The 72,089-nt window shown below is 45.3% G+C and overlaps 1 protein-coding gene across 3 annotated transcripts; it reads left to right on the top strand.

The window, feature by feature from the left end:
- The first annotated feature begins 32,054 nt into the window (after window positions 1–32,054).
- LOC311126208 (protein FAM83H-like) lies at window positions 32,055–70,732 on the top strand. 3 transcript variants are annotated; one of them, XM_084158493.1, is made up of 13 exons: window positions 32,055–32,120; window positions 57,692–57,848; window positions 57,957–58,091; window positions 59,838–60,035; window positions 62,814–62,978; window positions 63,427–63,551; window positions 63,679–64,095; window positions 64,616–64,753; window positions 64,981–65,229; window positions 65,424–66,069; window positions 66,195–67,155; window positions 67,317–67,825; window positions 68,519–70,732. In XM_084158493.1, the coding sequence occupies exons 2-13, from the start codon at window positions 57,726–57,728 to the stop codon at window positions 68,537–68,539; spliced, it is 3,687 nt and encodes a 1,228-aa protein (XP_084014619.1). In that variant the 5' UTR covers window positions 32,055–32,120; window positions 57,692–57,725; the 3' UTR covers window positions 68,540–70,732. The 3 variants fall into 3 exon arrangements, with proteins under 3 accessions (XP_084014619.1, XP_084014618.1, XP_084014617.1); XM_084158492.1 differs by lacking the exon at window positions 32,055–32,120 and adding an exon at window positions 45,302–45,330; XM_084158491.1 differs by lacking the exon at window positions 32,055–32,120 and adding an exon at window positions 45,311–45,545.
- The last annotated feature ends 1,357 nt before the right edge of the window (window positions 70,733–72,089 follow it).

The following is a 72,089-nucleotide window of genomic DNA, read 5'->3' as shown; positions in this document are numbered from 1 at the left end:
AAAACTTCAATAGCTTCCACGAGTTGTGCTTTTTGATTTGGTCTATTTCGTATGAATTTCAATTGAATTTAAATGAAAAAATAGATATGCAAGCATGACAAAGTCGCTTTGGATAAAAACATCGGCTAAATGGCATATATTAAAAAGTACTTAATACTTTATTAAAACTTCAATAGCTTCGACCCCATATCACTTGCATGAATATAACCAACTGTTATTGGTTCAGGGACCTCTTCCCTCCAATCCACGGCAATTCATGTTGTATTTTATTTACTTTGTCTATTTTCTATGAATTGTGATTGACTTTACATGAGAAATACTTCCTTAAAACCTCAATAGCTTCCACCCCATATCACCTGCATGAATAAAACCAACTGTTATTGGTTCAGGGACTTCACCTGTCCAATTCACAGCAATTACTTTTGTAGTTTTTGACTTTTGTGTATTTTCTGACTTTTATTTCATTCTATGTCAAAAATACTTCCTTAAAACTTCAATAGCTTCCACCCCCATATGACCTGCATGAATACAACCAACTGTTTATTTTTAATGATTAATCATGTGTTCTTTTTTCTTTGTGTAAATCTCTAATGAGTTGTTTCTTGTTTTCTACCTCTCCTGCACATGCACTTTTCGTTTGCCTTTTAAAAGCTCTGATCATATTGTTTTGTATTTTCTTGTGTGCAAAAAAAGAAAAACAAACAAATATATTATTGGTTCAGGGACCGCTTTTCCAATCCACAGCAATTACTTCAGATTTTTTTTACTTTGTAATTTATTTTAAACCATTTTAATTGAATTTACATGACAAATACTTCCATAAAACATGAGCATCATGACAAGCCAAATAATTGTGTAGGGCTGGCTACCACCAGTAGTAGCCAATAGTGGTATGCGGGTCAGCTGTTTGTTCACCTGCACCCGCAATTGCTAATAACCCATCTGCAACTGCCTGACTTTATGTGACAAAGAGAAAATCTGAGGCCCTAACCTGCTGATATAGATAGAAAATGCGCTGTAGGCTACAGTCAGAGACAGCCAAACAATTTTTTGACGGGGTGCAGGATTTTCTTCTGATTTAGTTATGTTTCTGCTTATAATTTCCGACATATAATTAGATACATGCAGCTTCTCTTCTGTCATTCTACGTTGACATAGAAGACTAAATAAACCTTTGCTCACCAGAATAATGTCATAAATCGATAGAATGAATGCTTTAATCTAGTTGACATCGGTACATTTCTCTGTCATCTCTGCCTCTTTCATGGAGCAAAGACGTTTAGAGACCGGGGAGAAAATGCAATAACAAAAAAAACAAAAATGGAAAGATGTTCTGTGCAAAATGTACAAATGACATCAGTTTGACCGGTTGTAAGGAAATAGAAAGCTGTGAAAACGACCCAACATGTTTTTGATAAGATTTCAGTTTGGCTTAGATGCATATTTTATGTGGTTGAAATACTATCAGATTTTATGATGCTGATAAAGATACCTTCTGTAGAGGTGATATAACTGCGCATTCACATTCTCTCAAGATGCTGAAAGGAAGAAATCATATTCCTCCACTCCAAATTCTTTCCCAAACATTACTTTTCTGGCCCTCCCTTCTCTTTATTTTAAACTTCATTTCGCAGCTTTTCTCTTATTGAATTAAACTCCGACATTGTCCTTTTTGCCTCCGTGGATGGGCATTAACTTTTTCTGCCCATTCCCAAAAGCATTTGGCGTGCAGGCTATTTGGCACATGTACAGATAGGCACTGAAGCTTACGCACTAATGCCAGATAGCCTAAAATAATGAAAGAAAAACCTAAATGTTGCCTATAGATATAAATTGCATAACAATGATACATTTATGGATTTTTATAGGTATTGTTTTGTCTTTATTCAACCCGCCCTTCATCCACACAATATTTCATGACCGTAAACCCATCTGCCCCGCGGATATAACCGCAGGTTATGAGTCAAACCATGCATCACTAGTAGCCAACGTGAAGCCTTACTTACCAGTAAGAAAGAGATAGAGAGAATACATTATATAGATCAGGGATAATCTTCTGATTGGCTGGTTTTCTTGAGGGGCACTGAAACACCAGACAGACTATTTAGCATCCATCATCACATAATGGCGCATACAAGCTTCCTTTCTATGTAGACATACTGCTTTCACATAGGATTTACAGTGAGGGAAAAAAGTATTTTATACAGGTAACGAGCTGAGATTAGGAGCACACTCTTAAAGGGAGTGCTCCTAACCTCAGCTTGTTACCTGTATAAAAGACACCTGTCCACAGAAGCAATCAGATTCCAAACTCTCCACCATGGCCAAGACCAAAGAGCTCTCCAATGATGTCAGGGACAAGATTGTAGACCTACACAAGGCTGGAATGGGCTACAAGACCATCGCCAAGCAGCTTGGTGAGAAGGTGACAACAGTTGGTGCAATTATTCGCAAATGGAAGAAACACAAAATAACTGTCAATCTCCCTCAGACTGGGGCTCCATGCAAGATCTCACCTCGTGGAGTTGCAATGATCATGAGAACGGTGAGGAATCAGCCCAGAACTACACAGGAGGATCTTGTCAATGATCTCAAAGCAGCTGGGACCATAGTCACCAAGAAAACAATTGGTAACACACTACGCCGTGAAGGACTGCAATCCTGCAGCGCCCGCAAGGTCCCCCTGCTCAAGAAAGCACAAATACAAGCCCATCTGAAGTTTGCCAATGAACATCTGAATGATTTAGAGGAGAACTGGGTGAAAGTGTTGTGGTCAGATGAGACCATAATGGAGCTCTTTGGCATCAACTCAACTCGCCGTGTTTGGAGGATGAGGAATGCTGTCTATGACCCCAAGAACACCATCCCCACCGTCAAACATGGAGGTGGAAACATTATGCTTTGGGGGTGTTTTTCTGCTAAGGGGACAGGACAACTTCACCGCATCAAAGGGACGATGGACTTGGCCATGTACCGTCAAATCTTGGGTGAGAACCTCCTTCCCTCAGCCAGGGCATTGAAAATGGGTCGTGGATGGGTATTCCAGCGTGACAATGACCCAAAACACACGGCCAAGGCAACAAAGGAGTGGCTCAAGAAGAAGCACATTAAGGTCCTGGAGTGGCCTAGCCAGTCTCCAGACCTTAATCCCATAGAAAATCTGTGGAGGGAGCTGAAGGTTCGAGTTGCCAAACGTCAGGCTCGAAACCTTAATGACTTGGAGAAGATCTGCAAAGAGGACTGGGACAAAATCCCTCCTGAGATGTGTGCAAACCTGGTGGCCAACTACAAGAAACGTCTGACCTCTGTGATTGCCAACAAGGGTTTTGCCACCAAGTACTAAGTAATGTTTTGCAGAGGGGTCAAATACTTATTTCCCTCATTAAACATTTTTGACATGCGTTTTCCTGGATTTTTTTGTTGTTATTCTGTCTCTCACTGTTCCTACCATTAAAATTATAGACTGATCATTTCTTTGTCAGTGGGCAAACGTACAAAATCAGCAGGGGATCAAATACTTTTTTCCCTCACTGTATGGTATTTTGCCTTTTAGAAAATGTGGGCAATGTTTATATGACCCCCTTACAAACAGGCCCATTTTTACCATGTTCTTGCCTGCATACGCTTTTATAGCTTCAGTGGTAGGCCTAGTAGTGGTGTGCAGATGTATTCTTTTGAAAATACATTTTTTTAGTCTTATAATGTTTCTTAGGATCTGCCTAAACAAATTAATAATGGATTTATTTTAATGGTGTATATTCAATGGATTTATTAAAATAGAACACCAGTGCGCCCATACTAGTCGCTGCTCAACTCCCATCATAAATTGTGGAGTTGAGTTTAGTCAGCTATGCTCCGACAAGAAGGTAGGAAACAACACCTCCACTACGCTGATCCTCAACACAGGGGCCCCACAAGGGTGCATGCTCAGCCCCCTCCTGTACTCCTGTTCGCGCATGACTGCTTGGCCATGCACGCCTCCAACTCAATCATCAAGTTTGCAGACGACACAACAATAGTAGGCCTGATTACCAACAATGACGAGACAGCCTACAGGGAGGAGGTGAGGGCCCTGGCGGAGTGGTGCCAGGAAAATAACCTCTCCCTCAACGTCAACAAAACAAAGGAGCTGATCGTGGACTTCAGGAAACAGCAGAGGGAGCACACCCCCATCCACATCGACAGGACCACAGTGGAGAAGGTGTACAGCTTCAAGTGGTACACATCACTGACAATCTGAAATGGTCCACCCACACAGACAGTGTGGTGAAGAAGGTGCAACAGCACCTCTTCAACCTCAGGAGGCTGAAGAAATTTGGCTTGGCCCCTAAGACACTCGCAAACTTTTACAGATGCACCATTGAGAGCATCCTGTTGGGCTGTATGGCAACTGCACCGCCCGCAACTGCAGGGCTCTCCAGAGGGTGGTGCAGTCTGCCCAACGCATTACCGGGGGCAAACTACCCGCCCTCCAGCACACCTACAGCACCAGATGTCACAGGAAGGCCAAAAAGATCATCAAGGACATCAACCACCCAAGCCATGGCCTGTTCACCCCGCTATCATCCAGAAGGCGAGGTCAGTACAGGTGCATCAAAGCTGGGTCCGAGAGACTGAAAAACAGCTTCTATCTCAAGGCCATCAGACTGTTAAATAGCCATCACTAGCCGGCTACCACCCGGTTACTCAACCCTGCACCTTAGAGGATGCTGCCCTATATACATAGAGATGACAGAAGTGAGTGCTATGAGGCGATAGTCATTTAGTTCAGTTACCTTTGTTTTCTTGGGTACAGGAACAATGGTGGACATCTTGAAGCAAGTTGGGAAAGCAGACTGGGATAGGGAGAGATTGAATATGTCCGTAAACACACCAGCCAGCTGGTCTGCCATCTGTGCCGGCAGCCTTGCAAGGGTTAACACGCTTAAATGTCTTACTCACGTCGGCCATGAAGAACAAGAGCCCACAGTCCTTGGGAGCGGGCCGCGTCGGTGGCCTTGTGTTATCCTCAAAGTGGGCGAAGAAGGTGTTTAGCTTGTCTGGGAGCAAGATGTTGGTGTCCGTGACGTGGCTGGTTTTCCCTTTGTAATCTGTGATTGTCTGTAGACCGAGCCACCTACGTCGCGTGTCTGAGCCGTTGAATTGCGACTCCACTTTGTCTCTGTACTGACGTTTTTGCCTGTTTGATTGCCTTATGGAGGGAATAACTACACTGTTTGTATTCAACCATATTCCCAGTCACCTTGCCATGGTTAAATGCGGTGGTTCACACTTTCAGTATTGCGTGAATGCTGCCATCTATCCATGGTTTCTGGTTTGGGTAGGTTTTAATAGTCACAGTGGGAACAACACCCCCTATACACTTCCTGATTAACTCAATCACCATGTCCGTGTATACGTCAATGTTATTCTCAGAGGCTACCCGGAACATATCCCAGTCCGCGTGATCAAAACATTGTTGAAGCATTGATTCCGATTGGTCAGACCAGCGTTGAATCGACCTTATCACGGGTGCTTCCTGTTTGAGTTTCTGCATATAGGAAGGGAGGAGCAAAATGGAGTCGTGATCTGATTTGCCTAAGGGAGGGCAGGGGAGGTAGGCACTTCGAAAGGGGGAGTAGCAGTGATCGAGTGTTTTACCAGAGCGCGTACTACAGTCAATGTGTTGATAGAACTTCAATAGCGTTTTCCTCAAATTATATTTGTTAAAATCCCCAGCTACAATAAATGCGGCCTCAGGATATGTGGTTTCCAGTTTGCATAAAGTCCAGTGTAGTTCCTTGAGGGCCGTCGTGGTATAGGCTTGAGGGGGAATATACACGGCTGTGACTATTACTGAAGATAATTATTTTGGGAGGTAATACGGTCGACATTTGATTGTGAGGTATTCTAGGTCGGGTGAACAAAAGGACTTGAGTTTCTGAATGTTATCACAATCACACCATGAGTAGTTAATCATGAAAAATACACTACCGCCCTTCTTCTTCCCAGATAGTTCTTTATTCCTGTCTGCGTGATGTACTGAGAACCCAGCTGGCTGTATGGACGGGGACAGTATATCCCGAGAGAGCCATGATTCCGTGAAACAGAGTATGTTACAGTCCCTGATGTCTCTCTGGAAGGAGATCCTCGCCCTGAGCTTGTCTACTTTATTGTCCAGAGACTGAACATTAGCGAGTAATATACTCGGAAGCGGTGGATGGTGTGCACGCCTCCTGAGTCGGACTAGAAGTCCACTCTGAATACCTCTTCTCCGCCAGCGGTGTCTTGGAGCACCTCTGGGATAAGTTAAATTGCCCTGGGGGGTACGAACCACGGATCCAATTCGGGAAAGTTGTATTCCTGGTCGTAATGCTGATGAGTTAACGCCGCTCTGATATCCAAAACTTATGTCCGGCTGTATGTAATAACACAAAAAACGTTCTGGGCTAATAATGTAAGACATAAAACACAAAAAATGTCTGTCGGCACCATCTTGATCAGATAATAAACCTAGACCAGTCTAAGTAAACATAGACTAGGTAGTTATCTACAGTATATCTGACATCAGTGATCGTAAAGAAAATGACTTTTACAATTAGAATTAGCAGAATATGGGCCTCCCGAGTGGCGCAGTGGTCTAAGGCATCACTACAGACCCAGGGTCGATCCCAGGCTGTATCACAACCGGCCGTGATTGGGAGTCCCATAGGGCGGCACACAATTGGCCCAGTGTTGTCTGGGTTAGGGGAGGGTTTGGCCGGGGGGGCTTTACTTGGCTCATCGCGCTCTAGCGACTCTTTGTGGCGGGCCGGGCGCCTGCAGGCTGAGCTCTGTTGTCAGTTGAACAGTGTTTCCTCCGACACATTGGTGTGGCTGGCTTCCGGGTTAAGCGGGCGTTAAGAAGCGTGGTTTGGTGGGTCATGTTTCAGAGGACACATGACTCGACAAGTTGGAGAGTTGCAGCGATGAGAGAAAAAAAAGAAAATCATTAGCAGATGTTACGAACCCCGTGGCTCTAAACGTCTAGGGTGGATGGACATGAGACCCGTAACATAAATTATGCAAATTATAAGTGTGACCTGGAACAGTGAGAACCAAAAATGACACAACAACCATGAACTACCGTCAAACATAAATGGTTTATTACTAAACACACGGTAAAGGTTTGGGAAAAAGGGCTGAGCAGGACCCAAGAAATGAAACAATAGTGTAAAACCCCCTAAACTGATCTAGCCTGCCTGAAGAACCGCTAGGCTACTGCTAGTCATACAAAAGTACAGTGGGTGGTCCGCTCAGGTCTAACTAGTGTTTTTAGACAGATTTCTTCCTACGGGTAATGTACGCCCAAGGGCAACTAGCTTAAACTCCCCTTTTCCCAGAAACACACCAAGCTACAAAACAGGGTAATCAGCAATAAAGTATGTACACAATACACAGGACACAACAGTATCCACACTCACATAAATAAATGGCTTCTAACAAAGTTACCAATAGGGTAACCAACAACTTAGTGAGTACACAACACACAGGACACCACCGTGTCCATACTCACATATGGCAAAAATCTCTCTCTCTTGCAACACACACAAGTTTGGTTTTTATAACATGGGATGTGTGATTGAACAAACGAGTAACAGGTGGTGCAATTCACAGGAATGTTCACTGATTGGTCCAATCATCAGACACCTCAACGACCACCAATCAGGAACATACAGGACACCTGTGATTAGGGCAGAAGGAGAGAAAAACACAGGACACAGGATACCTGTATCCGTAACACTCCCACCCTTAAAAGAGCAAACCACAATGGTTTGCGACACACGTACTATCACAACACCCAAATTCACAAATCATCCTGCCGGGATAACAAAAAAAAACCTAGATCATTACACACGAGACAAAGCATCTGCCAACACATTATCCAACCCCTTTTTGTGGCGGATCTCCAAATTATAATTTTGCACGACAAGTGCCCAACGCATAAGGCGTTGGTTCTGGTTGTACATCCGGTGGAGAAAAACTAAGGGGTTATGGTCAGTATACACTATACTGGTAATGCACTGGAACCAACATAAACTTCAAAGTACTGCAGAGCTAACAACAAAGCTAGAGCTTCTTGTTCAATGGTGGAATAGTTTGTCTGACATTTGTTAAATTTCCGTGAAAAATAACAGACAGGATGGTCCACTCCACTCTGGTCTTGCTGCAGTAGAACAGCACCAGCACCTCTGGCACTTGCATCTACCTCCAGTTTAAACGGCCGTTCAAAATCTGGCGCAGCAAGAACAGGAGTACTACACAAGAGTGCTTTAGCAGTGTTGAAAGCAGTACAACAATCTTCAGACCATACAAATTTTCTCGCCGGACTGAGCAAATCCGTTAATGGAGCAACTACCGCAGAGAAATTTTTACAGAAACTACGGTAGTAGCCAACCATCCCTAAAAAACGGCGTAGCTCTCTTCTGGTGGTAGGTGCGGGAAATGCGTTTATAGCTGAGACCTTAGCATCTACAGGGCGCACCTGACCATGGCCGACCTGTTTACCAAGATACGTAACAGTGGCCTTCCCAAACTCGCACTTTGCTAAGTTCAGGGTTAGAGAAGCGGTTGCTAGACGTTCACACACTACCCTTAGAGTGTTAACATGATCAGACCACTCAGTTGAATAAATTACCAGATCATCAAGGTAAGCACTACAATTAGGAACTCCAGCCAATACTGTGTTAACCAGGCGTTGGAAAGTGGCTGGTGCGTTCCGCATCCCAAATGCCATGACAGCATATTGTAGGAAGTGATCTGGGGTCACAAAGGCAGAGATGTCGGAGGCACGTGGGGTTAACGGCACCTGCCAGTAACCTTTTAGAAGATCTAGTTTGGTTACATAAGTAGCAGCACCAACAGTATCAATACAGTCATCCAGTCTGGGTAACGGGAACGAGTCGGGCACTGTGACAGCATTGACCTTCCGATAGTCCGTACATAATCTGGATGTCCCATCAGGTTTAGGAACCAGAATGCACGGAGAACTCCAAGGACTTGAACTTGGCATAGCCAGGTTATTCTCCAGCAAATAACCGACCTCACCCCTCATTATCTTTCTCTTAGCGACGTTGACACGATAAGGATGTTGCTTGATAGGTGCAGCGTTTCCAACATTAATGTCATGTTCTAACACATTTGTACATGTAGGAACATCATTAAAAAGACATGGAAAGCTGTGTAATAGTCTCACAATATCATCTGACTGTCTGTCCGTTAAATGAATCAGGCTTGACGGGAGAGACAGCAGCATCTCTGAATTGGGCAATCTAGCACACTGCTGCTGAGTATTGCGCAACTCCAAACCATCTCCGTCCACATCATTAACATGACCTCCCACTACAGCCGTAGCAGCAACAGAGACAGCCGACTCGGCCAGTTTCTCTGGACTGTCTACCTGAGTGACGGGTCTGGTGTGGTATGTCTTCAACATGTTAACGTGGCACACACGAGATTGGCGTTTTCTATCAGGAGTCTGTATCACATAGTCAGTTTCACTTAGTTTCTTTTCAATGACATAAGGACCAGAGAAACGTGCTGACAATGACGCTCCTGGCACAGGCAACAATACAAGAACTCGGTCACCTGGCTGCAGTGAACGAGAAACAGCCTGTGTGTCATAGTGTCGTTTCATCCGTTTCTGTGAGGAAGACAGTGCTTCCTTTGCTAGAGCACAGGCAGCATGTAGGCGCTCACGAAAGCGACTAACATAGTCCAACACATTTTCTTTCACACACAACTCTTGTGACAAAAACTGATCCTTAAGGACTTTCATAGGTCCTCTCATGGTGTGTCCAAACACCAGTTCAGCTGGGCTGAACCCTAGGGATTCCTGTACTGTCTCACGGACAGCAAACAACACTAGAGGAACTCCCTCATCCCAATCTTTCTCAGATTCCATGCAATATTTACGGAGCATAGACTTCAGTGTCTGATGCCAACGTTCAAGCGCACCCTGAGACTCTGGGTGATATGCGCTTGACACACGGTGTGTAACTGACAAGGATTTTAACACTTGTTTGAAAAGTGTAGAAAGGAAATTCGTACCCTGATCAGTTTGTATCACCTTAGGTAATCCAAAAGTTGAGAAGAATTTGATCAACGCTTTACTCACCACTGGAGCAGTAATCCTTCGCAGAGGAATGGCCTCTGGGTACCTGGTGGCCACACACATAATTGTCAACATAAACTGGTTACCAGATTTTGTTTTTGGTAATGGTCCAACACAATCAACCATCACATGTTCGAATGGTTCACCTATGGCCGGTATGGGACACAGAGGCGCGGGGGAAATAACCTGGTTCGGTTTCCCAACTACTTGACAGGTGTGGCAAGTCCGACAGAACCGAGCCACATCTTGTTTTAAGCCAGGCCAAAAGAAATGTCGCAAAACTCGATCATAAGTCTTGGTGACCCCCAGATGTCCGGACCACTGGTGATCATGAGCGAGGGATAAAACATTTTGTCGAAAGGCTGTAGGAATCACTATTTGGTAAACAGCATTCCAATCTCCGCCAGCGTCAACATGGGATGTCCATTTACGCATGAGGAGATTACCATCAATGAAGTATGCCATGTTTTTCTTCTTTCGCTCCTCCTCTGAGACAACACTAGAAAAACATTTAGCCAGGCTAATGTCAACCTGTTGGTTAGCGATCAGCTGCTCACGAGTAACTGGTAACTGTATTGCCTCAGCAACAAGTTCCACATCCTTCTTCCTTTCTCTGGGCTGTTGGTCAGACTGCACCAGCTTACCAGAGGTAGCACCCGAACTATCCTCTGGGTCACACTCTCTGAATAGAATCGTGTTCGACAAATCTATCACTTCACCCACTTGTCGTGCTTGAGCACGTGTGACAGCACAAGCGGGGAACACATCTGGATAACCTTGTGCCAGCTCCTCAGAGAGAGACTGGTCACTTTTATCCAATACCTCCAATACGGGTATCACCTTTCCTCCGGCAATATCGTTGCCCATTATAAATGTCACACCTTTTACTGGCAACCTAGGACGTACGCCAACTCTGAACAATCCACTGACTAATTCAGAGTGTACGTTCACAAAGTGCAATGGCACTGGGACGAAACCCATTTCAATTCCTTGTACTAACACACTGGACCCACAATATGTATTATTAGACAAGGGCAACACATCAGCTAGTATGAACGACTGCGCCGCACCAGTATCTCTGAGGATTCTAACTGGACGCTGAGACGCTTCGTCATCTGATATAGAAACAAACCCCTCAAAAATGAACGGTTCATAACTGTGATCTGGGACAGGGACTTTCAAACCACATTCACTATGAGGCTTCTGTCTTGATTCTGGCCTTACAACCGTACGAATCAGCCCAACACCCGTTGGCGGCCTGGCGTGCTGAGGCCAGGCCGCCAACGGCAAAAATCTCTCTCTCTTGCAACACACACAAGTTTGGTTTTTATAACATGGGATGTGTGATTGAACAAACGAGTAACAGGTGGTGCAATGCACAGGAATGTTCACTGATTGGTCCAATCAGCAGACACCTCAACGACCACCAATCAGGAACATACAGGACACCTGTGATTAGGGCAGAAGGAGTAGAAACACACAAAAACACAGGATACCTGTATCCGTAACACTCCCACCCTTAAAAGAGCAAACCACAATGGTTTGCTACACGTACCATCACAACCCCCAAATTCACAAATCATCCTATCGGGATAACAAAAAAAAACCTAGATCATCAAACACGAGACAAAGCATCTGCCAACACATTATCCAACCCCTCTTCGCAGAGGAATGGCCTCTGGGTACCTGGCGGCCACACACATAATTGTCAACATAAACTGGCTACCAGATTTTGTTTTTGGTAATGGTCCAACACAATCAACCATCACATGTTCGAATGGTTCACCTATGGCCGGTATGGGACAAAGAGGCGCGGGGGAAATAACCTGGTTCGGTTTCCCAGTTACTTGACAGGTGTGGCAAGTCCGACAGAACTGAGCCACATCTTGTCTTAAGCCAGGCCAAAAGAAATGTCGCAAAACACGATCATAAGTCTTGGTGACTCCCAGATGTCCGGACCACTGGTGATCATGAGCGAGGGATAAAACATTTTGTCGAAAGGCTGTAGGAATCACTATTTGGTAAACAGCATTCCAATCTCCGCCAGCGTCAACATGGGATGTCCATTTACGCATGAGGAGATTACCATCAATGAAGTATGCCATGTTTTTCTTCTTTAGCTCCTCCTCTGAGACCACACTAGAAAAACATTTAGCCAGGCTAATGTCAACCTGTTGGTTAGCGATCAGCTGCTCACGAGTAACACAAAAAAAAAACAGGTAGTTACAGCTGCCAAGCTCAACACTGAACCAGACACTAACTAATTTACATGAGTAGCATGGGATAGATCCCAGACGAGCCCCCACTTTATGTTACGAACCCCGTGGCTCTAAACGTCTAGGGTGGATGGACATGAGACCCGTAACATAAATTATGCAAATTATAAGTGTGACCTGGAACAGTGAGAACCAAAAATGACACAACAACCATGAACTACCGTCAAACATAAATGGTTTATTACTAAACACACGGTAAAGGTTTGGGAAAAAGGGCTGAGCAGGACCCAAGAAATGAAACAATAGTGTAAAACCCCCTAAACTGATCTAGCCTGCCTGAAGAACCGCTAGGCTACTGCTAGTCATACAAAAGTACAGTGGGTGGTCCGCTCAGGTCTAACTAGTGTTTTTAGACAGATTTCTTCCTACGGGTAATGTACGCCCAAGGGCAACTAGCTTAAACTCCCCTTTTCCCAGAAACACACCAAGCTACAAAACAGGGTAATCAGCAATAAAGTATGTACACAATACACAGGACACAACAGTATCCACACTCACATAAAGAAATGGCTTCTAACAAAGTTACCAATAGGGTAACCAACAACTTAGTGAGTACACAACACACAGGACACCACCGTGTCCATACTCACATATGGCAAAAATCTCTCTCTCTTGCAACACACACAAGTTTGGTTTTTATAACATGGGATGTGTGATTGAACAAACGAGTAACAGGTGGTGCAATTCACAGGAATGTTCACTGATTGGTCCAATCATCAGACACCTCAACGACCACCAATCAGGAACATACAGGACACCTGTGATTAGGGCAGAAGGAGAGAAAAACACAGGACACAGGATACCTGTATCCGTAACAGCAGAATATAACTGTGATGGGTGATTTGAAGGAGTCAGGCGCAGGAGGGTAAATCACAGAATACAGAATTTATTCCGGAATACAGAGTTACTCAGAAATGAGTCAAGCAGTCCAGTGCACAAAACAGGCGCCCTGGAACCAAACAGGCACACAGGGAAAAATACCCCGGCAATACAAAATACACGGCGCTCAACCGAGCTACACTCCCCTCACAATAAACAATCACACACAAGGACAAGGGGGCAGAGGGAACACTTATACAAGTACTGATGAGGGGATATGAACTAGGTGTGTGTAATAGACAAGACAAAACAAATGGAATGATGAGATGAGGAGCGGCAGTGGCTAGAAGGCCGGTGACGACGAACGCGACAGTACCCCCCCAACCCCCACCCCCACCCCTTGACACACAGCTCCAGCAGCTCGTCGACACCAGCTTCGGGGACGGCCAGGAGGACGCGGAGCAGGGCGAGCCGGATGGCGACGGTGGAAATCCCGCAACAGGGAGGGATCGAGGATACCCTTCACCGGGACCCAGCACCGCTCCTCCGGACCATACCCCTCCCACTCCACGAGGTACTGATTGCCCCCCACCCGATACCTCAAATCCAGGATGGAACGGACGGAGTACGCCGGGGGCCCCTCGATGTCCAGAGGAGGCAGAGGGACCTCCCGCTCCTCAGACTCCTGGAGCGGACCAGCCACCACCGGCCTGAGGAGAGACACATGGAACGAGGGGTTAATACAATAATGTGGTGGGAGTAATAACCTATAGGTAACCTCGTTTATCCTCCTCAGGACTCTGAACGGCCCCACAAACCGCGGGCTCAGCTTCCGGCAGGGCAGGCGGAGGGGAAGATTCCGGGTCGAGAGCCAGACCTGATCACCCGGTACGAAGACCGGGGCCTCACTGAGGTGGCGGTCAGCGTTGGCCTTCTGAAGACGCACGGCGCGTTGGAGGTGGACGTGAGCAGCGTTCCACGTCTCCTCCGCGCGCCGAAACCAGTCATCCACCGCAGGAGCCTCGGTCTGGCTCTGGGGCCACGGTGCCAGAACCGGTTGATAACCTAGAACACATTGGAATGGCGTTAGGTTAGTGGAGGAGTGACGGAGTTCTGGGCATATTCGGCCCATGGCAAGAACATCGACCACTCCCCCTGGACCGCAGGAACCTACCCACATCCCGATTCACCCGTTCCACCTGCCCATTAGACTGAGGGTGGAAACCAGAGGTCAGGCTGACTGAGACCCCCAGACGTTCCATGAACGCCTTCCAGACCTTGGATGTGAACTGGGAACCCCGGTCAGACACTATGTCCTCTGGTACCCCGTAGTGCCGGAAGACGTGTGTAAACAGGGCCTCCGCAGTCTGCAGGGTCGTGGGGAGACCGGGCAGAGGAAGTAGGCGGCAGGCTTTGGAAAAGCGGTCCACAATGACCAGGATGGTGGTGTTACCTTGAGAGAGGGGAAGATCAGTAAGGAAATCAATACTCAGGTGAGACCATGGCCGTTGTGGAACTGGTAAAGACTGTAACTTACCCGCTGGGAGGTGCCTAGGTGTCTTACTCTGGGCGCACACAGAGCAGGAGGAGACATACACCCTCACATCCTTAACCAAGGTAGGCCACCAATACTTTCCGGTCAGGCAGCGCACTGTGTGACCGATACCTGGGTGACAAGAGGAGGGGGACGTGTGTGCCCAGTAGATCAGACGGTCACGGACAAGAGCAGGCATGTACTGCAGCCCAGCTGGACACTGAGATGGAGATGGCTCTGTGTGTAACGTCTGCTTTATATCCGTGTCCATCGCCCATACTACCGGCGCCACAATGCAGGAGGTCGGGAGTATGGGGGTGTTGTCTCTGGGCCTCTCCTCTGTGTCGTACAGCCGTGACAGTGCGTCTGCCTTCACGTTCTTCGTACCCGGGATGTATGATAGTGTAAAATCAAACCGGGTGAAGAATAGGGCCCACCTGGCCTGGCGAGGGTTCAGCCTCTTCGCTGCCCGGATGTACTCCAGGTTACGGTGGTCCGTCCAGACGAGGAAAGGGTGTTTCGCCCCTTCGAGCCAGTGCCTCCACACGGTCAGGGCTCGGACAACAGCCAACAGCTCCCGATCACCAACGTCGTAGTTCTGCTCCGCCGGGCTGAGCTTCTTGGAGAAGAAGGCACAGGGGCGGAGCTTGCGTGGCGTGCCCGAGCGTTGAGATAGGACTGTGCCTATCCCTACCTCGGACGCATCCATCTCCACTACGAACGGTAGTGATGGATCGGGGTGGGCCAGTACCGGGGCTAAGGTGAACAGACCCCTCAGGTTACTGAAGGCCCTGTCAGCCTCAGCAGACCAGCGGAGCAGGGACGGCCCACCCTTCAACAGAGATGTGATGGGAGCTGCGACCTTGCCAAAGACCTGGATAAACCTCCGGTAGTAGTTGGCAAAGCCAATAAAGCGCTGCACCTCCTTTACCGTGGTTGGAGTCGGCCAATTACGCACGGCTGAAATGCGATCTCCCTCCGTCTCCACACCTGAGGTGGTAATGCGGTATCCGAGGATGGAGACGGACTGTTGGAAAAACAGACATGAGGAATGAGGGGTAGAGGATAACTCAATCGTATCGTCCCCTTGTTCAGTGATCGGTAATCAAAGCAAGGGCGCAGACCGCCGTCTTTCTTCTTCACAAAAAATTTACTTGACGAGGCAGGCGAAGTGGAGGGACGTATAAACCCCTGGTGCAGGGACTCAGAGACGTATGTCTCCATAGCCTCCATTTCAGCCTGTGACAGGGGATACACATGACTCCTGGGAGGCACAGCGTCTACCCGGAGGTTTATCGCGCAATCCCCCACCCGATGAGGTGGTAATTTGTTCGCCTGCATTTGGAAAACGCGTGCGCCAAATCGAGGTATTTGGGGGGAATGCGCACGGTGGAGGTACTGTCTGGACTTTCCACTGTGGTTGCACCAACGGAAACACCTAGACACCTACCCTGACACTCTCGCGACCACCCCGTGAGAACCCTCTGCGGCCATGAAAAGGTGGGGTTGTGGAGTGCTAACCAGGGAATACCTAACACAACAGGGAAAGCAGGAGACTCAATAATTAAAAAAAGTGACTTGCCTGCGATGATTCTCGTGTGTAACCATAGTGACTGGTGCTGTAACCTCCCTAACGAACCCGGACCCTAATGGTCGACTGTCAAGTGCTCTGATGGAGAGTGGAATGGATAGGGGAACCAATGTAATGCCTAGACTGTGTGAAAATGACCTGTCCATAATGTTCCCAGCGAGCCTGAATCGCCTTACACTGGGGAACCACAATGTAATGAGGAAAGTGGATGGGTAGTGTACAGTGCACAGCAGAGGGCTCTGAACAAGTGTGGGTGTTCAATACCTGGGGTGACGCGAGAGTGCCATGCCTGCCGCCTCCAGACCCAAAAGAACGCTGACGACATCGTGCAGTGAAATGTCCTCTCGTGCCACCAGAGTGACACTGGCGCTGTCGTGCGCCGCTCTCCCGGATCGCCGCTCCACTCAGCTCCATCAGCTTGTGATCCAGGTCGGGCGGGGTTGGAACGGGCAGGCCCCCTCCAGAACGTCCTCTGGCCGCCAGCAGGTTGTCCATCCGGATGGCCATGTCCACCAGTTGAGTGAAGGACAACATGGTGTCCCGGCAGGCTAGCTCCCTTCGGACATCCTCCCGTAGATGGCATCGGAAGTGGTCGATGAGGGCCTGCTCGTTCCACCCGGACCCAGCTGCTAGAGTCCGGAACTCCAGGGCGAAGTCCTGCGCGGTCCTCGTCTCCTGCCTCAGGTGGACCAGCCACTCGCTCGCCTCTCTACCCTCGGGCGGGTGATCGAAGACAGCCCGAAAGAGGCGAGTGAACTCCCCGTAGTTGTCCAACGCGGCTCCTCCTTCATTCTAGACCGCGTTGGCCCACTTCAGGGCTTTCCCCGAGAGGCAGGAGACGAGGGCGGACACCTTCTCCCGCTCCGATGGGGTCGGGCTGATGCTGGAATAGTAAAGCTCCAGTTGGAGGAGGAATCCCTGGCAGAGAGCAGCTGTCCTGTCGAAATCCCGTGGTCGGGATATATGGATCCCTCTGGGTGCTGGGGTGTGGGTGGCTGGATCCGGTCGCCCAGCTGGTCCCGACAGATCGGGTCCTCTCTTCTCCAGGCGTTGGACGACCTGGAGAACCCGATCCATCGCTTCTCCCAAGCTGGCTAGCATCGTCGAATGCTCCTGGACCTGTGCCACGACTCCAGGCATGCGCTCCTCTCCTGCTGACTCCATGGCGGGTGTGTGATTCTGTGATGGGTGATTTGAAGGAGTCAGGCGCAGGAGTGTAAATCACAGAATACAGAATTTATTCCGGAATACAGAGTTACGCAGAAATGCGTCAAACAGTCCAGTGCGCAAAACAGGCACACAGGAAATATACCCCGGCAATACAAAATACACGGAGCTCAACCGAGCTACACTCTCCTCACAATAAACAATCACACACAAGGACAAGGGGGCAGAGGGAACACTTATACAAGTACTAATGAGGGGATATGAACCAGGTGTGTATAATAGACAAGACAAAACAAATGGAATGATGAGATGAGGAGCGGCAGTGGCTAGAAGGCTGGTGACGACGAACGCCGAAGCCTGCCCGAACCAGGAGAGGTTGTGACAATAACTTGTTTGAGCTGCACACCTATTGAATTAACTAATTTAAGCTCTGTAAGCCATGATCCAGGGAGATCCCTGACAGATGGAAAGTACAGCAAAACCTTCCCTAACCTGACATTTGCATTTTACTTGGTAGTCATTTAGCAGATGTGATAATGCCACATAACACCCTTATTACAAGAAAAACCTTCAAAAATGTTCCTCTCATTAAATTAGAATGACACATCCACAACTTTAGGAGAACATATATCATTTCTCCCTGCCCCTGTAACATTCTCCAGTTAAATAAAACCTTGCTCACCAGAATAATGTTATAAATCGATAGAATGAATGCTTTGATCTAGTTGACATCGGTAAAGTTCTCTGTCTTCTCTGCTTCTTTTGTGGAGCAAATACATTTAGGGACCAGGGAGAAAATGCAATAACAAAAAAAGATGTATCTTCAAATTACATCAATTTGACATGTCAAGGGAACTGTAGCCTACAGTTTAGATGGGTTAAATGGAAACTGAAATCTGGACATTGACTAACCAGAATAACCTACTCTTTTTTTTTGGCAAACTCCAAAGAATCGACATCCCTGTGTTTTGAGACAAATGTCAGAGTAGGACAGGTGTTGCTCGCTGTTTGAGCAGACAAACAATAACTGATTCAATAAATAGCCTATATATGAAGGGCCTACATTTATCGACTTTCAGTTAATTTTTTTGTTTATACGTTTTGTGACAATGAATTGAACATTGCCAAATGCTGGGATAACGGACATTCTGGGGTAATAAATGCATAATCAACGTTCTAGTAATACTAGTCCCATGCAAATAGGGCTATAGCCTTAATAATAACTCCTGCAGAATTAAGCATTTCTTGCAGTAAAATTATACACCAAATGTAGGCAAAATTTGGACGGGAACAGGAGTGGAGCAATATGATTTATTTATTTATGCATCTTGAGAGAATGCAATGCTCAGTTAGATACCATCTGTAGAGGTGCTGTCTTCATCATAAAAGCATCATAAAAGCTGATAGTATTTAAACCACATAAAATATGTATCGAAGCCGAACTGAAATCTTATCAGAAACACGTTGGGTCGTTTTCACAGGTCAAACTGATGTAATTTGGGTGGTTGTGGATGGGTTGTTATCAATTGCGGGCAGGTGCGGTTGAACAAACAGCTGACCCGCGCACCACTAACATACTGTCTATAATGTCCATACATCCCATCATATATATATATATATATATATATATACACACTCCAGACTCCGACATTGCTCGTCCTAATATTTATATATTTCTTCATTCCATTATTTTACTTTTAGATCTGTGTGTATTGTTGTGAATTGTTAGATATTACTGCACTGCTGGAGCTAGGAACACAAGCATTTCGCTACACCCGCAATAACATCTGCTAAATATGTGTATGCGACCAATAACATTTAATTTGATTTTGATTGGAAGTGCTCACATGTAGAACGCATGGAATAGCGGCTGTAATATTAAAAAAAATAAAAACATTTGAAATAGAGCCAATGCCTTAATTTGAAGTGTTTGGCAAATGTATGCGTTTTAAAAACCTTACAATCTGCTCTTTCCGATAGGCTATTATGAAATCAAAACGTCTTACCTGTCTAACCGGTGTGGGGGAATAACTCGATCTGTAGGTTAACTCTGTTCACCCTTTTATCTGTGGATTAATTGTCGGAGTAGAGGACCTCGTGCATTTCAGGTAAAATAACAACCCAATGTTTATATCCCAGGACAAATTCGCTAGCAACAGCATGCTAGCTAGCTAAATTGCCATAAATGTTTAATACTTTTCGACCTGGCACCAAATTAATGTAGTTGGTTCAGAGTTCGTTTTGATATTTCAACCTGCGTGTCCTGATTGCATCTGGTGTGGATGGACAAAATCAATATGAGCATGGCGCATGGTCTAATCTATGGAAAGCCAAAAGGTTCAAATCGTCTTACCCGGAACACGTCAGCACTTGTAATTATCATTTTTCACTTGCCTTTTTCAGGCTAAGACTCAGATGCAGACACAGGAGGCGGATAGTACGAGTCTCCTATTAAAGTACAAGGGGCAGGCAATTGGTAGGTCAAGGCAGACAAAGAGTCGTAATCCAAATCAGAGTCAGGCAGGTACAGGAGACAAAGGGCTGTGAGACGGGTTTAATTCTAGATACATGGAAAGTGGGATGTATACGGAGGGTTCGGGCAACAAAAGTCGAACAGCAGAGGGGTTAAGGACCTTAGAGATGGGGAAAGGGCCAATATAACGGGGGAAAGTTTGCAGGACTCCACCCGGAGGGGCAGATCCTGAGTGGAAAGCCATACCCTCTGCCCAAGACGGTAGCGGGGAGCAGGGGTCCGGTGGCGGTCCACCTGTGGTCAATACCTGGAGGTGGTCTTGAGAAGAGCGGCCCAGGCTCTCTTCCAGGTACGGTGACAGCGATGGACAAACATCTGGGCAGAAGGTATGCTGACCTCTTGCTCAGGGAACGCTCAAAAGGCGAGAGAACAGTAGCAGAACAGGGAAGGGTGTTGCGGGCATATTCCACCCACACGAGTTGCTGGCTCCAGGTGGTGGGATTGGTGGAGACGAGGCAACGAAGAGTCGTCTCTGGGTTCTGATTGGCTCACTCCATCTGACCATTAGACTGCGGATGAAAACCAGAGGACAGGCTGGCCGATGACCCAATGAGGGTGCAGAACGCCTTCCAGAACCAGGATGAAAACTGAGGACCGCGATCGGAGACCATGTTGACCGGAAGTCCATGGATCCGGAAGATGTGCTGCACCATGAGCTGGGCCGTCTCCTTAGCTGAGGGTAACTTAGGAAGGGGGATAAAATGGGAGGCTTTGGAAAACCTATCCACCACCGTAAGGATGGTGGTGTTGCCCTCTGACGGAGGGAGACCGTGGCGAAGTCCAAGGATATATGAGACCAGGAGCGGTGAGGAATAGGGAGTGGTTGAAGGTGGCAAGCCGGAGCTTGCCGCAGAGTCTTATTCTGCGCACATACAGTGCAGGCGGCAACGCAGGAGACGTCAGGAACCATGGTGGGCCACCAAAAACGTTGTTGGATGAAAGGTCTGACGGGAGCCAGGATGACAGGTGAGTCTTGAGGAATGTGCCCAATCCAGGACCGGAGCACGGGCAGAGTCCGGGACAAACATCCGGTTAGCCCCCCCCCCCCGATTCCAGGTTCTTATGGTCCATCCACACCAAGAATGGGTGTTCCGCCCCTTCTAACAAGTGCCTCCACTCCTCCAACGCCATCTTGACTGCGAGTAATTCTCGATTTCCCACGTCATATTTCCTCTCAGCGGGGTTAAGACGATGGGAAAGGAAGGCGCAGGACTGCAGCTTCTGGCCCTGGGCAGAATGCTGGGAAAGGACAGCCCCCACTCCGACGTCCGAGGCATCGACCTCCACCACGAACTGACGGGATGGGTCCAGATGTATTAAGATGGGAGCTGAAGTGAATCGCGCTTGAGGTCTGTGAAAGCCCGGTCAGCTGCTGGAGACCATATGAACGGAACCTTGGGAGAGGTGAGTGCAGAGAGGGGGGAAGCAAGGGTGCTGTAACACCGGATGAAACAACGGTAGAAATGAGCAAACCCCAGGAAACGTTGCAGCTGCACTCTGGATGTGGGTTGAGGCCCATCCACCACCGCTCTCACCTTGTCAGGGTCCATCTGAATATTCCCTGCAGCGATGACGTATCCTAGGAAGGAGATGGTGGAGCGATGGAACTCACATTTCTCCGCCTTCACAAAAAGCTGGAGAACCTGTCGGACATGGAGAACGTGCTCTTGAGCTGACCGGGAATAAATGAGGATGTCATCGAGGTAGACAATCACAAATCGGTTCAACATGTCACGGAGCACATCATTGACCAGGGCCTGGGACACTGCGGGAGCGTTGGTCAGTCCGAACGGCATCACCAGGTACTCGTAGTGCCCACTAGCCATGTTGAAGGCTGTCTTCCACTTGTCTCCTTCCCATATCTAAAGCAGATGGTAGATGTTTGAAAGTCCAACTGGGTGAAGATCACCGCCCCCTGGAGAGGCTCGAAAGCCAAGGAGATTAGTGGTAGCGGGTATACGGTTTTTGACCGTAATGTCATTAAGACCCCGGTAGTCGATACATGGTCTTGTCCTTCTTCTCCTGCCACCGGCAGGGGAGGCAGATGGATGCATAATCCCTGCAGCGAGAGAGTCCTCAACGTACCCTTCCATCGCTTTGGTCTCCGGACCCGACAGGGAATAAAGTCGTCCCCGAGGCGGTGCAGTGCCCGGGAGAAGGTCGATTGCACAGTCGTAGAGCCGATGCGGAGGAAGAGATGTGGCGCGGGCAGAGTTGATAACCTCCCGCGGGAACGGCGGAGAGATCCAAGGCTTTACCCAAGCCCGCAGGGAGACGTCCCGGGGCAGGCTGCACCGACTTCAGACAATGTGCATGGAAAAACAGTCTCCAACCCATGATGGAAACTGTAGCCCAGTCGATTAGGGGGTTGTGCCTCTGGAGCCATGAAAACCCCAAAACCATGGGTACATGAGGAGACTCCAGGAGCAGAAACTACATAGCCTCACTGTGGTTGCCTGACACTCGCAGGTTGATAGGAACCGTATTGTGAGTAACTCTGCCCATAGAGCGCCCATCCAGCGCTCTGACGTCCATCGGGTTGGAAAGGGGTTGAGTGGAGATACCCAGCTCCAACACCAGGGTAGTGTCCATAAAGCTCCCATCGGCCTCAGAGTCAATGAGCACCCGGATGGATTTGGACTGGTCTCCCCACAACAGGGTAGCATAGAGGGGGTTACGTGTAGAGAGAGATTGGAAACTCCCCTTACGGCTCACCAGTGTACTCATACCTACTGATGAGCCTGGTCTTTTAATGTCCCGTAGCTCCACAATACAGACAGCTCTTAGTGTTCAGTCTGCGTAAGCGCTCAGCAGGAGACAATCTAGCCCTGCCCAGTTGCATGGGCTCCGGAGGAGGCGAGTCAGCAGCCCTCGGTGATCTCCGGGGGAACTCGGGTGACAACGGACTCTCTCAGGAATGTAGACTAAGGGGATTTCCGGGATTCCTCGGAGGTGAGGTGGAATTTGAGGACGAGCGAGGCCGACAGGGAACAGACCCCCTCTCCCTCCTACGTTCCCGTAGCCGCCCATCGATCCGGATGGTCAAGGCTATGAGGGAGTCTAGGTCCATGGGCAGCTCCCGGGCTGTGAGGTCGTCTTTAATTACCTCTGATAATCCGTGAAGGAACGTGTCGAACAGGGCTTCCAGGCACTTTCAGCCGCTAACGTGCGAAAATCCCCTGTGTAGTCTGCCACACTATGGGAGTCTTGACGTAGTTGGAGCAGCTTACGAGCAGCCTCTCACCCGGAAAATGGAGAATCAAACACTTTTCATACCTCCGCCACAAACTCCTCCAGACTGAGGAAAACGGTGGACTGTTGCTCCCACACCGCCGTAGCCCAGGCGAGGGCCCTCCCGGACATCAGCGTTATCAAATACGCTATTTTTGAGCGGTCCGAGGGGAACGAAGAAGGCTGCAGCTCGAAGATGAGGGAGCACTGGGAGAGAAACGCCCGGCAGGTTCCAGAATCTCCAGCATGGCACTCCGGAGGAGGTAAGCGAGGTTCTCAGGACACCGGGGCAGGGAAGGAGCGCCGCTGGTGGCGGGGTTGCTGAGAGTCTGGGGGGTTACTGTTGTGGCTTGCTGCCTGGTTGTGAATCTGCGGAATTGCTCCAGCAATGTATTGAACGCATGGTCATGCTGTTCTGCCAATCCCTCCATAAGGCTTTGTAGTAACACCTTGTGTCTTCCAATGGTGGCTCCTTGGGAGGACATAGCGTTGCGGAGCTGGTCCGAGTCTGCTGGGTCAGTCAGCGCCAGTTTGTACTATCACGGCTCAGGCTAAGACCCAGATGCAGACACAGGAGGTGGATAGTATGAGTCTCAGAGTTTATTACAGTACAAGGGGCAGACAATCGGTAGGTCAAGGCAGGCAAAGAGTCGAAATCCAAATCAGGGTCAGGGCAGGCAGAAAGGTCAGAACTGGGAAGACTAGAAAAATCAAAAAACTAGAGCACAGGAAACACTGGAACACGCTGGCAGGACTTGACCGGACAAGACAAACTGGCAACAGACAAACCGAAAACGCAGGTATAAATACACATGAGGTAATGTGAGACACCTGGTAGGGGTTGGAGACATTCACAAGACAGGTGAAACAGATCAGGGTGTGACACTTATTTGTGTCAAATGTCTTTTTTTGTACTCATGATTTTTTCACCTGTCCAGTGTGTATTTACAGGTGATTTGAACACTTGTTATGATCATCTTTCACTTGCTTTTTTCAAGTGTCAAAAGTCATTTTTACACGTGTTCTTTACACCTATCCAGTGTGCATTTACAGGTGATTAGAACGCTTGTTATGGTCATTTTTACACGTGTTCTTTACACCTATCCAGTGTGCATTTACAGGTGATTAGAACGCTTGTTATGGTCATTTTTACACGTGTTCATTACACCTGTCCAGTGTGCATTTACAGGTGATTAGAACACTTGTTATAGTCATTTTTACACGTGCAAAAAATGAGATTTGACACTTGAAAAAAGCAAGTGAAAAATTATAATTACAAGCGTTAGGACGTGTTCCGGGTAAGACGATTCGAACCTTTTGGCTTTCCATACTAGTCAGCATGTAGTATGTTAGAGTGCTCCATTAACCATGCCCCAGTGGGCAGAGCTAGGCATGTTGGACTGGGACACGTTTTAATACAATAAACAGCCTCTTATTTTACAGTGGGTCTGCCATGGTTATGTGTAGCCTAGTTATACTTGAGACCCGTGTATTGCAGTTAATTTCGTCTTTCACTAAAGCAAAATACACTGCTCAAAAAAATAAAGGGAACACTTAAACAACACAATGTAACTCCAAGTCAATCACACTTCTGTGAAATCAAACTGTCCACTTAGGAAGCAACACTGATTGACAATACATTTCACATGCTGTTGTGCAAATGAAATAGACAACAGGTGGAAATTATAGGCAATTAGCAAGACACCCCCAATAAAGAAGTGGTGACCACAGACCACTTCTCAGTTCCTATGCTTCCTGGCTGATGTTTTGGTCACTTTTGAATGCTGGCGGTGCTTTCACTCTAGTGGTAGCATGAGACGGAGTCTACAACCCACACAAGTGGCTCAGGTAGTGCAGCTCATCCAGGATGGCACATCAATGCGAGCTGTGGCAAGAAGGTTTGCTGTGTCTGTCAGCGTAGTGTTCAGAGCATGGAGGCACTACCAGGAGACAGGCCAGTACATCAGGAGACGTGGAGGAGGCCGTAGGAGGGCAACAACCCAGCAGCAGGACCGCTACCTCCGCCTTTGTGCAAGGAGGAGCAGGTGGAGCACTGCCAGAGCCCTGCAAAATGACCTCCAGCATGCCACAAATGTGCATGTGTCTGCTCAAACAGTCAGAAACAGACTCCATGAGGGTGGTATGAGGGCCCGACGTCCACAGGTGGGGGTTGTGCTTACAGCCCAACACCGTGCAGGACATTTGGCATTTGCCAGAGAACACCAAGATTGGCAAATTCGCCACTGGCGCCCTGTGCTCTTCACAGATGAAAGCAGGTTCACACTGAGCACATGTGACAGACGTGACAGAGTCTGGAGACGCCATGGAGAACGTTCTGCTGCCTGCAACATCCTCCAGCATGACCGGTTTGGCGGTGGGTCAGTCATGGTGTGGGGTGGCATTTCTTTGGGGGGCCGCACAGCCCTCCATGTGCTCGCCAGAGGTAGCCTGACTGCCATTAGGTACCGAGATGAGATCCTCAGACCCCTTGTGAGACCATATGCTGGTGCGGTTGGCCCTGGGTTCCTCCTAATGCAAGACAATGCTAGACCTCATGTGGCTGGAGTGTGTCAGCAGTTCCTGCAAGAGGAAGGCATTGATGCTATGGACTGGCCCGCCCGTTCCCCAGACCTGAATCCAATTGAGCACATCTGGGACATCATGTCTCGCTCCATCCACCAACGCCACGTTGCACCACAGACTGTCCAGGAGTTGGCGGATGCTTTAGTCCAGATCTGGGAGGAGATCCCTCAGGAGACCATCCACCACCTCATCAGGAGCATGCCCAGGCATCGTAGGGAGGTCATACAGGCATGTGGAGGCCACACACACTACTGAGCCTCATTTGGACTTGTTTTAAGGACATTACATCAAAGTTGGATCAGCCTGTAGTGTGGTTTTACACTTTCATTTTGAGGGTGACTCCAAATCCAGACCTCCATGGGTTGATAAATTTGATTTCCATTGATAATTTTTGTGTGATTTTGTTGTCAGCACATTCAACTATGTAAAGAAAAAAGTATTTAATAAGATTATTTCATTCATTCAGATCTAGGATGTGTTGTTTAAGTGTTCCCTTTATTTTTTTGAGCAGTGTATATTTGAGTAGTAAACCAGGAAACAACGGGTCACAGACAATTCGCAATTGAACATACCAGAGTCTAATCAATAGTGTTGCTGTGGACACTGGATAATCTGACTAACACACACACCTGTTTGACCTCGCTGTGATACTGTAGGACTACTTATGTAGGACTACTCAGGTAGCATTCAATGTCCTGCATTTGTGTTAAAAATGGCAGCCAGCATTGTAAATAAAGAGATGTGCAGAAAGATAAATAAGCCTCTGTGTCTCTGGATAATTTCCCATTAATTTATTTTTCATGTCAGCCAGGCCCATATTTTCAAATAAATACCATTTGTTTCAATCTCTAGTTTAGTAAAATACGTATTATTGTTCTGGTCACAAGATAATCTAGAGAATTACGATAAACAGCGCCACACTCAGGCAGAAAACGGAATGTTCTATTCTCAGCCAGGCCCATCTTTTCAAAGAAAACACAATTTCATTATATCTCTATTTGAGCAAGATAAGTCGTTTTGTTGTGATTACAAGAACATCCTAACAATTCAGGTAAAGAGCACCACAGTCATGCAGACAAATCTGAATGTTCTATCATAAAGTGAGAACAATTAGTTTCCCTGGCTGATATGGCTGCTACTTAGAAATACTACAGTAAATTAATAGATTACATTCACTGCTATTTTTAAAACATTTTTAGTCATTTAGCAGACACTCTTATCTAGAGCGACTTACAGTTTGTGCATACATTATTTTTATTTTTTCATACTGGCCCCCCATGGGAATCGAACCCACAACCCTGGCGTTGCAAACACCATGCTCTACCAACTGAGCTACATCCCTGCTGGCCATTCCCTACCCTACCCTGGACGACGCTGGGCCAATTGTGCGCCGCCCCATGGGTCTCCCGGTTGCGGCAGCTATGAAGCTGTCTCCAATATAATCGCATAGTTTACACAGACCACTGACCTTTGACAAATAAATCTCCGACCCATGGTCTGTTTTGTCGACGAACTCAATGTATTCCCAAGACTGGTGGTAACCAAATGATCCCAATAATTTAGGTAGCCTAGTAAACGATGGTATGTTCTATTGCAAACTGTCTGGTACCCAGAGGGGTTGGGTCAAATGCGGTAGACACATTTCGGTTGTTGGAGTAGGACTAGGCTATATGTACAGTACCAGTCAAAAGTTTGGACACACCTACTCATTCAAGGATTTTTCACTATTTTCTACATTGTAGAATAACAGTGAAGACATCAAATCTATGAAATAACACATATGAAATCATGTAGTAACCAAAAAGGTGTTAAACAAATAAAAATATATTTTATATTTCAGATTCTTCAAAGTAGCCACCCTTTGCCTTGATGACAGCTTTGCACACTCTTGGCATTCTCTCAACCAGCTTCACCTGGAATGCTTTTCCAACAGTCTTGAAGGAGTTCCCACATATGCTGAGCACTTGTTGGCTGCTTTTCCTTCAATCCGCGGTCCGACTCATCCCAAACCATCTCAATTTGGTTGAGGTCGGGGGATTGTGGAGGCCAGGTCATCTGATGCAGCACTCCATCACTCTCCTTCTTGGTAAAATAGCCCTTACACAGCCTGGAGGTGTGTTGGGTCATTGTCCTATTGAAAATCAAATGATAGTCCCACTAAGCCCAAACCAGATGGGATGGCGTATCGCTGCAGAATGCTGTGGTAGCCATGCTGGTTAAGTGTGCCTTGAATTCTAAATAAATCACATACAGTGTCACCAGCAAAGCACACCCACACCATAACAGCTCCTTCTCCATGCTTTATGGTGGGAAATACACATGCAGAGATCATCCGTTCACCCACACTACGTCTCACAAAGACACGGCGGTTGGAACTAAAGGACATCAATAATAAGAAGAGACTTGCTTGGGCCAAGAAACACGAGCAATGGACATTAGACCAAAAATCTCACATTTGGACTCCAGATCAAAGGACAAATTTCACGAGGTGAGATCTTGCATGGAGCCCCAGGCCGAGGGAGATTGACAATTATTTTGTGTTTCTTCCATTTGCGAATAATCGCACCAACTGTTGTCACCTTCTCACCAAGCTGCTTGGCGACGGTCTTGTAGCCCATTCCAGCCTTGTGTAGGTCTACAATCTTGTCCCTGACATCCTTGGAGAGCTCTTTGGTCTTGGCTATGGTGGAGAGTTTAGAATCTCATTGATTGATTGCTTCTGTGGACAGGTGTCTTTTATACAGGTAACAAGCTGAGATTAGGAGCACTCCTTTTATGAGTGTGCTCCTAATCTCAGCTCGTTACCTGTATAAAAGACACCTGGGAGCCAGAAATCTTTCAGATTGAGAGGGGGTCAAATACTTATTTCCCTCATTAAAATGCAAATCAATTTATAACATTTTTGACATGCGTTTTTCTGGATTTTTTTGTTGTTATTCTGTCTCTCACTGTTCAAATAAACCTACCATTAAAATTATAGACTGATAATTTATTTGTCAGTGGGCAAACGTACAAAATCAGCAGGGGATCAAATACTGTTTTCCCTCACTGTATACTGGTAGTTATGGTGCTTTCAAGACAACTGGGAACTTGGGAAAAAACAAGGTCAAATCATGACGTCAGTGGTCTTCAGTTCGGAAAGTCAGGGCCGAGTTCTCAACTTGGAATTCTGAGTTGGATGACCGTTCAAAACTATTTTTCCCTATACGGAGCTTGTTTTTTTCCAGAGTTCCCAGTTGTCTTGAACGCTGCAATAACTTTTGAAAAACTGTGCCCTGGGGAGTGGGACGCAGTTATGACTCATGAGAAACGTAGAAACACTGGACATATGGTGCTTTCAAGACAACTGGGAACTCTGAAAAAAACAAGGTTGAATCATGACGTCAGTGATCTTCAGGTCAGAAAGTCAGAGCTCTAGAAAGAGGCCAGAGTTCCCGACTTGGAATTCCGAGTTGGATGACCGTTCAAAACAAAGTTTCCCCAGTCGGAGCTAGTTTTTTTCCAAGTTCTCAGTTGTCTCGAACGGGGCAATACTGAGAGATTCCTCTACCATGACATCAGTGTGATGATTGGGTTAGATTAGAATCACTGGAATAGACCTTTTGTGGAGATGCTCGTTTTTTGGGTTTCAGCAGGGCTTAGACAGACACATCTTAATTGTATGCTGATGTTAGAGGGAGGGATTGTGACCCGTCTCAGAGATCTCATCCAATTTATCAGTTACTCTTGATTTTATGGCATTTTCTAGTTACAGTCAACATTGCAGCACATGCAGGAACCCACTCCTATCCCCTTCTATCCTTCAAATCCATAGTGCTCTCAAAGTATTACTTTTACAGAACATTTTGTCTATTTAAAATGAACAATGATGTTTTTGTCCCAGAGTCCTGCAGGGTGCTGCAGAGATGGAGCAGGACTCTACCAGGTGAGCAGTTACACTTTGTATTAGGTCTCTACCTTGTTGTGGTCAAGCAGCCAGCTTTCAGATATCTTCTTCAGATCAAACACTAGATCGCAGCATATCTTCATGTTTAGGTAGTGAGTGGGATGTACAGGCCACCTGTCTAAAGACATACTGGTAGTTACATCCTCAGGCTACATTATATGATGTATTACACACAGTGTGTTGTGATAGTGTAGATCCTGTGTTGCTCCAACACCATTGTACTGAATGGGACACACTCAGGCCTGAAGCTGGCATTATCTCTGTCAGAGTCAGTTTAAGATTAAATATCATATACAAACAGAAATAATAAAAAACATTACAGCGGTTTTAATGGCCTCATGGAGGAACATACCAAAGTTTCATTACCATCTGGTGTTTGGGTCAGCCTTCTACGCACCTGCAGCTGAAAACGGTGACTCTAACAGGATGAAGACACACTGTATTCAACTCAGTAATATTGACACTGCAGAAAATATACTATGTCAGAAAGTTGCTGCTGGTAAAGAAATGAGAAATGTCAGCAACTCAGATATGATCCCACTAAGTTATTGGGACGCACAAACAGACAACGGTTCAATTCTACAGGACCTGACAAAGACACGTCTGTATGTGCATCTCACTAAATCACAGTGGTAGGAAGCATAGAGTTGCCGACATTCCTAATTTCCTTATATTAGTTTTCCTGTCCAGCACAAGTTGTAGCTCAGTTGATAGAGCATGGCGTTTGCAACACCAGGGTTGTGGGTTCGTTTTCCACGGGGGGCCAGTATGAAAAAAACAAACAAAAAACATGTATGCACTCACTAACTGTAAGTCGCTCTGGATAAGAGTGTCTGCTAAATGACTAAAATGTAATTTAAAAAGTTGTTGGGGGTCGTTCCACAAAATGAGTCCCTTTTGGGTCATGTAAAATGAGAAAATGACATTTGATTATGCCTAATTTTAACATTATGTCATGTTCAACATAACAAAAAAAACATTTTCCCAATAACAAAAATGACTATAGTAAATGCCAATTTTCAGGATGTCTGCTGGTCTGACAAACAGCACTGTAGCTCTGCCACCTTCCCCTGCAGATGCAGAAGGCCGACATCGGCTGATGCGGTGGATTGAGGCGCAGCCCATGCAAAAAAAAACATATGTCTAGCTTAGACAGATTTTGTTGTTTTTTAACATTATTATGCTAATTAGATTTTCAGGGGAGACGCGGACATCAACTCTAGGGGGTTAAGTGCCAAATAAAGTAACGGGGTTGATGATTTCATCTTAAATTAGCCATACATCCCCTTGTGACCGGGGGAATGGTATGTAATATGGAGGGGCAATTTAATGCAAGCTTAACAAAACAATTGAAATTGTCTATCTATCTATGGATAACTGGGTTGACATGTTATGCTCGATCCACTCAGTTTTCCACAACAAAACACTAGGCTGGCCCGGCCCACAAGTGACGAGAGTTTCTCCAGGGAAACGACCCAGGACCTTTATTCAGGAAAATAAACAGAATGCGCCACAGCGCTGGGTAACAATAAAACCAAACCAAAAACCTAGCTCCTCTTTGAGCCTTTCTACATGGCTCCTCCGGTCCCTCTCTGCTACTGGACAGCTAAGCCGTTTACCAGCGTATCAAACAAAAGAAAACAGAAATCTAACAGGCTTGTCCTAACTGGGGTCAGGTCTACAGCAAAGTAACGTCCGGTAGGTTCTTGTTCCGTTGGGTTCGATGTCCCTTTCAGCATGTCAGCTCTTGCTGGTCCAGAGACAAAAACAGATCTGGCCAAAGCCAGGTTAAACAGCCACCACCCAACTTCCAAGCTAATTACATTCAGGTGTGTGTAATTAGGCTCTCCCTTCCGGGCCACCCTCTCTCCTGGCCAGCAGATGTAGCCAATGAGCAGGAATATACCGGCCATCACACACACACCCACCCTCTCACTCCATCACAGATAGTACAAACTTGGAGAAATATTGGGGTTAAGTGGGTAAAAATGTCCATAGAAGTCATAGAAAATGCTGAATTTTTACACTTTAGCAAGTCTTTATTCATATTCAAATTCAGATTTATAGAATTGTCCATGTGGTCTATATCAAAGGGCACATCATGTAATATAATGGGCTTTTAAAATTCTATATAGGTGCACAATTTCTACTTAAAATATCAAAAGGGACTAATTTCCTGTAACGACCCATGGATGTGCGCATGTGCCCTTGTTCACAGGCAGCAGCAGCTGAACAGGAAGAAAGTGGACCTGATAGAACAGTACAGATGTCAGATCCAGAAGACCAAGCTCAAACACAGGAAACAACGGTAAAGAAATTATGTAGTGAATTAGGGGGAACAGTCAGAATGGGGGCTTGAACCAATAACCATCAGAGAGATCAGACTACACACACAGGCCAGTTTATTAGGTACACCCATTTAGTACCGGGTTGGACCCCATTTGCCTCCAGAACAGCTTGAATTCTTCTGGGCATGTGTCTCCTGAGTGGCGCAGTGGTCTAAGGCGCCGCATCGCAGTGCTAACTGTGCCACTAGAGATCCTGGTTCGAATCCAGGCTCTGTCGCAGCCGGCCGCGACCGGGAGACTCATGGGCGGCGCACAATTGGCCCAGCGTCGTCCAGGGTAGGGGAGGGAATGGCCGGCAGGGATGTAGCTCAGTTGATAGAGCATGGCGTTTGCAACGCCAGGGTTGTGGGTTCGATTCCCACGGGGGGCCAGTATAAAAAAATATGTATTCACTAACTGTAAGTCGCTCTGGATAAGAGCGTCTGCTAAATGACTAAAATGTCAATTCTACAAGGTGTCAGAAACGTTCCATAGGGATGATGGTCCATGCTGACGCAATGGCATCACGCAGTTGCTGTAGACTGGATGGCGGTACATCACAGGATGCTGCTGATGTACCATAATAATGGCCAGAAAGGAGCAAATGGAATGGCATCAAACACAAGGAAACCAGGTCTTGGGACTGCGCAGGCCACTCAATTAAACTGAACTTGCTGTCATGTTCCAGGCAATGTTTTTCCACTGCTCAATGGCCCAGTGTTGGGGATCGCGTGCCCACTGGAGCACTTCTTCTTGTTTTTAGCTGATAGGAGTTGAACCCGGTGTGCTCGTCTGCTGCAATAGCCCATCCGTGACAAGGATCAACGAGTTGTGCGTTCCAAGATGTCGTTCTGCACACCACTGTTGTACTGCGCCGTTATTTACCAGTTTGTGTCCCGCCTGTTAACTTGCACGATTCCTAACATTATCCTTCGACCTCTCTCATCAACAGGCTGTTTTCACTCACAGGACTACCGCTGACTGGATGTTTTTTGTTTGTCGCACCATTCTCGGTAAACCCTTCTCGGTAAACCCACTGTCGTGCGTGAAAAGCCCAGGAGGGCGTCCGTTTCTTAGATACTGGATTCCGGCACGCCTAGCACCGATGATCATACCCCGCTCAAAGTCGTTTAGGTCACTCGTTTCGCCCATTCTAACGTTCTATCGAACAGCAACTGAATGCCTCGATGCCTGTCTGCCTGCTTTATATAGCAAGCCACGGCCAAGTTACTCACTGTCTGTAGGAGCGATCAATTTTTGTGAAGGGGTACCTAATAAACTGTCCGGTGAGTGTAAATATCCTGTGCAGTGGCGACCTGTTTTGAGCTCCACCTGTTTAGCTAAAACATATATATTAACTCAGCAAAAAAAGAAAGGTCCTCTCACTGTCAACTGCGTTTATTTTCAGCAAACTTAACATGTGCAAATATTCTTATGAACATAACAAGATTCAACAACTGAGACACAAACTGAACAAGTTCCACAGACAGATTCCACAGACATTATTCCACAGACAGAAATTGAATAATGTGTCCCTGAACAAAGGGGGTGTCAAAATCAAAAGTAACAGTCAGTATCTGGTGTGGCCACCAGCTGCATTAAGTACTGCAGTGCATCTCCTCCTCATGGACTGCACCAGATTTGACAGTTCTTGCTGTGAGATGTTACCCCACTCTTCCACCAAGGCACATGCAAGTTCCCTGACATTTCTGGGGGGAATGGCCCTAGCCTTCACCCTCCGATCCAACAGGTCCCAGACGTGCTCAATGGGATTGAGATCCGGGCTCTTCGCTGGCCATGGCAGAACACTGACATTCCTGTCTTACAGGAAATCACGCACAGAACGAGCAGTATGGCTGTTGGCATTGTCATGCTGGAGGGTCATGTCAGGATGAGCCTGTAGGAAGGGTACCACATGAGGGAGGAGGATGTCTTCCCTGTAACGCACAGCGTTGAGATTGCCTGCAATGACAACAAGCTCAGTCAGATGATGCTGTGACACACCGCCCCATACCATGACGGACCCTCCACCTCCAAATCGATCCCGCTCCAGAGTACAGGCCTCGGTGTAACGCTCATTCCTTTGACGATAAACGTGAATCCGACCATCACCCCTGGTGAGACAAAACCGCGACTCGTCAGTGAAGAGCACTTTTTGCTAGTCCTGTCTGGTCCAGCGACGGTGGGTTTGTGCCCATAGGCGACGTTGTTGCCGGTGATGTCTGGTGAGGACCTGCCTTACAACAGGCCTACAAGCCCTCAGTCCAGCCTCTCTCAGCCTATTGCGGACAGTCTGAGCACTGATGGAGGGATTTTTCCTGGTGTAACTCGGGCAGTTGTTGTTGCCATCCTGTACCTGTCCCGCAGGTGTGATGTTCGGATGTACCGATCCTGTGCAGGTGTTGTTACACGTGGTCTGCCACTGCGAGGACGATCAGCTGTCCATCCTGTTTCCCTGTAGGGCTGTCTTAGGCGTCTCACAGTACGGACATTGCAATTTATTTCCCTGGCCACATCTGCAGTTCTCATGCCTCCTTGCAGCATGCCTAAGGCACGTTCACGCAGATGAGCAGGGACCCTGGGCATCATTCTTTTTGTGTTTTTCAGAGTCAGTAGAAAGGCCTCTTTAGTGTCCTAAGTTTTCATAACTGTGACCTTAATTGCCTACCGTCTGTAAGCTGTTAGTGTCTTAACGACCATTCCACAGGTGCATGTTCATTAATTGCTTATGGTTCATTGAACAAGCATGGGAAACAGTGTTTAAACGCTTAACAATGAAGATCTGTGAAGTTATTTGCATTTTTATGAATTATCTTTGAAAGACAGGGTCCTGAAAAAGGGGTCTCTTTTGTGCTTTCTTGAGTAAGGCAGCTCCAAAATGCAGGTGTTTCAGCCTAGCTCAGTGCTTTCTGTGGTGGTGGGGCAGCCAGCGGAAAATATGGTGCGTAGTGGTTGGTAATGTTCTCTACTTGCGCCGTGAATGGCTCACTACATCACTGCAAAATCTATGGGTAGAGCTCGAAAATTCAAGCCCTTGGGTGCTACCATAGAGTTACATTAGAAGTGCCCATCCAAGAAGGCTCAAGGTCATTGGCCTCAGATAAAATGACTTCAAACCACGTTATATCTACCGTAGCTTTGATTGGACTGATCATGTCAACATCATACTTTCAAAATCTTAGCAAGCAAGCTAGCAGTCATCATCTGAATCAATTCGACAGTCTACTGGCAAATCCTTTTCAATCCTTGTCATATGAAGAAAAATTATGAAGAGAAATTATAGATAAAACGTATCGGCCATTGGACATAAACAACATTTGCCCACGAAGGACCGCCGCGGCACCTTCCTGTTCAAGTGAGCACAGCACAACAAGTTGAGTCCAAAAATGTATTGTATGCTGCTGCATAAATTATGTAATATTCCAGGGAGATATGTATACTGTAGCTAAGAAAGTAATACTAAGTGTATGTTGGATAGTAAGCTGTTAGTAGCCCATGTGCCTCACCCTAATAATTTGGTCCCTTTTCCCCTCATAATTTTGCCTACTGTTCTGACTTGGTGGTGCACATGTAGCCTATAACCTGTTTTAGAGAAATGTAATCATTTAATATTGTAAGAGCTTTCATTGTCTGCTTATATGCCCCCTTTATTTATTCTACGGTTCTGACTTGGTGTACAGGGAGAATACTGTAAGAAAGGCCCATGTTCTGAATTCTGTCGCTGTACATTTCAAAAGTGCTGAACAAATAGTTATATTGATACATCCGTCCTAGCTCGCTCATGAATGTCTTAATAAAAATTACGGATTGCCTCTTATCCGCTCGTCGTCCCCTTATGCCATAGTTGGTACGTCTCAATTGTCAGTAAAAACCACAAGTCAGCCATATCAGCTATGGGTTTTTTAAAGGCAGTTGTTGGTGCTATCATCTTCAGGACAGGAATACCGGCTTACTTAACGGAGGAATAAACACACATGTTCATCGTTGGTGTTTCAACCAGAACGCGGGAAAAAACCCTTTCTTTATTTTCGCACATGCGCAGTTGTACATTTCTCATAGGGCATAACTGTACCAGTGTAAGAACACAATTTATAACATATTAGTCTATATGTTAACACCCCCACTTGCTCTTATACTGTACAAGTCGTATTCAACCTAACTATCAACACATTTAGCTTACAGTTATACATCTCACAAATGTCAGTTTACATTCCAAACATATAACCCAATAATTTTTCATTTTTGAACTTCGTTACAGGTTTAGTCAAAACATCTGCAACCATGTCTGCCGTTGGACAATATTCAATACTTATTTTGCCATCACTGAGTGCAGATCGAATGAAATGATATCTGATGTCAACATGTTTACATCTCTGACGACATACTGGGTTCTTTGACAGAGCAATTGCACCTTGGTTATCTTCAAAGATTGTTACTGGTGCATATTGGCACTCACTATCCATCTGGCCCAATAACTGTACAAGGTACAAACTTTCTTGTGTAGTAGCAGCCAGTGCCATGTACTCTGCTTCACATGTAGATAAAGCTACTGTTGGCTGCTTCTTAGACCTCCATGAAATAACAGGTCCACATTTAGTTAAACTAAAACAATACCCTGTTATGCTTCGTCTGTCACTTTGATCTGCTGCCCAATCAGCATCACTATATGCTACGAGGTTGAGTTTTTCCACCCCCTTTTTGTAACACAACTCCTGATTCATTGTCCCCTTCAAGTACCTCAACACATGTTTAGCTGTTATCCAGTGTTGCTCTTTTGGTTCTGATAGGTATTGTGACAGCTTGCTGACAATCCAACTGATATCCGGTCTTGTACATGTCATCACATATATCAAGCTGCCTATCACTTCACGATACCTTTTTGAATCAATAGGTTCACCATCACCATCAAAGTTTGTTTTTTGTTCACATGGTGTTGACCTTGTTTTACAGTCTGACATACCAAACCTTTCCAGTATCTTGGTTATGTACCTTGTTTGGCTCATCTTTATTTTCCCTTCACTTTGTGTAAAATCAATGCCTAGGAAATGTCTAAGCCTCCCAAGATCTTTCATCTTAAATTTTTCACTTAACATTTCTTTTACACTTGTGAGTGAGTCACTATCACTAGCAGCGATAATTAGATCATCGACCCAAATTATCAAAATGATCCTTTCTGTTGCAGTTTGTTTGTTGTAAACACAGTGATCAGCTGGGTTCTGTGTAAAACCATTTTCACTAAGGTGATCATGCAACATTTTGTTCCAGTTCCTTCCTGACTGTTTCAGGCCGTACAGTGACTTGTTCAGTTTGCAGACTAGTTGCTCACCTGTATCTGACCTGACTTCAAAACCCTCTGGTTGCTCCATGTACACTTCACAGTCAATAGGAGCATGTAGATATGCTGTTTTGACATCCATCTGATGTAACTCTAAGTCATACTGAGCTGCTAGCTGCATCAAACAACGTACTGATGTCATATTTGCAGTTGGAGAAAAAGTCTCCTTATAGTCTATTCCTGCCACTTGACTATATCCCTTTGCAACATATCTTGCCTTGTATGTCTCAGTCTCATCTGAATTGTTTTTGACCGCATAGACCCACCTGCCCCCCACTGCATTTTTACCCTCTGGCAGTGTGGTCAATGTGAATGTATCATTTTCCCTAAGGGAATCCATCTCCTCCTTCATAGCAGTAGCCCAAATCTCTGATTTTGGTGAAATCATTGCTTCTTTGAAGGTTTGTGGTGCATTGCACATTACTCTGTAGCAGTAGTCAACACTAGGTGGTATCTGGTCATCACACTTCACTTTACACTCATAGTCTTTTAAGTACTGGGGCTTCTTCCTCTCTCTGTCTGGATAGCGTGGACTCTGACTATCTGAAGTCTCGATTTGCACATCTTGTGTCTCTTCGGAATTTTGAGCTGCCATCTTGGCTTTTGGCATGGGGGATTGAAATCTCTCCCCATGAAGATCATCACTCATTTCCAAATCTGTCTGAGTTTGGCGTTCGACTACACCTTTTGTAACGAACTTGACTAATCTGTTTTTAAGAACTTTTCCAGTGTCTGGGTAGTAGACTAGGTATGCTGGACTATTTTTATCATACCCGACAAAAATACCCTTTTCACATCTTGAGTCCAACTTTTTCTTGTTCTGTCTGTATGCATAGCAAACAGATCCAAATTCTTTCATCTTTGAAAGATCAGGCTTTCTCCCAGTAAACATGTAGTGTGGAGTCTGTCCTACACGCTTATTGTAACACCTATTGCGAATTACTGCAGCAGTCATTACAGCATATGTCCACAATTTCTTTGGTAGGTTGCTCTCAAGTAGCATGCATCTTGCCATTTCAAACAGTGTTCTCCAATTTCTCTCAGCGGTCCCATTTTGATGGGGTGAGTAAGGGGTTGAAGTTTCATGTCTTATGGCATTCTTACTGAGCAGTGACTGGAACTCTTTGGCTGTGTACTCTGTGCCATTATCTGACCTGACACACTTTATTTTTCCATAAGGGGCCACATCAGCAATAAACTTCTCAGTAGCTTTTACAGTATCACTTTTTGCTTTTAGGAAATACACAAAAACTGCCCCTGAATAATCATCCGTAAATGCTAGAGTATATCTGAACCCATCTTTCGCCTCTGGCTCAATAGGGCCAGCCAAATCAGTGTGCACAAGCTCAAGAGCTGCTTTTGCCTTTTCATCAGGCTCTCTGTTTCTGCTCTGAACAAATTTTCCCTGTGTGCAGATTTCACAGTTGAGGGTAGATTTGTCAATCTTACCTGTGATTTTCATTCCCTCTGTCACATTTTCTAACTTTGACACATCCTCAAAATTACAGTGGCCAAGAATTTTGTGCCATGTGTGAATATCATAGCACCCATGACAGCCATCATCATTTTCATCACTTACAGTGTTAAGATAGTAAAGTCTATCGTACTCCTCGATGTCAAAAGTGGTACCGTTCTTGTGGATGAGCTTGTTACACCCCTGTCGAAAGTTGACTGAAGCTCCGTTGGCTGTCGCTGCTTTAACCGAGAAAATGTCCTGTGGAAACGACGGCACGTACAGCGCCTTCGTCAGCGTTGTTTTCACCCGACAACCCGTGTTGTCTCTCAGGTAAACCTCCGCTGCACCTCTCCTCTCCGCGACACCATTCGTTCTTGTTCCGTCAGCCAGCTCCACGGAATGTTTTTCCGGTTTGAAAGTCTCGTCAAACTCCTTAAACTTCCCGATGTCCGTGACTATATGTGACGTTGCTCCCGTATCAACCATCAGCCCTTTATGTTTCAGTCCACGAACCTGACAGTCACTTATTTTGAATGCAAATGTGTGGCCTTCAGCATCTGTTGCTTGTTTCACATTGTCTCTTCTTTTTCGTCTGCAATTTGCGTCAGTATGAGTGGAGCGCTTGCAAAAACTACACCACTGTCTCCGTTCTCTGTGCTCTCCAGTAACGGTACATTCCCGGGCCTTGTGCCCTTTCTGGCCACAGTTGAAGCAGGTTATCTCGGTCCCTTTATCTCTTCCTCTTGGCCAGCTAACTTTAATGTTACTTGCCTTCATCGCGTTGTCGTCAGTGGAAATGGCGCTAAACTTCTCGGTGCTTTCATAGCTCCTCAACTTGGTTTTGAACTTGCCATAAGTTGTCGGCTCGTCACTCTGCGTTATGTGGATGGCAAACGGCTTAAATGATTCGGGCAAACCTTTCAGAATCATTGCAATCAACAGCCCGTCACTTAAAGTCTCTTCAGCATTCCTCAGTGCTGTAATAGCCGTCTCAGCACGAATGATATAATCCGTAACACTTTCGTCACTGGCTTTCTGAAGAGAAGTTAGCTCAGTGTAGAGGCTAATCACACGTGGCTTCCCTTTACCTGCATAATGTTCCCTCAATATCTTCAACGCTTTTCTCCCATCATCTGCTGCTTCTCTCATTATCAGGGAAAGACTTTTATCATCCAAAACCTGTATCAATTCGGCGTAGGCTTCTTCATTTTTCTCTCCGTCTTCTTCATCTTCATCCACGCTCAATATGGTGGCCTTTAGCCCTAGCAAACGCAAGTGTCCCAAAAACTTCGTCTCCCATAACTCGTAGTTTTTTTCATCTCCGTCGAAACATAATCTATTCCATCGGCTTCCATGTTCCCTCCTGGGCCCATAACCTGTTGGTGCTATCATCTTCAGGACAGGAATACCGGCTTACTTAACGGAGGAATAAACACACATGTTCATCGTTGGTGTTTCAACCAGAACGCGGGAAAAAACCCTTTCTTTATTTTCGCACATGCGCAGTTGTACATTTCTCATAGGGCATAACTGTACCAGTGTAAGAACACAATTTATAACATATTAGTCTATATGTTAACAGCAGTAAATGAGGCTGAATGAATTGTTTCGCTGCCAGACAAGGCTCCGCTGATAGCCAGGTGTAGCAGTGGTAAGGTGTTGGGACTCTGCTGTCGGGGCAGCTTTATGTGGGCCCTAACAGTTTGTGGGCACTGTTTGTCACCGTTATAGTGCAATTAATGTATTGTTTAGTGTTGTGTTGTGCAGTGGCTTTGCTGGCATGCATCAAAATATATATATATATTTTTTCCCCACCAAGATTCACATGCTAAAATCGCCACTGATCTTGTGTGCTTTTTCTGACGGGATAAAGCTTGAAAACCAGCTCCAGCAGCAGATAGAGCAGCATAAGCACATAAACTCTGTCTTTGTGAGTTTGTCTGCTTATACCTGTGAGAAATCTATGAATCCAATAGAACTGAATAGCTGTTAAAATAAATGGCAATGACCTTACCTAGCCTGCCAATAGCCTTTAGAGAGCGTCCACCATATTGCTTTCATCTATCCAGTCTTTCCAGATCTGTGAATACTAAATGTTATGTCTCTTCCCTCCAGAGCCCAGACAGACTGTCTGCTGAAATAGAGAGCATAGAAAACACCCAGTCTCAGCTGTTGAAGGCTGATAAGAACCTCTACACACGATAGACTTTAACATGAGCTAGTGCACCATCAGGTGTGCAACTGTGATGTATCTGTGTTTGATATGAGTGTGTGCTTGCATGTGTCTATAGAACAGCTGAAGTTGTCTCAGCTCTGCCATCTAGAGGAGGAGCTGGATGAGGCCAGGAGACAGACTCAGACAGAGACAACAGACACACACACAGACTAAACCCTGGAACTACACACTGTAATAGTGGCCACTGTGTATATCATAGTTACAGATAGTCCCATGGCTCATAGTTACAGATAGTCCCATGGCTCATAGTTACAGATAGTCCCATGGTCCATAGTTACAGATAGTCCCATGGTTCATAGTTACATATAGTCCCATGGCTCATAGTTACAGATAGTCCCATGGCTCATAGTTACAGATAGTCCCATGGCTCATAGTTACAGATAGTCCCATGGCTCATAGTTACAGATAGTCCCATGGCTCATAGTTACAGATAGTCCCATGGCTCATAGTTACAGATAGTCCCATGGCTCATAGTTACAGATAGTCCCATGGCTCATAGTTACAGATAGTCCCATGGCTCATAGTTACAGATAGTCCCATGGCTCATAGTTACAGATAGTCCCATGGCTCATAGTTACAGATAGTCCCATGGTTCATAGTTACAGATAGTCCCATGGTTCATAGTTACAGATAGTCCCATGGTTCATAGTTACAGATAGTCCCATGGCTCATAGTTACAGATAGTCCCATGGCTCATAGTTACAGATAGTCCCATGGCTCATAGTTACAGATAGTCCCATGGCTCATAGTTACAGATAGTCATATGTTCAGTGTGTAGAAGCAAACTGTTGAAAGTTTTGGGATTGTTCTTTTTCCCTTGATATTGTGTATTGTATTCCTCTGTTTGGTATTGTGGTTCTAGATGATTTTTACATAATTATAGTTTTATTTTTTATTCAGGCATTATTGAAAGGAAGCGGATATTCGACTGGCAGAAGAAAAATGTAAGATTAGGCATAGGGGTCGAAATTAATTAAGGTTAGGTGTAGTTTCAGTGAGGTTAGGGTTAGGGAAATTGGGTTAGCGTAGGCTTCTGGCGGTCAAATATACAGTATACTGTATATACACTGCCAATGGCTGGGATGAGAACAACTACACTCCTCATAAAAAGCTCAAGGATCTTTCTTGGTTAAAAGTTAAATAAATACCACTGTGTGTGTGTGTATCCTTTGGCTTGTGAGCAACCTTTACATGCATTACACTGTAAGTATCTGTAATTATGTTAATTATAGCATCAGCCCCATTCCACCTGACAAGCTAGTATGTACTAATGCTGTAGAACCTGTTGACGGGGGGAGGGAGGGAGCAGAGAGACACACAGAGCTGAGGCCATGGTTGCATGCTCCTCTCTGAGGTCTGTTGAACCTGAGAACTTGTTGTCAGTCTCTTTCTCAAGGTTCAGCTTTCATCCCTCTAGGATTCTGTCACATATTGGAGTCAAACCTACAGTAACAGATTTTTCTTGTTCCTTCATGCTGGTGTGTGTGTGTGTCTGTGTGTCTGTGTGTGTGTGTGTGTGTGTGTGTGTGTGTGTGTGTGTGTGTGTCACATATCATGCAGGTACACACCACAACTCTACAGGGACAGTAATCTGAAGCCAACACAGAGGTACTTAACACAGTGTGTCGGGTGTTAATTGTTTAACTAGCACGTATGTCATCTATTATTACAGTTACTCAAACACACACAGACACACAGGGAAAACCACACACACACACAGGAGGATCTAAACCAACTCCTAACCTCGCCTTCCAAACCCCAGTGTCTCTAGAGTTGAGACTTGAGGTTGAGAGAAAGCAATAGGCTAATGCTGCTGCCGACAGGATTTCTCTCAGACTCCTGATCCACTGATCCACTCTCTCTGAGTCCCAGCTTACTGTCCAGTTCCAAGTGTGTTGATCCATGCCAGGTTTTCTCTGCTGTCCAGAGTCAGGCCCAGACCTGTGGCTCTGCTCTATGTCTAGGAGGTGAGTCAGAGAGAGAGAGGAGGAAAGAGGAGCTTGGTGTGGCCCTGAAGCCTGTGGCACATTCCTAGAAGAGACCACACCCTCAATCGCACCTCACACACACACTCACTTTTCCAGCTGCTAACTTAGTTAAAAAATATTCAGTTGAGCAGCATACACACACTAAGTCTAAGACATTCTCACTCATACACACGTATGGTAATACACTCACACTGTACGCAAATTAACTTTCATGGAGTGTTGTTATCACAGCCAGGTCACCCGTGATACAAGTCAGTATTCGACGTTCATCCATGTCTGAGGACGTTGGGAGATTACGTGGAAACTGGCCACTAGGGGCAACAGTGAGCGCTGTTACCTTCAAGTAGGTTTTGGTGTTGTGGACGGGGATTGTGGAGGGCGTAAGCATCTGCCCCTGATTCCAAAGGTTGCGAGTTTGAATCCTGCGATGGAAAGTTGTTTTTGAGATTTTTGTTTTAAGCCTATCCCAAACCTTAACCCTTACCTTAACCATTCAGAGTTAATGCCTAACCATTATATTTAAGAGTTCATGCCTAAACTTAACACTTACCTTAAAAATTCAGAGTTAATGCCTAAACTTAACCTTAAACACTTAGAAATTTGACGTTTGGAACAACTTAGAAATTTGACGTTTCAGAAACATAGATGAACGTCTAATTCTAACGTGAGACTGAGAGCTAGTTGTGTTATCAGACACACCAGAGTAGATTTGCTTATGCCGGTCTAGATCAGGTGTGTGCATGTAGTGTGTGTGTAACACAGGGCAGGGTGCACCAAGGTACGTGGGCAGACATCCAGACCGTGAGACACACCCTGCACTGAACAAGCATGCATATGTCAGTGTGTGTGTATGTGTGTGTGTGTGTGTGCTGCAGGATATCAGGGGAGCAGGGTGGAGCTGATCTGACAGAACAAAAGATGTCACACACACACACACACACACACACACACACACACACACACACACACACACACACACACACACACACAGTAAGAAAACTCAGTGCCCCTTAGGGATATGGGAAACATGAATGAACATTTGGTTGAGTTGTCAACTAACCTGAATTCAACCTGAAATCAACAAAGAATGTCACCATGTCATTGGATTTAGGTAAAAAGTTAGGTGAAAAAAATACTGAAATTCCCTTGCATTGATGACTTTTTTCAAATCCAATCAGTTTTCCACTTTGATTGAACATCATCACATTGCATTTTTTTGTTGAAATGAGTGGAAACAACGTTGATTTAACCAGTTTTGCCCAGTGGGATTGTACTGGGCAGGGCAAACAGATCAAGTACAACTCAACATTTTTTGATGGATTAGACCTACTGGTAGACATGGACAACTTTGTTATGTTAACACTATGCATCTGAATCAGCATGCAGGATGGTTTAGTCATCGAAGAAACAAGAGCTCTATGTCTCAGACTTCCCTGTCGGCAGAGAGAGAGAGAGAGAGAGAGAGAGAGAGAGAGAGAGAGAGAGAGAGAGAGAGGACATAAAGAGAAGGAGGGAGAGGGGGGGTAATAGCAAAGACAGTATCGCAGAAACTGCTTCTCCAATGGAAATCCCCGATAACGCTTGTAGGTGATGTCATGGCGACGTCGGCTTGCTATGCTCATGCGCAGAAACACGTCATCGTGTGTCGTCTCGCGCCGAACTGCGCACTGGCAGGCCGTCAAATCAAAGGCACTCCTTCAATATAAAGTTGTTTTTGACGAAAATGAAAACGTTTCTGTTTGTCACTTTCACGAGGTTGGAGTAATAACATATTCAACTACTTAAGACATTGGCTCGAATCTAGGTTGTGCCTAGAACTATGCACCAATTTGTAAGTCGCTCTAGATAAGAGCGTCTGCTAAATGACTAAAATGTAAATGTAAACTAAGGAAGCTATTTTCACTTCTCTCATTGACTTTTCAAAATCCAAACCCCTGCCTGGTATGCTTGGTCTGTTTAGCACGCGTTCCCGGAAGTCTCGCGATGTTGCGGCTCTGGGTTTAGAAACTCTGTGGTAACAGTTTTTGAAATATGCCAGTAGTCAACTTCCAATAGTTTTCAACTGTCAGCTTTCCAACAGTGAGAATGGGAGGAGTTAGGAGGGAGGGAAGGGGAGTTAGTTGCTCAACTTCTTCCTTGTTGTATCTCCGCGGTGTGGAAGAGCACGGGCAAAGAGGTAGGTTTAGCAGAGGCAGACAGGTCAGGCCTGAGTAGTGTGGAGCTCCTGGGCGTTTTGGGCGGATAGGGTGGAGTCCCAATGGGAGAAAGGAATGTAATACACAGACGAGCCGAGGAACACTAGTGGAAGTACCGCGGAACGGATATACGGCCATACACAGCGGTTCAAGCCAGATAGACAAGAGTAGCCTACAGGTTGTTGCCCACTTGAGGGTAAGAGACTGAATCATTATGTCCGTAACAACTCTCTCTGAAACAGGTCAATCTATCCAAGTGATAATTTATCCAGGTGATCTCTCCGTGCCTTCTATGAATTAGTATACATAATCTCAATGTAACTCAGTATATGTAGCCTATACTATACCAAGAGAATGAAATAGCACTTTGATCCTTGACGCAGTCAAAAGTTTACTGTAGTTATGTAGCCGACAGTATCTATTGCGATCACTGTTGGATTAAGCTACTCTAGTAATAACTCTGTAATAACGTCTGGTTTCATTGAAAGCTGCCAACCAATAGAAACTCTGCAAGACTTGCTTGGCAGTCATCAATTAATTGATATAAATTCGCATACACACAAATAAACTGCTGTATTATAGTAGCCCTCTATTATAGCCTATATATTGTCGTGCATAAACAGGACAAGATGTTGTCTGTCGTGTTATCTAATAATGTAGACTACATAGTTGGACTAAAGTCAATTGATAATCAAAGTCCTATGTCTTGTAAATTACCACACAGAAGGTGTTTGTTTGTGTGTGTGTGTGTGTGTGTGTGTGTGTGCTGAGTACAGATGTTCTGCTTTGTATCTGACTGATAATAGGCCTACTTTAGCCTTCCTGTATGTCAGCCTACTACTTTCTGTGTGTGTGTTTGTGATTGTGTGTGTGTGTTTGTGATTGTGTGTGTGTTTGTGATTGTGTGTGTGTGTGTGTTTGTGATTGTGTGTGTGTGTGTGTGTTTGTGATTGTGTGTGTGTTTGTGATTGTGTGTGTTTGTGATTGTGTGTGTTTGTGATTGTGTGTGTGTGTGTGTTTGTGATTGTGTGTGTGTGCCTGTACGTGTGCGTGTTTACTACTGCCTCAGCTTTTGCCCAGGGGGCCAGCCGTTTAAGTCGCAGGTGGTAGTGTACTTGCCCCACAAGCATAGAGTTGCTGGTTCAAACCTCGCTTCAGCAGATTGCGCCCCCTCAGTCGCTACAATATATGTATCTCTAACTTATTTAGTCTGCTTTGGCCTCTGAATCATAACGTCTATACCATACAACATGAACTTTAGCATATGTACCACCTACACACTTGTAAACTCAATGACCAACCTTCACATCTAAGTTTTCAGTCTTTATATTACAAAATAGAGGATTTGCAGATTGGAATAGCACATATAGATTTCTTCGTGCATGTGTGTGTTCATGTTCCTCCTGTTAGATCATATGCTGTCAAGGCTGCACCCTTTGTTTGCATTGTCTCAGGGTCAATGTCAATCCGTGTGTTTGTTCTCGTGCTTTCGAGAATGCATTCCAGCCCTTTGTGTACTTGTAGTATCTGACCTTGAGTCATTGTACTGTATGTGGTGCTGTTGTCTTTTCAGTCAGACAGTGATGACATCCTGATGATATAGGACAGGTAGAGGTACTTATGTCTGTGGCTGTGTCTCAAATGACGGCCTAACTCCCTATGTAGTGCACTACTTTTGGACAGAGCCCTATGTGAATTATGATGGGAATAGGGTGTCATTTCAGATCTGCCCGTGCGAGTGATGATATAGAGAAGGACAGGTACACCCCCCCCCCCCCCTTCTCTCTCTCGCTCTGCACTACTCTCGCTGACCTATTTAAACGACTAACTGTAGAATCCACCAGAATCGGTATGCAGGATCAATCTGTGTGTTTGTTTAGTGAGGCGTGTTCAGGTGTGTGTATGAGGTGTGTATGTGTGTAAGGTGTGTGTGTATAGTTGTACAGGTTCTGTCTCCTCATGCTGTGTTCACACAGGCAGCCCAATTCTGATATTTCTTTCTACTAATTTGTCTTTTGACCAATCACATCAGATGTTTTCACATCAGATATTTTTCACAGCTGATCTGATTGGTCAAAATACCAATTAGTGCAGAAAATATCAGAATTGGGCTGCCTGTGCAAACGCAGCCTCAGTTACTTATTCACGTGTTGAGACAGAGACAAATGTTCCCTCTGCCTCTCTCTTTTCTTCTCTCTATCCCTCGCTCCCTCCCTCTATCTCCATCAATCCTCCTCTCTCTCTTTTTCTCTCTCCTGCCTTTTCTCCCTTGCTCCCTCTATCATTTCCTCTCCCTCCCCTTCCCCCCTCGCTCTCTCTTTATCTATCTCTCTATCTTCCTCTGTCCCCCTCTCTCCCGTTGTTTACACAGGAATGCAGAGAATGGCGGGTCGGAACGTTGATTGAACAAGCATGGGTTAGGTAACTCTGAGTCAGACAGAGATGATAGATATAACTATATAGCCTGGAGTGGAGGTTTGGTTATTAAATCCTCCTGAAGTGGTTTGTGGTTTCAAACCCATTCTGTTTGCTGCCTTTAAAACAGTCCTGCCCTTCTCTGCCCTTTTCTGAGAAACACATAACAAACACATGTGCGCATGCACACACAGACACACACAAACACACACACAATTCCTGTTATTATTCCTGTGTCATCACTTGAGGTAAAGAAAAAGTTGTTGTTGCCACAACAAACCAAACAAATAGATGTCCCGTGTGGGAATGTCTTGTTGGACAGGTACAGCAGACACGGTCAGCACTGGATGTTGTCATTCATCTGTCTGCTAACCAATCAGTGTGCCCCTTGTTCCCTCACAGCCAGTAAAACAGCGTGTGATTGGCTTAACCCAATCTCAACCAATGAGCACACACACACGCACGCACAAACACACACACACAACTTGTGGAAGATATCTCAGGTTTACGGTGTTTGTTGTGTAATTTCTACCTGCCTTAAGGTCAAGGTGAGTAACCCCACCTGTACAGTTACGCTCTCATTCTGACACAACAACTTACCTCAGAGGATAGGTTAGCGCAGGCCTTAATCAAATATGACAAAGACATCCTGTGAAGGTGAAATTACAGAGGAGGAACTTCTGGATGCAATTAAAGACTTTAAGTCCGGGAAAACTCCAGGGTTGGATGGCATACCAGTCGAGGTATACCAAACCTTTTTTGATATACTAAGAGGACCGTAATTAGCATGTTTTAACCACTCCTATGTAAATGGTAGATTATCTGACACTCAAGAAGAAGATCTCATTATTACTGAAACAGGATACAAGTGGAAAATATAAAGATCCAGTCCATTAAAAAAATTGGAGGCCCCTTACACTTCAGTGTTGTGATGCAAAAATTCTAGCAAAATGTATAGCGCATAGAATTAAACAGGTATTGTCGGATATTATTCATTCTAATCAGACAGGTTTTTTACATGGAAGATAAAAAACCTCTGTAGCTCAGCTGGTAGAGCACGGCGCTTGTAACGCCAGGGTAGTGGGTTCGATCCCCGGGACCACCCATACACAAAAATGTATGCCCGCATGACTGTAAGTCGCTTTGGATAAAAGCGTCTGCTAAATGGCATATTATTATTATTATTATTATTATTTGGAGATAATATAAGGCAAGTATTGGAAACAATAGAACCCTATGGAAAATATGGGAAACCAGGCCTGCTATTCATAGCAGACTTCGAAAAGGCAGTTGATAAAGTACGACTGGGTTTAGGGGTGGGCGATATGAGCTAAAATTCATATCACGATATTTTCCACTGTCCAGACGATATCGATATGATATCACGATATATGACGTAAAAAAATATGAATCACATTTTAATATCCCTTCTTGGTTAAATTATATTAGTTAAGGAAAAATATGTATTTGAACCTTATATAACCAGAAAGAGTGAGGCATTGGACCGTATGGACCTGAAAAGTTTTTATTTGTATTGTGCAAACATGCATTCCGTAAACATGAGGTAGGTAGGCCTATATATATATATATATAAATTAGATATTAAGTAAAATTAAATAAAAAATAACAGGAGATAAAGAAAATAAGGTAATTACAAATTCAAATACGTGTGTTTGTTTTGGCTACGGTCCGTAGATATGTAAAAAACTAACCGTTTGAAACTAAACCTTTCAAGCCTCAACCATCAATTATCAACAATATCAACAAATCTTCACTAGAACTTTCTTCACAAGTTCCGTGCCAGGAATACCAGCATGTTGACTGTTTCTGGCTTTAGTGCTGCCCTGTGACATGTCACCACATTGCCCCCAGTGCTGAATGCCCTCTCAGAGGGGGCACTTGTGGCAGGGATGCATAAGTATTTCTTTGCCAGACAACTCACACGTGGAAAATTAGATCCGTGAAATCGCCACCACTCCAAAGGATCAGACTCGCTGTCTGCTGCCGTTGCCAGAATGTAGCTATTCAGCTCTTGCTCAATGATCTGCCTCTCTGAACATGAGGCAGGTGCACTGCTGGTCTGCTTAAAGAAGCTCCCAAGGCTCTTCTTGGGCTTCTTGCCTGATTGATGAGCAGTGGAAGCTTCTTTCTCCCTGTCAGTGTGATCCTCTGCAAGAGACGATTTTCCCAGGGCTGTGTTCTCCACCAGGAGGGCTTCGGTCTCTGAGGCAGCTCTCACCTTAAAAAATGAAAATAATTAAACTTTATTTGTATAGCACCTTTCATACATAAAATGCAGCCCAAAGTGCTTTACATTTGAAGCAATAAAACAAGAACAAATGAATAAATACCTTAATGTCCTCCAGTTTCTCAGCGGACATGTACCTGGTCTTGAACCTTGGATCTAGAAAGGTAGCCATGGAGAGCAGCTCATCTGTTGCAGGGTCAGTGTACTTGTTATTCAAGTAATCAAGAACCTTGATCTTGATCTCTTTGGTCAGTTCTGTATCGTCCTTGCTCAGATTTAGAACCTCTGCATTTAACAGATTGATGACAGGCTTCAAATAGGACACGCTCACATACGCTTCTCCTGACAGGGCATCTGTAAAGTCCTGGAGTGGCTTCAGTGCTGCTGTGACTGATTCCAAGACCTGGATGTCTTGCCAGGTAGGTACAAGGTGCCGTGTCTTTTTGTCCCCTGCCAGGACCTGTGTAATGGCCTTTTCCTGCTCCAGGACTCTTTCCATCATTTTCAGACGAGATCCCCACCTTGTCGGAGATTCTGTGATGAGCTTGTGCAGGGGCAGGCTTAGTTCATTCTGTGCTGTCATCAGGGCCTTCTGCTTTTTCCAGCTGTATGAGAACGTGCTAACCACCTTTTTGCAAACCCCTGTGGCCCGGGAAATCGCACACCCCTGTGGCCCGGGAGCGTTTTGGACACTCCTCTCTGGAAATTGGGAATAAGAAATCAAAATAATAGGGTGAAAAATAATCGAATCACAATACAATAATAATTAATAATAATGCATTTTTATATAGAAATCACAATACAATATAACTTTTAATCTTTGTTTGAGGATTTACGGCATTTACATTCAACTGTTACACATTTTACAAATCTGATGTGCTTAGATTTAGCCTACGGTACATGGCTGATGTGAGCTGTATTTTTTCTTAATAATAAGCATCATACAGGGTAGGCCTAGGCTACAGTCCTGAAACTTACCAATAGCATTGTGCAGCCTGTGTCCGAAACATCCAAGGTTTGCCCACTTGTTCAGCTGCAATGCCTTGATCATGTTCGATCCGCTGTCGGTCGTCATACAAACTTGACGCGACTCTTTTAATCCCCAGGACGACAGTATGTCCCTCAGCCCACCTGCAATTATTTCCCCGGTGTGGTCGTCTGGGAAATAAGACGTCTGTAGGCACTTACTTTTCAGTTTCCAGTCACCGTCTATGTAATGGATTGTGAGGCTTATATAAGGTTCTGTGGTACGACTTGACCATAGATCGGCAGTAGTGGAGAAGAATGGAATGTTATTTATCTCACTGTAAACTCTGTCCCAGCATTCTGTGTAAAGCTGTGGCAGGCATTTTTAGCTAAAATATTTGCGGCTCGGGATCTCATATCTTGGGTCCAGAGTTTGAATCAACTTTCTGAACCCCTCTTTCTCCACAGTTTGAATCGGTACCATGTCCTTCGCTATGTGATTTGTAATCGCAGCTGTGATGTCTATCCATTTTTTGCTCGTCTTCTCATAGCAAGTACCGGCAGCAAATGATGATATAATTGATTGTTGAGTGCGAGTCTGGCTTGTCTTCGGGCGAGCTCCTGGGCTTACTGTCTCACGCATTCTGGTGCATTGTTCATACTCACGGACATGTATGTTTTTTAAGTGATTGAACAGGTTGGTCGTGTTTCCACCTTTTGCTAAGACAACACGACGACACAACTTGCATAGGGTAGTGTTTTGGTCGGGGTCGGAGATTTTAAAGCCAAACCAGTTCCAAACAACAGAGGTGCCCCCTTTCTTCTTAACCAATTTATCCTCCTGCTCTTGAGCAACATCAATTTCTGTGTTTTCGCTCATCCTGGATTGTAAAGTTTTCCCCCAATAGTTAACCTGCCTCCTAACTGCAGCTGCCTGCACACTTCTTTGTTGCTAGCACTACATGCGTGCAACAAGTGCATGCGACGTGCGCTCATAAAAATAGGTCAACATATTAACATACATTATTTTATTCGTAAGAACCAAGAAAGGTTGGATAAAAAAAAAAAAAAAAAGATGTAGCTACTTAGTACTATCACTCAGTTGAAATTTGGAACAAAAAAATATTGATGCAAAATTCGAATTTATGAATTCTGAATAAATCGCGGTATCCATGATATTGCTAAATCCATATCATGGCGCGGCACAATACCGGTTTTTACTATCAAACCGGTATATCGCCCACTCCTAGTTTATATATAAATGCCTGGAGCATTTCAATTTTGGAGAATCTCTTATAAAATGGGTCAAAATCATGTATAGTAACCCTAGGTGTAAAATAGTAAATAATGGCTATTTCTCAGAAAGTTTTAAACTGTCAAGAGGAGTGAAACAAGGTTGTCCACTATCGGCATATCTATTTATTGTGGCCATCGAGATGTTAGCTATTAAAATCAGATCCAATAATAATATCAGAGGATTAGAAATCCAGGGCTTAAAAACAAAGGTGTCATTGTACGCTGATGATTCATGTTTTCTTTTAAATCCACAACTAGAATCCCTCCACAGCCTCATAGAGGATCTAGATACATTTTCTAACCTCTCTGGATTACAACCAAATTATGACAAATGTACTATATTACGTATTGGATCACTAAAAAATAAAAAATGTACATTACCATGTAGTTTACCAATAAAATGGTCTGATGGTGATGTGGATATACTCGGAATACATATCCCAAAGGAAATAAATGATCTCACTTCAATAAATTTGAATAGAAAGTTAGCAAAAATAGATAAGATCTTGCTACCATGGAAAGGTAAATACCTGTCAATTTGTGGAAAAATCACCCTGATTAACTCTTTAGTATTATCCCAGTTTACCTATTTGCTTATGGTCTTGCCTACGCCTAGCGAACTGTTTTTAAAAATTATATGAGTAAAAAATATTCAATTTTATTTGGAACGGCAAGCCAGACAAAATTAAAAGGGCCTATTTATATAATGAATATGAATTCGGAGGACAGAAATTATTAAATATTAAAGCATTAGACCTATCACTAAAAGCTTCAGTCATACAAAAGTTATACTTAAATCCAAACTGGTTCTCAAGCAAATTAGTAAGATTGTCTCACCCAATGTTCAAGAATGGCCTTTTTCCCTTTATTCAGATCACAACCACTCATCTCCAAAATATCACTATTTCTAAAACAAGCCATAGAAAGTTGGTTGCAATTTCAATTTAATCCTCCAGAAATGACAGAACAAATAATGCAACAAATATTGTGGTTAAATTCAAATATACTAATTGACAAAAAAACTTAATTTTTTGACAGAATGTTTAAAAAAGGTATAATCTTTGTAAATGATATCATCGGTAGGACTGGTGGAGTTATGTCGCACATGCAGCTAACAAAAACATATGGAAATGTCTGCTCTACCCAAAATTACAACCAAATAATTGCAGCCTTACCGCAAAAGTGGAAGAGGAAAGTGGAAGGGGGAGAAAGTAAGGAACTTGTCTGTCGGCCTTGCATTAAAGAACATAATTGGTTAAGGAAAACTGTGATAAATAAAAAAGAAATCAGTTTCACTTAAGGATCAAATGATTGACAGCCGTCCCATATAGATTGCAAAATAGTTGGGAAGAGATTTTTGATGTACCGATCCCATGGCATAGTGTTTATGAACTGACACGCAAAACGACACCGGATTAAAAAATTTGAATCTTTCAATTTAAATTATTATATAAAATTCTTGCTACCAATAGAATGTTATTTATATGGGGGATACAATCTTCCCAGCTCTGCAGATTTTGCTGTGAAGAGACAGAATCATTAGATCATTTGTTTTGGTTCTGTCCATTTGTAGCTTAAAAAAAAAAAAAAAAAAAAAAAACCTGTGATTTGAGAGTAGGACTATTTAATGCCTTGAGGTAATGTTATCCTTGGAGCACAGAGTCATGCAGGTTAGCCACTAGACAATCACTGTGCAGGATGTAGCATGTTAGCCGTAGCTAGCAGGCTGCTGGTGAGTCTCAGTGCTGCTGCTGAGTAAACTACAGCCAGCCTTTTATCGAGTGGGCAGGGCTATAACGTACCTGGTTACTATGGTTACCTATAGCTCTAGGTGTGTGTGGATTTTACATTACATTTACATTTTACATTTAATCACCACACTGTACGCTACAGAACAACCCATCCACTCACCCACCCACCCACCCGGATGCACCCCCACATTTTAGTAGACACTCTTATCCATCGCGACTTACACCCACCCACTCGTATCCTCTTTGGAGGACAAAAGTTTTTTTTGTTACATATACATTTTACACACATTTTACATACATGGTAGTTTTTTTTCACAGTTACATAAAATACATCCGTTTTTATATATATATATATATATATATATACACACACAAACGTATGTGGACACCCCTTTAAATTAGTGGATTCGGCTATTTCAGCCACACCCGTTGTTGACAGGTGTATAAAATCGAGCACACGTCCATGCAATCTCCATAGACAAACACTGGCAGTAGAATGGCCTTACTGAAGAGCTCAGTGACTTTCAACGTGGCACCGTCATAGGATGCCACCTTTCCATCAAGTCAGTTGGACTCTGGAGCAGTGGAAACGCGTTCTCTGGAGTGATGAGTCACGCTTCACCATCTGGCAGTCCGACGGACGAATCTGGGTTTGGCGGATGCCAGGAGAACGCTACCTGTCCGAATGCATAGTGCCAACTGTAAAGTTTGGTGGAAGAGAAATAATGGTCTGAGGATGTTTTTCATGGTTCGGTCAAGGCCCCTTAGTTCCAGTGAAGAGAAATCTTAATGCAACAGCAGACAATGACATTCTAGACGATTCTGTGCTTCCAACTTTGCGGCAACAGTTTGGGGAAGGCCCTTTCCTGTTTCAACATGACAATGCCCTCGTGCACAAAGCGAGGTCCATACAGAAATGGTATGTCCAGATTGGTGTAGAAGAACTTGACTGGCCTGCACAGAGCCCTGACCTCAACCCCATCGAACACCTTTGGGATGAATTGGAAAGCCGACTGCGAGCCAGGCCTAATCGCCCAACATCAGTGCCCGACCTCACTATTGCTCTTGTGGCTGAATGGAAGCGAGTCCCCGCAGCAATGTTCCAACATCTAGTGGAAAGCCTTCCTAGAAGAGTGGAGGCTGTTATAGCAGCAAAGGGGGGACCAACTCCATATTAATTAGTGCCAATGATTTTGGAATGAGATGTTCGACGAGCAGGTGTCCACATACTTTTGGTCATGTAGTGTATATACACACATAACCTTTCGGATAGTTAGTACTTGGACATCTATATAGTGTTTTCAGTAATAACTATTACCGATCATGAGCTTTTTAAACCCAGCCCTCTGCTACTCTCAACCCAGCCCTCTGCTACTATGCGATTGAACTTCTCTAATCGCATAGTATCCACAGATTGTACGTTAAAGATAAATATTTTCCCTAAGAGTATTATTATAATGTTGATTGATTGACTATGGCTTTCCAAATCACCCAACACTGCTATTTGTAGGGTTAACACACATTCACACCCACACATTTTAAGCTCTTATCCAGAGCAATTTACGGTAGTGAGGTCATACATTTTTTGTACTGGTTTCCCATTGGAATCAAACCCACAACCCTGGTGTCGCAAGCGCCATGTTCTACCAACTGAGCAACACAGTCAGTCAGTCAAGCCGCAGGCTACGTCATTCACAAGCTGCAGGTTTTCATGGTGAGGTGAGCAAACAGGTAAAAACACTTCCTGTCTAGTTGACATGTGTTCAGACTCATGTTCAGAGCATGCCCAGTAAATGCCACCCTATGCCCTATATAGTGTTCAGTATAAGGAATATGGTGTAATTTCAGATGTGCCCAGTCTCCATATACCATCTGTACTGTGCCAGCATGCGGAACACTCTAAGCAGTGTTTTCAGTTGGTGGATGTGAACAAATAAACACGTCATCAGTGTCATTCCGACATGCTATTGCACTGTAATATGTATTACCCCAGACAGGCACTTAAAAAAAACATCTAGTTGATTCAACTAGTTATTATTTAGTAACTGGTTCCGCAGCCTTTTTTAGTTTACTTAACTTTTCGGTCAAAGTGTTACCTGAACTAAACATTTCTAGTTGGCCCAAACTTGAGAAAACTTAGGTTAGGGACACCCACAAATTCAAGTAGCGCTTTGAACATACAATGTTTTCTGCCATTACGAAAACTGGCTCAAATTAAGATCCTACATCTGTACTTACAGCCTGACACACCTGTAAGACATGTTTACTCAACACAACTATGGATGAACCTGTCTACACAGATCTCTCTCGCTTTTCTTCTTTCTCTCTTAATCTCACTCTGTATCTCTTTCTGTCTGTTTCTCTTTTTTAATCCCGACCTGATTTGATATTCGATTAATCATCTGTATCATAATGACATTTGGCATTGGCATTGCCATGCTAAATATTAGTATTTACTGTCATATTAATCACTAAATACTGTTGTGATCTGTAATTTCTGTTAAATCTTGTGCAGATGTGTTACTGTAAGCAGGATTGTGTGTTAATGTGAAGGGTGTACTCGTTACACCAGTTGTCAATGACTCAACAACAATACCTTTATTATGTAGGTCGTCTTGATCTGGTCAGCATGTCTACCTGAGTGTACTGTCACTAAGAGTTCTCTCTCTCTATCCTATGACCCATTGCTCTCTTTATAATCTCTCTCTCTCGCCCTCTCTCTCACCCCCTCTCGCCCTCTCTCTATCCTATGACCCATTGCTCTCTTTATAAGCTCTCTCTCTCACCCCCTCTCGCCCTCTCTCTATCCTATGACCCATTGCTCTCTTTATAATCTCTCTCTCTCGCCCTCTCTCTCACCCCCTCTCGCCCTCTCTCTATCCTATGACCCATTGCTCTCTATATAAGCTCTCTCGCCCTCTCTCTCTCTCCTATGACCCATTGCTCTCTTTATAATCTCTTTATCTCTACCTCCCCCTCTCTGGGTACAGTATGGGTGTTGTGTGTTGCTTTTTGATAGAGAGGGTTATCACAGAGTTTTTCCCAGAGGCGCAACATCTTGACACTTCCGGGAACGCGTCGCGAAGCAGACTCGACCGACAGGGTTTGGCAAGTCAATGGGAGAAGTGAAAGATTTGTCCGTAGTTGTTAATTTTGTCGAATTCTAAAGGCAATAGATTGGAGCCAATGTCTTAAGTAACTGAACCTGTCATTACTACAACCCCGTGAAAGTGACAAACTAACACGTTAAAATTTTTGTCCAAAACAACGAAGGAGTGCCTTTCATTTGACAGCCTGCACATGCGCAGTTCGGCGCAACATGACCGTTAGACCCGATGACGTGTTTCTGCACATGAGCTTTGTTAGCCAACGTCGCCATGACATCGCCTACAAGCGTGATCGGGGATTTATATTGGAGAAGCAGTTTCTGCATATCTTCATACTATACTGTCTTTGGTGTTATGTTGGTATACACTAGGCAACAGATTGTTTTAGTAAGGGTGTTTGCTCTGTCACATTAATACACAACATATTTGTTTAGGGTACTCTATCACTAACAGAGGAACCTTACTAAATCAAGTAAAAAATGATGGAAGCTACAATCTATCTGACAAAAAAAACGAAAAACGAAAATATATATATTATGTGTATATTTTTCTCCCAAAGGTTTGAGTCCCTTCCCCCTAACCCCGACCCCATCATGGCCCACCGGTCCCAGAGTTCGGACATCGGGGACAACCCCCAGGACCCTAACTTCCTGACCCCCCACTACAGAGAAGAATACCGTCTCGCCATCGATGCTCTGGTGGAGAGAGACCTACAGGTACAGAAGAAATGTGTGTGTGGCGTGCATGCCCGTGTGGTGTCAGTGTGTGTGTGTGTGTGTGTGTGTGTGTGCGTGCGATTACTCCAGTGTGTGTTCTCTCTCCAGGGCTACTATGAATTTCTTCAGGCAACAGACGTGGTCGACTTCCTCTGTCAACCGGAAATCAAACACATCAAGACCACGATCCAGACACCCAACCAGGCCCCAACCTCGAACGTACCGGAGCTGCCCTATCATGAGGTAGCGTTAATAATGATAATGATATTATTGAAGTGAGAAGATAAGTATTTATGACAGTCTGAGCTACATGAAGGCGTCATAGTAAAAAGTGTGTTTTCAGGTGACAGAGTCTGCAAATGATTGATTGATTGATAAATTAATTGATGTCAATAAAAAAGAGGTGGAGACATTGTATAATATTGTATATATAAACTCAGCAAAAAAAGAAACGTCCCTTTTTCAGGACCCTGTCTTTCAAAGATAATTTGTAAAAACCTAAATAACTTCACAGATCTTCATTGTAAAGGGTTTAAACACTGTTTCCCATGCTTGTTCAATGAACCATAAACAATTAATGAACATGCACCTGTGGAATGGTCGTTAAGACACTAACAGCTTACAGATGGTAGGCAATTAAGGTCACAGTTATGAAAACTTAGGACACTAAAGAGGCCTTTCTACTGACTCTGAAAAACACCAAAAGAAAGATGCCCAGGGTCCCTGCTCATCTGCGTGAACGTGCCTTAGGCATGCTGCAAGGAGGCATGAGGACTGCAGATGTGGCCAGGGCAATAAATTGCAATGTCCGTACTGTGAGACGCCTAAGACAGCGCTACAGGGAGACAGGACGGACAGCTGATCGTCCTCGCAGTGGCAGAACATGTGTAACAACACCTGCACAGGATCGGTACATCCGAACATCACACCTGCGGGACAGGTACAGGATGGCAACAACAACTGCCCGAGTTACACCAGAAACGCACAATCCCTCCATCAGTGCTCAGACTGTACGCAATAGGCTGAGAGAGGCTGGACTGAGGGCTTGTAGGCCTGTTGTAAGGCAGGTCCTCACCAGACATCACCGGCAACAATGTCGCCTATGAGCACAAACCCACCGTCGCTGGACCAGACAGGACTAGCAAAAAGTGCTCTTCACTGACAAGTCGCGGTTTTGTCTCACCAGGGGTGATGGTCGGATTCGCATTTATCGTCGAAGGAATGAGCATTACACCGAGGCCTGTACTCTGGAGCGGGATCGATTTGGAGGTAGAGGGTCCGTCATGGTCTGGGGTGTGTGTCACAGCATCATCGGACTGAGCTTGTTGTCATTGCAGGCAATCTCAACGCTGTGCGTTACAGGGAAGACATCCTGCTCCCTCATGTGGTACCCTTCCTGCAGGCTCATCCTGACATGACCCTCCAGCATGACAATGCCACAAGCCATACTGCTCGTTCTGTGCGTGATTTCCTGCAAGACAGGAATGTCAGTGTTCTGCCATGGCCAGCGAAGAGCCCAGATCTCAATCCCATTGAGCACGTCTGGGACCTGTTGGATCAGAGGGTGAGGGCTAGGGCCATTCCCCCCAGAAATGTCCAAGACCTTGCAGGTGCCTTGGTGGAAGAGTGGGGTAACATCTCACAGCAAGAACTGTCAAATCTGGTGCAGTCCATGAGGAGGAGATGCACTGCAGTACTTAATGCAGCTGGTGGCCACACCAGATACTGACTGTTACTTTTGATTTTGACACCCCCTTTGTTCAGGGACACATTATTCAATTTCTGTTAGTCACGTCTGTGGAACTTGTTCAGTTTGTCTCAGTTGTTGAATCTTATGTTCATACAAATATTTACACATGTTAAGTTTGCTGAAAATAAACGCAGTTTACAGTGAGAGGACATTTCTTTTTTTGCTGAGTTTATATTCATATTTTCCTGTTGTCATAGTGTAAATATAGTTAACTAACAGCCTGCCCGTGTTTCCCCCAGGCAGACGCCGACGGCTCGTCAGACACCTACTGGCCGATGCACTCTGACACAGCTGCCCCGGGGTTGGACCTGGGCTGGCCCCTCCAGGCGCACAGCTTTATCGGCCCCACCGAGGTCACGACCCTGGTCAACCCCAGCGAGCCCGACATGCCAAGCATCAAGGAGCAGGCCAGACGACTCATCAAGAACGCACAGCACGTATGTGGAGGGGCGGGGAGAAGGGATGTACACAGACACACACACACACACTCACACAGACTCACACACAGCACGTACAGCACTTACAGAGGCACATACACACACACACCTGTTCAGGTCTACGTGGTGTAAAGGGGAAGTGTACCGTATGTCAAATCAAATCGAATTGTATTGGTCACATTCGCCGAATACAACAGGTGTAGACATTGCCGTGAAATGTTTACTTACGAGCCCATTCCCAACAATTCAGTGTTAAAAAGTAAGAAAAATATTTGCTAAATAAAAAAGGAAATAGTAACACCAAGTCAATGTGCAGGAGTACCAGTACCAAGTCAATGTGCAGGGGTACCAGTACCAAGTCAATGTGCAGGAGTACCAGTACCAAGTCAATGTGCAGGAGTACCAGTACCAAGTCAATGTGCAGGGGTACCAGTACCAAGTCAATGTGCAGGAGTACCAGTACTAAGTCAATGTGCAGGGGTACCAGTACCAAGTCAATGTACAGGAGTACCAGTACCAAGTCAATGTGCAGGGGTACCAGTACAAAGTCAATGTGCAGGAGTACCAGTACCAAGTCAATGTGCAGGGGTACCAGTACCAAGTCAATGAGCAGGGGTACCGGTACCGAGTCAATGTGCAGGGGTACCAGTACCAAGTCAATGTGCAGGAGTACCAGTACCAAGTCAATGTGCAGGAGTACCAGTACCAAGTCAATGTGCAGGAGTACCAGTACCAAGTCAATGTGCAGGGGTACCAGTACCAAATCAATGTGCAGGAGTACCAGTACCAAGTCAATGTGCAGGGGTACCAGTACCAAGTCAATGTGCAGGAGTACCAGTACCAAGTCAATGTGCAGGAGTACCAGTACCAAGTCAATGTGCAGGAGTACCAGTACCAAGTCAATGTGCAGGGGTACCAGTACCAAGTCAATGTGCAGGAGTACCAGTACTAAGTCAATGTGCAGGGGTACCAGTACCAAGTCAATGTACAGGAGTACCAGTACCAAGTCAATGTGCAGGGGTACCAGTACCAAGTCAATGTGCAGGAGTACCGGTACCAAGTCAATGTGCAGGGGTACCAGTACCAAGTCAATGAGCAGGGGTACCGGTACCGAGTCAATGTGCAGGGGTACCAGTACCAAGTCAATGAGCAGGGGTACCGGTACCGAGTCAATGTGCAGGGGTACCAGTACCAAGTCAATGTGCAGGTGTCACGTTCGTTGACGGACGGGTCAGACCAAGGCGCAGCGTGATATGCATACATGTTTATTTAAACCGAGTCAATGTGCAGGGGTACCAGTACCAAGTCAATGTGCAGGGGTACAAGGTAGTTGAGGTAATACAGTATGTACATGTAGGTAGGGGAAACAGTGACTAGTCAATCAGGATAGATAATAAACGGAGTAGCAGCCGAGTATGTGAAGAGTGTGAAAGTGTGTCTGTGTGAGTGTGTGTGGCGTCAATATGTGTGTGAGCATGTGTGTGTTGGAGTGTCAGTGTAGTATGTGTGAGTGTGTGGGTAGAGTCTAGTGAGTGCAAGAGAGTCAGTGCAAAAAAATTCAGATAAAACAAATAAATAATAAAAGGGGTCAATGGTAATAATCCGGGTAGCTACTTGATTAACTGTTCAGCAGTCTTATGGCTCGGAGGTAGAAGCTGTTCAGGTGCCTTTTGGTCCCAGACTTGGCGCTCCGGTACCGCTTGCCGTGCGTTAGCAGAGAGAACAGTCTATGACTTGGGTGGCTGGAGTCTTTGACAATTTTTAGGGCCTCCCTCTGACACCACCTGGTATAGAGGTCCTGGATGGCAGGGAGTGTAGCCCCAGTGATGTACTGGGCCGTACGCACTCCCCTCTGTCGGATGCCGAGCAGTTGCCATACCAAGTGGTGATGCAGCCAGTCAAGATGCTCTCAATGGTGCAGCTGTAGAGATGTTTGAGGATCTGAGGGCCCATGCCAAATCTGTTCAGCCTCCTGAGGGGGAAGAGGCATTGTCATGCCCTCTTCATGACTGTGTCGGTGTGTTTGGACCATGATGATAGGTCCTTAGTGATGTGGACACCGAGGAACTTGAAGCTCTCGACTCGCTCCCGTTAATGTTAAATGGGGGCGTGCTCGGCCCTCTGTTTCCTGTAGTCCACGATAAGCTCCTTTGTCTTGCCCACATATGTCCCAGCAGTGAGGGGAGGAGTGGAGTCCAACTGACAGTTACAGATCACACCTGTATTCCCAAACCCAGGCCTTCTCACCCCAATCCACCCAACAACACACCGTTATCGTAATAGCATTCCCATCCCGTTGAATATCTATTCTGTTCTTTTTTATCAGGCGTTACCTCTCAGTCACTATCCCTCAGACAGAGATCCAGTGTTGCAGATAGAGTGATGTTAATGATTATTTGTTAGTTAGAACTATGGACGCTGTTGTCTTAAACTTTGTCAGTCAGTCAGTCAGTCTGCCCCCGCTCTGCCCTGCTTATCCACCACGCCCTGTCCCTGAAGATGAATGACTTGCACTCAGCTCAACCTCCTAAAGAATACAATTACGTTTCAGTGTGTGTGCGTGTGTGTGTGTGTGTCTAAATGTCACCAGAGTTGCCAAACCTGTTAATCTGACTGGCCATGTCTCTGTCACTGTCCTCCCTCTTTCTGTGTGTGTGTGTGTGTGTGTGTGTGTGTTTCATGTACAACTATGCTGAATAAACCAAAACCTGATGTGATATTTTCTAGTTTCTAATTGGCTAATGTGATATTTTCCTGTCTCTCATTGGGCGTTGCTAGGTCATCGCCGTGGTGATGGACATGTTTACAGATGTGGATCTGTTTTCTGACTTGCTGGATGCTGCGGCGCGTCACGTCCCCGTCTACATCCTATTGGACGAACAGAATGCCCATCACTTCGTCTCCATGGTGACCAACTGCAAGGTCAACCTGGACCTTGTCCACGTGAGTCTCTGTGTTTGGCCTAGATTGAACTATTTTAGGCGGGGTGACTCTCCACGTCTTAACTCAGGTTAACCTACTAGGTGTGCAGGCATTTGATCCAGCCCAGCACTAGCACACACAGCACAAGGCTAAGAAATAAAAATAGTTATTAATAGTTTGAAAAACACATGGTTTGAGCCGACAGTCTTACAGACAGTATTCCAGTGTTTCTGTGTTGACTGGCAGGAGGCCACTGTTTCATAGCAGTAAGTAATTTATTTACCTACTGTACTATTACATGATGTCTAACTGATAGATCTGAGCTTGGTTACATAAATGTCAACAGAGTGGACAAACTGGTTTGATTTTCCCTTAGAACTCACTACAGAATTACATCATTTATTAAAGACATTAACCCCTTGTGACTCTGAATAACTATTTTGTGTATTCGTGTGTGTGTGTGTTGCAGATGATGCGTGTGCGGACGGTGGCGGGGGTGACCTATTTCTGTCGGACAGGGAAGTCATTTAAAGGACAGGTGAAAAACCGCTTCCTATTGGCTGACTGCAGGGCAGTGCTCAGCGGAAACTACAGGTGAGCATAGAAATATAACAGATTTCAACACTTGACTATAGTTGAGCATAGAAACACAGCAGATAGAACAGATATCAGATACTTCTTTAGTCGCAGAAGCTAATGTGTCATATCCTGTTTCCTGTAGTTTCATGTGGTCCTATGAGAAGCTGCATCGCTGCATCGCTCATCTCTTCCTGGGAGAGCTGGTCACCACCTTCGACGAGGAGTTCCGCATCCTGTTCGCTCAATCACAGCCCCTCACTGTTGACCACGCCCTAGTGCCTGTTTCCTCTGACAGCAGCAGCAGCAGTTACTACGGTAACCAGTTTGGGTTGAAGCGGACCCAGTCCCTGCGAAACCCTCGGGGTTTCCAACGACACACCCCCGAACTTCCGGCCTACCCTTTCGGAGGAGGAGATTCCGAGCGCTCTGCATTCCACAGAGATGACATGTTCCGACACACCATAGAACCAGGAGGACTGAATCTTGGGAAGTTTGCAGCGTCACAGCAGTTCAGGATGCAGCAGTCCTTCCTGGAACAGGGCCGCTCCATGGTCTCCAGGTGGGATGGTGCACGTAGATTTATGTAAAACTAGATTTGATGTAGAACTCACCATCACATGAAGGTTGTGTCTGTAATGGCACTCTATTCACTATAGATCACTACACTCTTAGAAAAAAGGGTTCGGCTGTCCCCATAGGAAGAACCCTTTTTGGTTTCAGGTAGAACCTTTTTTGGTTCCATTTAGAACCCTTATTGGTTCCATGTAGCACCCACTGTGGAAAGGGTTCTACATGGAACCCAAAAGTGTTCTACCTGGAACAAAAAGGGTTCTACATTGAACCAAAAATAGTTATTCAAAGGGTTCTCTTATGGGGACAGCCAAATAACCCTTTTAGGTTCTAGATAGCACCTTTCCTTCTAAGAGTGTATACATGGAATAGAGTGCCAAAGTCAAACATGAGTATTCAACCGATTTTGGGGAACTTTACCCATAAACAGTTAACCTATTATATTAAATTGTTTATGTGTCCTCTGTTACCATATTAAAGTGTTTTGTTTGTGTTTCCTGTGTTCGCAGGCAGATGGAGATAAGCGCCAGTGACTATAAGAGGCACAGCTATGCAGAGGGAACCCAGGAGAGCTACTCCTCTTCCAGACAGTACATGAAGCACAGAGTCATGAACAACCTGGAGGAGACAGAGCAGCACTACCACAGGTACTAGTTAGTTAATTAGTTAGTTGGTTAGTTATTTAGTTTATGTTGTCTTTGTCAGCTTGACTTAATATTGTGATCAGGTCAGGCAAAACTCTTGGCCCTAGTTATAATCTTTAAAAAAAGATATGTAAAGCATGTTGGGTTTTTATGATCCATTATTCTGATGATGTTGATGACGATGATGCTTCTGCTGCTGCTGATGATTTCTGAACATTTTTGTATTCCAGGGAGCAGAGCCAGTCCAGCCACTACTACCAGGGTGGTGAGGGACCTGGGTTAGGGCTGGGGTCAGGGCTAGAGGGATCTGGCTCAGGCCATGGACACTACAACAGGCTGAGGAACAGACCAGCGCTGGACCAGTACTCTGACTCAGGCTACCCCCATGAGGAACCTCCTGGTCCAGAGGGATACAACAGAGACTACTTCTCCTCTGAGGACCTGAAACATGACCCGGGACAACCACCGGCAGGGGGAAGGTACGTGGTATGGAGAGTCCACTGGACTGGAGAATGATGAGTCATATTTTTTCACTGTTGACTGCTCCCACTAGAGTTCTTAAATGAAGCTTTTAGTGATACGCACACAACATTTCGGTCAAAAGAAATTGTAAGTATCAACCATGTCACTCGAAATGTGTGTATACTAATGTAACACCTTCTCCTTTGTCTAGGTACGGAGGTGGCAGTGGCCACAAGAGGCCGACGGTGGGCCAGCCCTACGCCTGCCTGTCATCCCCCACCCATCCCCACCCCCCAGAGAAGCAGCTGTTCCCCATCCCAGCGGAGGCAGACCACGACCAGGACCCCAACGTCAGACAGGGCCTCCGCAGCTGGAGGATCAACTCCTACCTCAGCGCCTACGGGGACACAGGAGAGGAGGGGCTGCCCCAACCTCTGGGCCCTGACGCTTTCCAAGACCCAGAGTCTGAGGGGAAACCATACACCCATGAGGGGTCTGTACCCCGCTTTGAGGCGAGAGAGCCTCCGAATGTCCCCTACAAGCCTAGACCGGATATCCGACCGCTGCGCTTTAGCAAGCCCTTAATGCCTGAGAGCATGGGGAAGGACAGGGCTGACCGTTGTACCACAGAGTGGGAGAGAGAGAGAGAGAAAGAGCGGGAGGTGGGGGGGAGGGAGGTGGGGGCGGACGTGGAGATGCCATCGTCGAGGGAGGTTCCGGGGGAGGTCTCGCTCTCCAAACACGAGTCGGTCCGGATGCGGATCAACCCGATGCTCCAGAGGAGCTCCCGGCTGCGCTCCTCCCTCATCTTCTCCTCCTCCAAGATGGAGACCCACATGGGAGGCCTGGGCATGAAGGTCTTTATTACCTTTCATATCATCTCAGATTTGTTTTATTTGTTATTTATTTATTTAATTCCAGTGTATTGCAACCTTGATTTGAAATGTGCCATACGAATAAAGTTTAATTTGATTTGATGCAGGTGGCCAACGAGGAGGACGAGAATTCCGAACCGCTCCGCACCACCTCCATCGTCCAACAGATCCTGGAGAAGAGACGCTCCTTGACCCGGGAACCCTTTGAGTGGAGGAAGAAGGCAGAGGATAACGAGAGAGAGAAGGAGAAAGAAGAGAAGGAGGCTCGGTTGAAAGAGAAGGCTGAGCTAAAGAAGGAGCCCCCCAAAGTAACCCCAGCCAGCAGAGAGGTGCCTAAGAACCCCCCGGCCGATCTGGAGACCACGAAAGTTTCCCCAGCATCTACAGATCCCCCCAAACCCCAGACATTGAACATGAACGACCCTTCCAATAGACTGCAGTACTTCATGGAGCTGGCTGCTAAGAGGAACGCATCTAAAGAGGCTGTGATAAAAGAACCTCCTCAGAAGAAACCAGACCTCTCAGACACTCCTTCTTCCAGCACCACCACAACCACCACCTCGGTCCCCAAAGTCCCCTTGTTTTTCGTGACTGCTCCAGAGCCTGCCCCAAAGAAACCACAAGTCGCAGCCACACCAGAGCTAACACGCAAACTGTCCATCACCTCAAGATTCAAAACCTCAGAACCTGACGCTTCTACTACCACAGTCCAGAGAAGAGACAGCAGCTCGGAGTCACAGAGGAAAGAGAAAGAGCCCGGTAAGATTCTAAAGCCATTCCCTTCTCCGAAGATCTTCAAGAGGGACGCTCTGAAGCTGTTCAAGAGCTCCAACCCACGCCACGTCTCCTGCGATGAGGAAATGCTAACGACGGACGCTACAGACGCGGAGAAAAGCGAGCTGAAGAGGTCTCGCTCCAAAAGCTCGTCCGGTATGTCACAGACCGAGTCCAAGGAGGGGCTCCACAAGAACCTGGGCTCCAACATCTCCCTCAACACCATAGGAGGGGAGGGCAAGGCCGACGCCAAGCCCCTGGACTTCCTCAAGAAGCAGACCCAAAGACTCAAAGGTATGTTGTACTGTCTGTGTGTCTGTCACGGATTGTTACGTCCATGTTTACTGGTTTTCATTTTTTAAAATGTAATTGCTGTGCTCATGATGTATAAAACAAATTCCCTTAGGAGCAATAAAGGTTTTAATTTATTCATTAATTCAATTATTAATTCAAAGGCTTCCTGGGACCCAAGGACAAGAAGAGTTCCGGTGGTGCGACATTGGCGTCCAACGGAGACGAAAAGACCATGAGAACCGTGCCGGAGAGCTCAGAGGAGCCTGGGATCGCCGCTAAACACCTGAGCTCCTCTGCCGACGCTAAAGCCACAGACCACACCACCTCCTCAGCCAATTACAAAGCTGCATCCAAAACGACAGGTCTGTCTCGGTACCAGAGCTCCAGCGGCTCAGTTCTGTTCAGTAGCAACCTGAGAGACGACACCAAGGTCATCCTGGAACAGATCTCTGCTAACAGCCAGAAGAACCGGCTGGAGCGAGGAGGAGGAGAGGAGGCCGGAGGGGAGAAGGGCGTAGACGTAGCGGGGGAGAAAGGAGGGCTGGAAAGGGAGCCAACGCTGAAAAAGAACCGCTTCATGAGGCCCCAGGCCAACCCTCAGGAGAGAGATAGTCTCCTGAAGAGGATCGAGAGCATGAGGAAGGACAAGAAGGTCTACAGCCGCTTTGAGGTACTCTACCTTAGCAGACAGAAGGTCTGCAGGGAGGAGGAGGGCTACAGGAGAGGGGAAAGAGAGGAGGAGGATAGAGGGAGAGGAGGAGGATAGGGGGAGTGTAGAGAGGAGTAAATACACACCTTTACTGGTTATGTCCAGGAGATAAAATAATATATTAATAATAATAATAATATATGCCATTTAGCAGACACTCGACTTAATAGAAGAGACATTTAAATGTTATGAATTATAGCCCTTAATGTGAAACATATATTTGATGCTGCTATTTAAAGATGTGACACAGAATTGTATTTATTTTGTTTCCCGATAATTTGATAAGGATTTGCAACAATAAATGGTTATGATATTTTTACATAGTGCACAGAATGACTCAGTGAGTTTTAATTTTGTGGATATGATATCATAGGGACATTAGTTTGGCTCTTAATTAAGTTACCACTGAAGTTACCATTAAAACCAGGTGAACTATGAAGCACGTTAGTACCTAAAGAGATCTTCCACACTGAAAGCTGATACCCAGGGGGAGGAGGGGGTGATGAGTGGAGAGGAGAGAAGAGGTAGGGATGACAGGAGAGAAGGGAGGATGAGGGAGGGGGGGGGGGGAGCATGAGGGAGGGAAAGGGGGAGGATCAGAGACAGAATAAGATCGTATTCCACTCACTGTCATTCCTGATGTTCTGTTCACAGATGGGGAATAACCTGGGATAACTAAAGATGTCTGAGGAACCTATTGACTGGAAGCTGAGTGCGTGTGTGTGTGGAGGGCTCGCAAGCACACACCAACACGCACACACACACACACACACCATTCCCATTCAGCAACATATGTGCCAAACACATCATCAGAAGACCAGAGAGAGAGGGAGAAAACACTGAACGCAACAACAGCAGATACCTCCTGTGACATCAGACTGCAGTCTTCGCAGATAATCAGACACTACTGTACTAAACCTTTAAAAGATTGACTATGAAACGTGAGATGAAACTGTACCCATATAAGGCAAGCGTTGTCTGGTTGGTTTTTGCCTTATATGGACTTCATGGGACAACTTTTCACAGATTCACCACAACCCTTCATCCACGCCTAGAGTGAGAGAGAGAATGTGTGAGAGAGGAAGTGTGTGTTGTGTGTGCATGTTTTACTGCAAGAAAGCAACTGAACACATGCCCAGCCATCAAACATGCCTCTACAGAACTGCACAATCCCAGTGCCAGTCGTGTGTATGTGTGTGTGTGTGGAAACTGGTAATGCTGAAAGTATGTCTGTGGGTTTACACTGTGCCAATGGAGCGCCACGTCTCTCGTCAAACCCAGAGAACTCTTATTAACCAGTCTCCAAACTAAAGACAGCGGAGAGGGAGAGAGATGGGGGGAGAGAGAAAATGATAGAGGGAGAGAGGAAAAATACAGATTAACCCAGCTAGCACATTTGGTTCCTTGGAAGTTGTGGAAACGTACGTTTTTTTGTTTTCCATTGGTTCTTGGAACAAAGCCATACGTTTCCTGACTGGTAAAACGGAACGTTTTTTAAACGTTCTGAGAAACTGAATGAAATTTTTGCCTGTTCTGGGAACATTTTTAGGTTGCAGGGAGGTTCTGAGAACGATTTACTGTGGTTCCCTTAAGGTTTTTTTGGGAGGTTTTATTAACGTTCTGAGAACGGTAATTATACATTATTTGAAGGTAATTAAATAATGTTCTAAGAACACTGCTAGCTTAGTTTAACTGTTTTGAACTCCAAGCACAGATAATACACATGGAAATTAATTTGCTTAGGCATTAATCATGCAAACACATTTATTTTGTATTGTGGTACGGCGTCAGTGAGAATCAAACCTATGATCTTCTGTTCTCTAGCCATGGAATTAGTCCACTGCACCACCAAGATGGCGCTAGCATGCCATGTTTTTTAAACTCCTACAAAGCTGTTAATTTTAGTCTTCAAAAAGACCCCATTACAAAGGAAACACGCACTTATTAAGATCAGGTATGGCCAATTAGTGGGCGCGGCCAACACACCTGAACACACTTAACAAGATAGAGGATTGAGAGAGTTTTGTTGATGCTGAATGTATACGTTTTTAAATAACATTCTTAGAACAATCTTTGAACGCTATTAATGTTTTCTTGTGGTTTTATGGAAAGTTTTCTCAATATTCTGAGAACATGACTTTAAATAGAACCATGAGGAAACCTGCCGAAAATGTTATGCTGAATTACTGAAATTCCCACAGAAGATCGTTGTTTCTTAATGTTCTCTGAACGTTCCGAGAACATTACTTTAAATAGAACCATGAGGAAACGTGCAGAAAATGTTATGCTTAAGCACTGAAATTCCACCTAAGAAACATATGGTTCTCAGAATCTAATGTGCTGTCTGGGTATCCTGCAGCATTCCCAGAACTTTGTGGGAAGGTTGTATGCAAAATAATCATAGGACAACCACACTCTCACCAAGCTCTAAGAAACATATGGTTCTCAGAACGTTATGTGCTAGCTGGGAAAGGAGATGAAAAAAAATGGACCAACACAACAGGGTAAGAGAAAGAGAATTAGAAACTGTGCATGTGGCTTGCAGGTCTTTACACATTGTTGTAAATTAATTAAATCACCAGTACCTTAGAAGACAAGTTGAGATTGAGACTGCTTTGTTGCAGCCCTGTGTGAATGCAGGTACCTTGAAAACATGCACCCTTCACTTCCTTTACTTCCTGGACTGAACGTAGTGAGTTGGATAGGGTCTGAGTGATATTTCCACCACAAAACCTTCACCTATCCAGTCAAGTCAGGCCAGACATCTTTGAGGAAGAAAGGTAGGGAAGAAGGAAGGAAGGATGCATTTCTAAAATGTTGGAACAGGGCTGTATTTTAAATAAGAGCATAAAAACTGCCACGCCTTGAGTCTGTCTGTTTGTCTCGGTCCACTACACCAGAAGTGGAAAGAACATTTCCAAGTACATGAACACACTCTATAAAAAATACTTAGTGAGGCTATCGCAATTAATGCCAGTGTTGTGTTCGAGACCACCTAAAGCGAGACCGATTCAAGACCAAGACCAGAGCAAATGAGGGCCATGTCAAGACCAAGACCGGAGTGGGGGCTAGACTGAGTCAAGACCGAGACCAGAAAAATGCGAGTCCAATTCAAGACCATGATTGTAATTTTGTGAAATCATCTCTAGCTGTGTACAGCCACCGAAAAAACGTAATGAGGGGAAAAAGTCAGTCACTCACCCACTCCTTCAATGGCATGACATGACATCCTCCTAGCAGCTAGCTAGCTATCTAGCTAACGTTAGGCTCCGTGTTTTTAGCTTGCTACATAAATAGATACGCTAGCCTATAGCCACGTTATGACTGACTTGTGATCATTGCCCTTGCTAGCAGTGTTGCCAACTCCTCAGTAAGGAAAGTAGCTATTGGCTGTCCTAAAAGTCGCTAAATGACATCATCACCTAATTTGCATAATTGGCCATGTGCATGTAATTGTGATGGACGCTGTAGGAGAGAGGAATAGCGTCATGGGAGAGTCAAAAAGCGAGTAAAAAACACCATACATTTACATTCCGCCCTGAATGTAAGCCAGGGCGGGATCAGCCAGCGGTGGCTTCCCGCATGCGTGATTCATTTGCAGTCTAGACACGGAGGAGTGAACATCTCCTGCTCTGACTACAGCTGGGAGGGACTGCTGCGCGAGGACTGGGCCGCCTGTGAGTGCTTTGCTCGTTGAGAAGAGTAAGAACGATACGTGCTTTCACGTCAGAGTCTCTAATAACACCAGAAAATGTCGCTAGATTTGTCACTAGTCGCTTTTTTGAAAATGTGTCACTAGAGGGGTCTGAAAACTCGCAAAATATAGCGACAAAGTTTCTAAGTTGGCAACACTGCTTGCTAGTTTGATTGTATTGACATTCCCAGCCTTAGTTACATTTATCAGTTTTTGTCCAGAATATTGAGTCATTGAAACTGAAACAGTGCATCCCGAATGGAGGCAGCAAACAATGCACCAGGCCAGTTGTGATTTACAACCTGATAGCAATATTTTTTGGACTACCAAGAAATGTTTTGGTGAATTACAGTAATCATGCATTGAACTGCATCTATCTAATCTGCCAACAATGCCTTAGTGTACATCATGGAACGTTGAGTCAAATATAACTTATTTTTAAAACCTCTTATAAAGTTGGTTTTGTAGCATCAACTGGGAATTTGATATTTTTGACTGATATTATGATGGTTTGTTTCATACCTGCAAAGT

This window comes from Coregonus lavaretus, assembly GCF_964263955.1.
Source record: "Coregonus lavaretus genome assembly, chromosome: 3".
Classification (NCBI taxonomy): Eukaryota; Metazoa; Chordata; class Actinopteri; order Salmoniformes; family Salmonidae; genus Coregonus; species Coregonus lavaretus.
The sequence above is the reverse complement of the archived record's forward strand: the minus strand, read 5'-3'. Positions and strand labels throughout refer to the sequence as shown.

What these genes read in the sequence shown, in the direction of transcription:
- LOC311126208 (XM_084158493.1), top strand. Translation starts at nt 57,726, where the DNA reads ATGGCCCACCGGTCCCAGAGTTCGGACATCGGGGACAACCCCCAGGAC. An exon ending in TCATCAAGAACGCACAGCAC is followed by an intron (nt 60,036 to 62,813) that starts GTATGTGGAGGG and finishes GGGCGTTGCTAG; the next exon opens with GTCATCGCCGTGGTGATGGA. An exon ending in GGCCGCTCCATGGTCTCCAG is followed by an intron (nt 64,096 to 64,615) that starts GTGGGATGGTGC and finishes CTGTGTTCGCAG; the next exon opens with GCAGATGGAGATAAGCGCCA.